The following is a 72,089-nucleotide window of genomic DNA, read 5'->3' on the forward strand; positions in this document are numbered from 1 at the left end:
TGGCTTAAATGGCATATAGAACGCAACATGGACTTATACTAACATGAGAGAGCCTCAGCCACACTCACATAAGAAGCCGATGGATGAAAAAAGAAGTGCCTCGAAATGCGTGCACACGGGCACACAAACCGAGGCAATGGCATACGCAATGCAATATGGCTTAAATGGCATATAGAATGCAACATGGACTTATACTAACATGAGAGAGCCTCAGCCACACTCACATAAGAGGCCGATGGATGAAAAAAGAAGTGCCTCGAAATGCGTGCACACGGGCACACAAACCGAGGCAATGGCATACGCAATGCAAATGGCTTAAATGGCATATAGAATGCAACATGGACTTATACTAACATGAGAGAGCCTCAGCCACACTCACATAAGAGGCCGATGGATAAAAAAAGAAGTGCCTCGAAATGCGTGCACACGGGCACACAAACCAAGGCAATGGCATACGCAATGCAAATGGCTTAAAATGGCATATAAAATGCAACATGGACTTATACTAACATGAGAGAGCCTCAGCCACACTCACATAAGAGGCCGGTGGATGAAAATGAAGTGCCTCGAAATGCGTGCACACGGGCACGCAAACCGAGGCAATGGCATACGCAATGCAATGGCATGGAAATGATATGCAAACATGTTAATGGATTTTCAGCAATGAAATGTGGGGGAGAACAACCCCAAAATGAGGCGAAAACACACCCGATGCATGGAATCTCTCCCGAAATGCAAATTAGGCACATAGAATGAACTACAGCTATACAAAGCATGCATAATTGGTACATGGAATGAAAAGACAGAAGCAAGGCAGCCTCAAAATAAGCATTTTACCAATACAAATCATGGCCAAACAGCAAACAAGGATAGGGCAACAATGGCGTGCAAAAATAGGGGCCAAGAGAGGGCAATGAAACAAGTGGTATATGCAAAGCCCAAACTGAAAAATTCCCTTCTACAACATTGAAGAGGGACCAAAAATAGGCACATTTACAGAACTGTAAAAACCCTAAAAACAAATATAGATATGGCTAAGCTCTTATGCAAGAAAACGGGCCAAAAGGTGGCCAAAGAGGCAAGTGGTATATGCAAAGCCCAAACTGAAAAATTTCCTTCTACAACATTTATGAGGGACCAAAAATAAGCATATTTACAGAACTGTAAAAAACCCAAAACAGTATACAAACATGCTAGAAATGCAATGCAAAATGAGGCTCAAAAGGTGGCTATAACACAAAGTATGAAAAGCATTCACCAAACAGCCAAAGACCCTTAATGAAACATGTTAAGAAGGTAAAAATAAGACTATTTCTAGGCGTGTAAAAAGACCAAAAACAGAAGCATGATAGGTTGCCAAAGCATGCAAGAAAATGGCATTCAAGGAGGATATTGAAGCAAGTGCAATATGGAGGGCTCAAACTGGGTTGAGCCCTTAATGAAACAAGAAAATGAGCTCAAAAAAATGACCTTTTCAGTTTTGGTCGGAGCTCAAATCAATAAGCATGTATGGCTTACAAAAGGTGCAAGAAATGGACCAAAAAAGGGGGAAATGCTACTCACCCTTGAAGACCAATACTTTTGTTGCTTCTTGGACCAACTTTGATGACTTTAAGCTGCTGGAATTCCTCCCCTTGCTGCTGGAATGGAGGGGTAGTGGTAGAGCTTGATGATGATGAAGAAATGAGGTGTAGAACTTGGATATTTTTGAGAAAATGAGAGAGATAGAGAGAGAGTTGTATGTAAAGCTTCAAAGCAATTTTGTTCCAACCTCTATCACCAATGCCACCTGCTGGTTATATGGACAAAAAAGAGGGAGCAAAGGGAGGCAAAAGGTGGAGGAAAAGGAGGCAAGCTTTCCCCCACAAAATATCCCCCGGATTGAGATATTTTCTGGGGGAAACAGCTATACAGCTGTAAAGTGTGCAGAGAGAGGAACGTGGCCGGCCCATTTTCAAAGCTCCATGTGGCTAGCCGGCCACCCCCCCTAGCCGGCCGGCTAGGGGTCAAAAGGGCCAAGTTTAATTAGTGGCCGGCCACCACAAAAAGGTGGCCTCCCAGGTCTCCTCTTCACAACCCTGTGGTTCAAATTTGGAAACTCTAAAACAGGAGAGAGAACAAGCCATTTTGAGGAGGGGTTCAAAAGGTTCAAATCGAATTAATAGCCGGCCATAAACTTTTAGGGTCCTCCCATGTGTGTACATCACAAATATGCGGTTTGAGGTTGAAGAAAGTGGCCCCAAGGTGTTCAACATTGGCTCAGAAGGAGGGGTTCAAAATGGTCAAGTGGAATTAGTGGTCGGCTACCAACTTTTAGGGTCCTCCCATGTGTGTACATCACAAGTATGTGGTTCAAAGTTCAAGAAAAAGGGCCCATGTTGTTCAACATTAGCTTAGAAGTGAGAAAAACGGGCGTCGGAGGGCGCCGGAGGAGCAAAAACTGGTTGTTGAAACAATTGCTGGCCTCCCACCCTTCTACGGCCTTCCCGGTGATAAAACAGAGGTACCTGCCAAAAATGAACAAAAACCGATGCAAAACGAATGCTCGGGGGCCAAAACGCGCAGTTCGAGGCCCCGAAAACGGGCTGTTAAGCACCGAAAGTGGCATTCGGCCACGAAGTGGGTTTCTCAGACCCCAGTGTCCCTCAAAAGGGAGTAGAAAGGAAGTATGCCAAAAAAATCAGAACAAACGGAGATGGTTAGGCGGTCCCGAACCGAGGCACACGGCCAACGGTCCCGAAAAATCGGAAACCGGACTCCGAAATGGGCAAAATGGCCTGCGGCCACAAAATGTAGCCCACGGCCACTGAGAGATGGTCTACGGGACCTCTCCCTCCCATCAGGAAAAGAAACAGAGAAAACCGAGTCTGGTTCGCAAACTGAGACGAGGCACAGAAGAGGGTTCGGAAATCCGGAGGCAGGGCTCACAGCCGCGACTCTGAAACTTCTGAACGAGCACATTATGCAACATTACCAAGCGCTCAATCGGTGACGTCTGAGTCTTAAGGTCGGTAAAAAATGGGGTGTCTACAGACGGCCGCATCTTTGGTGTTTGATACTAAACGCCACAAAAAGCATTAGCGGCGTTTTTTTATACTTTTAGCGGCATTTTTTAAACGCCACTAAATGCAAACTTTCCAGCAGTGACCACTCGAGCAGTGTGAGTAAAGACGGTACGAAACATATAGGCCGATTGCTCAAACGCAACCTTTTCACCACTTGAGTGGTAAAATTTTCTTCCCAGAAGTTCAGGCGCTTTGCAAAAGTACTGGATGATCATTTTTCCTCTCGAGTGCACAAATGATCCCTCGAGCGGTCAAATAACTTCGGTTGCATTTTTACTTCTCGTACATAGTCAGCGAAGTGACAAATATGAAAGGATTAAGATCATAAATTCCTCTGCATAAACACAATTCGTGTTGGATTCAACCTAAATACTCATAGCCTCATTAAAACAAAAGAGCGAATAAAATTACAATTGAAAAAAGTTTTGTCAAACGGGATTGCCAATTACAAAAACCTAACAAAGTGTTTTATAGTTATTGTTTAATATTAGAAAGTAAGTAAATTTTTTTATAAAAATATTAAAAAAAATATAGATTTTATTAAAAATAGATTAAAATTAGAGCAAATTGTATTATATTATACAAATATTTTATCTTTTACTTGTAGCCCCGCTAATTAGTATTTTTTTTAAAAAAAATATGTTCATATTATAATAACTCAATAAATTATAATTATTACGAAAATTAAATACAACTTGTAATGATATTAAAAAAATTCTCAAAGTGAAAAACAATTCTAAACAAATACACAACGAAAACGGGCATACAGATGGAAAAATTTAAATTTCTAACCCTTAGTAAATGCAAGAATTTTGATATAACCTTGTTGATTAATTATTTGGTTCTCTATTCATAGACAATTTGCTCTTGCCGGTCCTTTATATATTCATATTCATAAATTTACTCGTATAATTAATGGAGAAATATATAACACATAGAGTAGCCTATGACATAGTTGAGGGTTAATATTGAATAAATGTAATTGTTTTAAAAATTATTTTATGTGACATAATTAAGAGTAAGATTAAATATATTTAAGAGTTAGTATTGTGTCTCAAATAATGTTGCGCCTTGTGCAATTTTACTACCCTGCGCAAGCGCGGATACACACACACACATATATATATATATATATATATAAGGAAAATTTTACAATACACATTTCATTTTTAAGTGTACTATATGTAACTTATGACTTTTTGTGGTACTACTTTGTTTATATTGAAATCACTTTCAGTCATAACCAAAAGCACCGCAATGGATTATCGAACATCAATGGAAACATAATCAAAGACTATTTTAGTTATAACTAATATCACAATAAATTAATATATATATATATATATATATATATAAAACTTGTATGCCAACTTGACTTATTTTGAGAAGTATGTTAAAAGTCAATTTTTAGAATTTTTTCTTTTTTAAAAACGTGTAAAAAAATAAAGAGGTAATGTAACCCAAAAAAATCAAAAAGTCAAAAATTAATTTTTAACCCAGATGCCAAAATAAGACAGAAAGTCATAATTAGATATATATAATACACAAAAATAAAATAAAAATGTGTATTGTAGAATTTGTATTGTTTTTCTCCTTGTAAGAGCATCTCCAGCAAAGATAGTCAAAATAGCTATTCAAAATTTCACCTTACTATTTTAGTTAGTCATTTTTTTAATATACACTTCAACAAGACTATTTACTTTAGCTATCTTTATTAAAATATTTTTATACTTTAGATATCTTCTATTAAAATATTCTTAGAAACAAAAGTTTGAATTAAAAAAAGGATAAAAAAAATTGAGAGCTAGTGCACAGTACCTCGTCTTTTCTAGCGAGGTACTGTAGCAAAATGTTAGTTTAGCTTCACATTAGCTAGGCTGGAGAAGAAATTTAAGCCTTTGGCCTGCTATTGTAGAGTTTTTGGTAAAATTGAAAGGCTGCTGGAGATGCTCTAAGAATTGAAGTTTGAAGGCTAAAAAAATACTATTTTGCTTATATTAGGTGATGTGAATTGTTTTGGGAAGCAAGTTAAAAATTAAATTTTTAATTTTTTTTGAAAAAATATGTAAAATAGTAGAGAAATGATCTGATCTAAAAGAGATTAAAAGCTAAAAAAGTGATTTTAACCTCTTGCCAAAAGAGATATCTGATATGCTTCGGGTGTTGTTAAAAAAACTTTCTTTTTTTTTTGTTTTTGTTTTGGGAATAAGTTAAAATATCAAAAAAAAAAAAAAAACTTGGTTGTCATTAATTAAAAATAATTTAATTTTAAGAAAATAAAAAAACTACTTTAAAAAATCAATGCCAAACAAGCTCTGTTGTTACTTCCGTGAATGTGGGGTTCCAACTTCCAACCAAGTTAGCTACTCTGGTTACGCAGTTATTGTCAACTTTTGCATTTATGCCTTAGAAACTAAGCAAAGCATCTGTGAAATTTGAGAGAGAAAGGCATATGCTTTGGTTTATGCTCTATTTTGCCATGTTTGCAAAGTCAATGGAGAGAAAAAGCACTGGTCATAAGACCCATTGGTCATGCTGTTTTGCCTTGATGATCAACAAAGATTATTGTTATAGTTTCATGAGGCTATCAAATCAACGCACATGATATTTCACGAAAAGTACTTTTTGGCTAGGCTTGGAAGGTGAGTTGGAGGGTAAAATAGTTAATAAAAATAAAATAAATTAAAATAATTAATAAGATAAAATGTTATACTTAAATTATAATTATTTTATTTTTTTTTTTATAATTATCAAATCAATTATAAAAAAATTTAACTATTTTCTTAAATATAACTGTTTTAATCAGAATAAAATAATTAAAAAATCAAAAAGTTAATTAAAATAGCCAAGTTCCCAAATAAGATTTTTGTTTTTGTTTTTTTTTCAAAGAGTAATACCATGAACCCACCTTATCAACCCACAAATTATCCAGAATCTTCATCTTATGGTTCAAATTTAATCTACCTATGAACCCTACACTACAAAAATTTAACCTCCACCACATTAACACCACCTAGAAAATTTTGGGTGGTTAACTTTAGATTTCCAGAGTTTTTCTTTTTCAAACCATACTTTGGCATTGTTTGGGAAGAGGGTTGGGCTAAAATAATCCTCTAAAAGATAAAATAGGCTAAGTTAGCTAATAAGACCAAATGTTACATCCAACCCATAATTTTTTTACTTTTTCTTTCACAACCAACAAATCAACTATAGAAAAAAGCTATCCAACTTCTCAAACACAACTATTTTAGTCAACTAAAATAGTCAAATAGTCAACTTCCCAAACAGGGCTTTTGAGAAGAAGCCAATTTGATAAAAGGAGCTCTCTCTAGACTTCACATGATCGGATCTATAAAATTAGCACTAGCTTTCTTCAAGGAGGAGAAGTTATTTGGTCACGGCTACGTGGTGTCCTATGTGAGTTGTGATGGGTTAAGAGGGTGAAACTTATAATTTTGTGTTGGATGATTATGAAACATAAGAGAGCATGATAAATTATGATTGGTCAGGAACAGATCCATCTGGTGCCTCTGGACCACAATATAATTTCGGAGACTTATATGTAAGTCCTAATAAGTAGACTTATTGTCCAATAGATCCTGTAAGAATTAATGGCATTTTTCATCAAACAGTGTTAAAAAAATTCATTAATTGTTAATTTTTAGTGACAATTTGAAAATTTTCACAAAAAAATCATTAATATAAGTTTTAGCAATAGTTTAAAAAATATCACAAAAAAAAAAAACGTTACTAATTTTTAATTTTTAACGACAGTTTGAAAAAATCATCACATAAAAATATCACTAATTGTAAGTTTTAGAGAAAATTTATAAAAATCATGACCAAAAAAAAAAAAAAGTCACTAATTTTTAATTTTTAGAGACATACGTAAAAATTTGTCATAAAAAATGATTTATTATTTTTTTATTTTTACGATTTTATTAAGAATTATTTTCAATAGGACTTGATGGGAATTAAGTTAAATTATTAGCATCTATTAGTAGTTTATCCATATAATTTTTCCTCCTCTAGATGTGCTTTTGAATAAGAGGGTATTGTTAGGAATTGTAGAGTTTATTGCTGATTAAGGGCGAATTGTGCAACACTGAGGCCGTTAATTAGGATCTCTTAACTTTACTTGCTTGTCAAACTATATATTTTATGTTTGTTTAATGTCAATCAGGTTGTACATAGTGGGAGCATAAAATACGCAAAAATGCAAGACTTGTGGAGAAAAGTACTTCCTGCACGTGTGTTGACTTTTTCCCGCACGTGCGTTGACTTTTCCCGCATGTGCAGCAGCACCTCGGAAATCATGTCGCTGTTTTAAACCTGTTTGAAAGACAGCAAAGGTATAAAAAGAAGAAAGGGAGGCTGGATTAGGGTTCTGAAATTTGGAAGGAAAAAGAGGAGGCTAAGGTTTGGAAAAAGGTGATTCTCAATCTTCAAAGTAAATTCCCATGGAGGGTTCCATCTCTTCCACCTCTTTCCACTTCTCCATGAGTGCTAGGCTCTTCTTTTCTAGTGTTTTGATGAAACCCTAGCTATGTGATTAGGTTTTCTTTTTGGTTTTTGATTATATAAAGGTTTGAACAATTGTATAGTGTTTTAAAAGTTTCATATATATATATATATATATATATTATCCACTATTTCTTCGAGTATTCGATTTTCTGTAATTGTTGAATGCTTTCTATACTATAGTTTTCTATTCTTTCATATTCAAGGTATGAGACGAATCAAACTACGAGGGACGAGTCGTGTCGTTACTCAAGTTTAGAGCGAACGATTTGTACTACTTGAGATGATTCGTGCCCGTACATTGAACGTGATGATTTTCTTGATAAATGCTTTGAACTTGTAGTTGCAAAGTATTATTCCGTCCGAACCGTAACATAATTGATTTCATATTGAAACCTTATTTACGTAATTAGTAGTGAACTCATTGCCCTAGGTTTTTTTCCAAATCAGTAAATTCATCTTTATTTATAATTGCTAGTTTATTCATTTTGTTTAATTTAATTATTATTAGGTTATGAACAATCAATTTTTTTTAAATCAAAATTAATTTAGGAATTTAACAATTAAATTAGTTTAATTTTCTATTTGTCCCTGTGGATCGATACCTAGACTTGTCATTATTCTAAAATAATTTGGTATAGTTTAGTATTTATATTTGGTGTGTGTAACGACCCACCAAATTTTGGCATCGTTGCTGGGGACTTATGGTGAAATTAATTAATTTAAAGTTATATTCTTATTTTAATTTTTAGTTTAGGATTTTATGTTTTCGTGTTGCTAAGTGTGCAGAGTTTTTGTAATTGAAGCTATCACCGAAGTGCAAGCGGAGCGCAACCGAGCTTTAAAAACAAACCGCAGCACCAGAGTGCTAAAATAAAATAGAAGCAAATACTCGCAAGCAAAGAACCAAAGTGGTAAAAATAGAGAGCTCAAGTGAAAATTGGGGATAACGTCTACATGTCAAACACTCGCAAGATGAGTAAAGCGTTTTTGTTAAATCATTGTGAGTATCTCTCCCTTTAGTATTTTGCTTTCATAACTTAGTGCACAGAGCCAGAACTTAGCGTGTGTATGTGTGAGTAGTGTATGCACGGGTGCCGTTCTTGTCGTCCTGAATTGTGGAGTTTGGACCTTGAACTAGAAAGGACTCTTAGAAAACTTAGAGCCTCTTCCTGTGTTCCTAAGCTTGAATACCCTTATCCATATTTCGAACCAATAGAGATGGTGAACCCGAATGGCCTAAATGGGCCTAAATGGGCCCAACTGGACCCTTGAGGATTACTTCACATCCACTGTATATACATCACTATCATGCATCCAGTTACCCGACGCCATTGCTGCTCATTATGAGATTAAGTCCAGCACCTTCCAAATGCTCCCATCATTCCATGGACTAGCTCATGATGACCCTTTCAAACATTTGCATGAATTTATGGAAATTTGCTCTATAGTGAGGATCCAGAACTTCACCAATGAGGCCCTAATGTTGCGTCTGTTTCCATTTTCACTAAAGGACAAAGCCAAATGTTGGCTGAACTCCTTACCTGCTAATTCTATCACAACGTGGGACCAATTATAGCAGAAGTTTTTGGAGAAGTACTTTTCCATTGGTAAGACAAACCAACTCAGGCGAGCCATCACCAATTTTGCTTAAATTGATGGCGAGCAATTTCATGAGACATGGGAGAGACTTCGTGACCTTCTTCAACAGTGTCCCCACCACCAAGTGCCTAATTGGCAACTTGTGTAGACCTTTTACTATGGCTTAACTGAGCCTCACTGCCAAATGGTGGATTCTTCTTGTGGTGGGACATTCATATCCAAAAATTATGCTGAGGCATGACAATTATTTGAGAACCTAAGTGATTCACCATGCCTCCGTAGCCCGGCAAGTCCTGTAACCAGTAGTTGAAACCCCGAAAAGAGGGAGCATTTATGAGGTAGGGCAAAACCTAGAGTTAGCCCCACAGGTAGAGGCATTGTCCCATAAGATGGACCAACTATTAGCTTCAGGACATGCCTCTACACAGCAAGATCAACCTCAATTTCACGAGGCATGTGTTATTTGTGCGAGCCCAGCTCATGACCTAAGTGAGTGCCCTTCGGCATCACAATTTCCGGAATTAGCCCAAGAGCATGTGAACCTGGCTCAAGGATTCTCTAACCTAGGTAATGACCTGTATTCCAATACATATAATTTGGGATAGAGAAATCACCCTAATTTTTCATGGAGACCTTCTTCACAAGGCACTTCTTACAATCCTCCACCACCAAGGCAGAGTTTTAATAATTTTGTCAACCAATTTTCCTACTGGCCACCACAACCTTATCGACCCCTACAACCTTATCGACAACCACAGCCCCCGCTTGTTCCTCAAGGAAACTTTGCCTTTGAGACATAGGTGTTGGAAGTTCTCTCAGAACTAAAGGGGTTAGCACCAGTAGTTCACTTCCATACTCACTCCATTGCCAAGCTAAAGGCCCAATTGGGTCAAATGGCTAATAACATGAATAGGAGAGAGGAGGGAAAATTATCGAGTTAGACTGTGGCCAATCCTAAGGGTCAATATAGGGCAGAGGGATCGGGTGGGAATGGAAAACACTATGAGCAGGTGAAAGCGGTGATCACTTTGAGAACTGGAAGAGAGTTAGAGCCTCGGCCGGTTACGTCTGATGCATTTAAGACTAAGAAGGGTGATCACGGTGGTCAAACTAAAGAGAGCAAGGGTGAGAGAGAAACACCTAAGGGGGATGACTTAGCTCCTAGCACTTCACAGGAGCCTAAGGCACCATTTCCCCAATGCCTAGATACACTGTCCCCTTTTAATAAAAATGTGGCATCCATGGAAGCGATAATGAAGGCTTTTAAACAAGTGAAAATCAACCTCCCCTTGTTGGAGGCAATTAAGCAAGTATCCTCATATACTAAATTTCTGAAGGACCTTTGTACGCAAAAGCTTAAAATCTAGGACATAAGTGTCGCAAAAGGTCGTACTCACGGAGCAAGTAAGCTCCATTTTATTGAGTGACACCCCTCCAAGCTTAAAGACCCGGGTGCCCCAACCATTGCATGCATTATAAGGGGCCATTTCATTGATACGACCTTATTAGATTTAGGGGCTAGTGTCAATTTGTTGTCGTACTCTATATGTGAAGAATTTGGGCTTGGCGAGTTGAAGCCCACTACTGTTACTCTCCAGTTGGCTAACTGGTCCCTTAAAGTGCCATGTGGCCTGATTGAAGATGTGCTAGTAAAGGTCGATAGGTTTTATTTTCCTGTTGACTTTTTGGTCTTAGATATGGAACCAGTAGCTAGCTCTAGGAAGCAAATCTCGGTGATCTTAGGTCGACCTTTGTTGGCTACGGCCAATGCTTGCATAAATTGTTGCATAAATATACAAGTGAAACTCAATGTTTTCCAAGCATTCCAACAACCCCATGAGAGAGAGAAGTGCTTATTTATAGATGTTGTGGGGAGGCTTTACCCTACATTCTTGTAGAGGACCCTCTAAAGGCTTGCCTAGCTCATTTTGGGTTTGAAAATTTTGATATTAACGAGTCGGTTGAGGAGGTGAATGCCTTACTTAATTCTTTTTTCACACCGGATTTTCCTTCGTGGAAATTGGGCATCACTGTTGCATACCCTATCTCGAATAGCAAGTGGGTGCGTCCCACGCAAGTGGTGCCCAAGAAATTGGGCATCACTGTTGTAGAGAATGAGCAAAGAGAGTCAGTCCCCATACGAACCACTACTAGGTGGTGAGTGTGTATTGATTATAGGAGATTGAATTCCATGACTAGGAATGATCATTTTCCTTTGCCATTTATTGATCAAATTCTTGAGAGGTTAGCGGGGTAAGGTTTTTATTGTTTTCTTGATGGCTACTCAAGGTATAATCAAGTCCCGGTGTACCCCGCTGACCAAGGAAAGACCACGTTCACTTGCCCTTTTCGCACTTTTGCTTACAGGTGCATGCCATTTGGGCTATGTAATGCACTGGCAACTTTTCAACGGTGTATGATGGCCATTTTCTCTGACATGGTGGAGAAATTTTTAGAGGTTTTCATGGATGACTTCTTTGTGTTTGGGCCGTTTTTTAAGGAATGTCTCCAGAACTTAACCAAAGTCCTTATTCGTTGTGTATAGACAAACCTGATTTTGAGTTGGGAAAAGAGTCATTTTATGGTTCGTGAGGGTATAGTGTTGGGACACATTGTGTCCCCTCGAGGCATAGAGGTTGACAAAGCTAAGGTTGACCTCATTGCAGGCTTTCCTCCACCCAATTTTGTGCGTCAAATTAGGCATTTCCTAGGGCATGTAGGTTTTTGCCGTAGGTTCATCAAAGACTTTAGTAAAATATCACGTCTTTTGTGTAGTTTACTTGCTAAGGACGCACCTTTTATCTTTGATGAGGCATGTTTGAAAGCCTTTGAAACATTGAGAGTGGCCTTTATTATTGCCCCAATCACGAAATCACCAAATTGGTTGCTTCCATTTGAAATCATGTATGATGCCTCAGATTATGCTATTGGGGCTGTGTTGAGCCAAAGGGTCAATAGGGAATCATATGCTATATACTATGCTAGTCGCACTCTCTTGGATGCACAATTGAATTAAACTACTATTGAGAAAGAGTTGCTAGTTGTGGTCTTTGCCTGAGATAAATTCCGGTCCTATCTCCTAGAATCCAAGGTTCACTGGTCATGCCGCTTTGCGGTATTTACTATCAAAGAAAGAGACCAAACCTAGGTTAAGTAGATGGATATTGTTGCTTCAGGAATTTGACTTAGAGATCTAAGATAAGAAAGGATCTGAGAATGTGGTGGCAGATCACCTCTCCTGAGTCTTTGTTGAGTATACTAGTGACCCTTTAACTTTGCATGATTCGTTTCCTGACGAACAACTTCTTGTGGTGTCACGAGCAAGCCCTTTGTGGTTTGTACATATTGTGAATTACTTGGCCATTGGGCAAATTCCTCAAAATTGGTTTAAGCAAGACAAAGACCGATTCTTTTCGCAGGTTAGGTATTATTTTTGTGAGGATCTAGAGTTGTTTAAATATTGCTTCGACCAAGTGATTTGACGGTGTGTGCCAGAGAGTGAGGTGCATAGCATTCTTACATTTTGTCATTCTTCTGCATGTGGCGGTCATTTTAGTGGGCATAAAACGGCTGCCAAGGTTTCACACAGCGGGTTTTATTAGCCCACCATTTTTAAAGATGCCCATCAATTTTGTAGAACTTGTTTGCGCTGTCAGCAAATGGGTTCGATAACTTGCCGTGATATGATGCCAATGTCCCCTATTCTTGTGGTAAAGATCTTTGATATTTGGGGGATTGATTTTATGGGCCCTTTCCCTCGTTGTTCAGGTTTTAGTATATTCTCTTGGCAGTGGATTATGTGCCTAAGTGGGTGGAGGCAATATTTACCCAATCAAACGATCATAAAGTAGTAATCAAATTCTTGCATAAAAACATCTTTAGTCGTTTTGGGATTCCTAGAGCCATAATAAGCGATCAAGGTACGCATTTTTGTAACTAGTTCTTTGAGTCGGTAGTTAAGAAATACTCTATCACTCATAAAGTGGGCACTCCATACCACCCTCAAACTAGTGGCCAAGTGGAAGTCTCTAATAGGGAGGTGAAACACATAATAAAGAAAACGGTGAGGCCAGATAGGAAAGATTGGTCAACACGCTTGATTGATGTATTATGGGCCTACCATATTGCTTATAAGACACCCATTGGGATGTCACCATATAGGGCGGTGTTTGGCAAAGCATGCCACCTCCCGGTTGAACTTGAACACCGAGCATTGTGGGCTATAAAAAAGTTAAACATAGATATGGTCGCGACTGGGCTCAACCAAAAATTGCAACTCAATGAGTTGAAGGAAATTCGAAATGATGCATATGTGAGTTCAAAATTTTATAAAGCCTGAACTAAGGAATTCTATGATAAGCACATTAATAGAAAATTCTTTGAACCTAACCAAAAAGTATGGCTTTTTAACTCAAAATTGAGTCTCTTTACGGGTAAGCTTAGATCAAAATGGGATGTCCCTTTATGGTTGTAGAGGCATTTATTCATGGTGCCGTTGAGGTGCAAGATCCAAGGAATGGCCACACTTTCAAGGTGAATAGCCAAAGACTAAAGCCATATATAGAGGAGATTGAGAATAGGGATATGATTGAGTCCATTGTTTTGATGGACCCTTTTTACTTTGACTGAGAGATTAATGTCCTGTTCTCTTTTCTTTCCTTTCTACTCTGTTATGATTTTCTTTATTCTTGCTTTGCTTTATTTGACGTCTAGGAGACTTTAAATCCTCTAAAGGTGTAATTCCTTTGGTGTTAGTTGTGCTCAAACGGCATCTGACGATCTGGTATAGCTACCTAACTGTGTTTGTAGTGAGTTCCTAGGGGACCAATTTAAACGGTGGAAACTAGAGTTAGAATGGTAAAGCCTAGAACGTAAAGTTTTGGAATTTTCAAGACTAGAGTCTGGTTTAAATACCCAGGGGTGTGGAGATTGCTTCAAAACCCCCCCGGCTTGAACTCTGTATGGCAGTCCCATAAGTTGAGTTAGCTTTATGCGCCTTGATTCTGGATACCGAACAACCTAGTCTGTCACCCTGTTGGAGAATAGGGAAAGTTACAAACACTGTTAGGGAGAAAAGTAGTACCCGTGATTTTCACGTGAAGATTATACCTTTGTTAAGCATTCCGATATTTTCAAAGTGCTATTTTTATTTTGGATGTGTATTGCAGGTAGAAATGGTTCGAAATGTTTTGGGTGATTCTTGAGTTAAGAAATGGTTTAATCTCTGAAAAAAAAAAAAAAAAATTCCCACATGTGCGGCAAAAGTTTAATTTGCTTGATTTTGTCCCTTAATTTAACAAATTGTGTCATATTGGTTCAAAAAATAACAACCGTTAGGTTTGGTAGACGAAAAATTGGCACGTACTTAAAAAATATGTCAATTTGATCCCTATTATTTTAATTTGTTAAATTTTAACATGGACTAAATTGACACATCATGTAAACTACAAGTACCAAATTAACACATCGTTTGAGTTTCCATTCACCAAACCTAACGATTGTTATTTATTGGACCAATATGACACAATCTAATAAATTAATGGACAAAATTGAGTAAATTAAAATAATAAGGATCAAATTAACACATCGTATAAACTATAAGGACCAATTAAATAATTTACCCTAAATAAAATGATATCTCAAAGTGGACCTTCCACTTTAACCCATGAAAACAAATTTGATTTACAAAAATAATATTATCATATACTTTTTGACATGGTAAGCCCATAAAGGTTATAGCCCACCACTTAGGGCCCAATACATAATTCAAATACTAAAACTCAACGTTGTTGGAGCTCAACGTGGCATTAAGAGCCAATGACATCTAAACACGTGGCAAGAGAAGGACAAGCCACATAAACAGACAAAGATCCTGCAAAGTTATTGCACTGCACATCAGCCATTAATGAAGTTCCTTACAGTATTTATTGCGATAACCTCTGCCCATCGGGACGGAACGGCCTCACCATGAAAAGGGTAAGATGGAGCATAGACTTTCGGCCAAGGTGACAGGTCGGAAGGGACAACGAAATGATTAGCAGAGGATATAAGCAGGCATCGAAGACAAGAAAAAAGGTTAAGCTTTCTAGCACTGATTTATCTCTATATTCCATCTCTCTTTCTAACTTGCTCGTCGGAGGGTTCGCTGGGAGACTCCCCGTTTCCCATTAAACTCTTGTGCAGGTCTCTCTGTGGGCTTGGTACATCGGGCACCGGTTTGGGAAGCGTGGATCAGTCTGACCCGTTCCATCTGGAACACGCTATATTATCAGTTGGCGCCGTCTGTGGGAAACCTTTTGTTCCGTGCGCCAGTTGTGCTCATTGTCGCCGGAGACCCTTTCCCAATAACCCCTTCCTGCCACCCACTAAGGTAGATGGTCACAACTAGATCCATGGTTTCTCACCACAATGTTGCCGACTACCACGCCGACCCTCCCAATCCAAACAACCAGCCGCAATATTTCACCGAGCTCACCAACAGCATTAACTGCCTGGCCGAGCAAAACCAAGCCCTGATTAATGCTCTACTCCAAAGAAACCTTCTTATGCCTCCTCCACCACCTCCAGATATCCCATCCAACCAAGAATGAGCCCCGAGCCATACTATCCAACAGCCCCATCCACCCAACTTGGAAGGCTTTTGACCCTCTCCCCCAGATATGAACCCGCCACCCCGGGTCCCACCTCCATCGGTCCAGGCACCCACTCTCGAGGGAGAGGCTAGTAGTGTCCAGCCCCCGCTGCATTCCGGTGGTGACAACGTTCTTCTCTGGAACGCGGAACTCCGAGCCATGAAGCTCCAGCTCCAAGGAGTCATGCAGAACATACAGCATAAACCATCTACCGCAGCCAACTCACCATTCATTGCCTCCATCAGGGACAAACCTCTACCTCCTAAGTTTAAAATGCCCTCGATTGACTCTTTCGACGGTACAACGGACTCAGTCGATCACTTGGAGACTTACAGGACCCTCATGATCCTCCATGCATTCCCTGATGAAATCATGTGTCGGGCTTTCCCCGTAACACTTAAGGGGTTGGCCCGACTGTGGTTTAGTCAGCTACCGACAAACTCTGTCTCTACCTTTCAGCACCTAAGTGACTCCTTCCTCAGCCACTTCATTGGTGCCCAGCGCCAACGACGTCCAGCAACTCAATTCCTTAACATCCGTCAGACAGAGGGAGAGTCACTGCGCAGCTTCGTCACCCAGTTCAACACTGAGGCCTTGCAGGTGGCAGAAAATGATGACAAGGTCATTCTCACGGCTTTCATGGCCGGTCTACGATCATCTGATTTTATTTTTTCCTTCTCCAAAAACACCCCGACCTCCATGGCAACCCCACTTTCCAAAGTCCAAAAATACACGAACGTCGAAGATTCCCTAGCCGCCCGACAAGATCCTACAGCCAAACACCCGACCCCTAGAGAGAAGAGAAAGGACTCAGAAACTAGAAACACCTAGTTCACTCACCAAACACCTCAGTATACCGACCGACCACCCTGAGCCGATCGATCAGCGTCAACCCGACCGCACGGCTGGTTCGAACGATACACCCCCCTTAACTCCCCCATGGAACAAGTCTTGAACCAGATTCAATAAGATTATCCCCTAAAATGATCCCAACCGTCACGGTCTCCTTCCAACCGGCGAGACCAGTCCAAATACTACCGCTTTCATCAAGACCACGGCCATAACACGGAGGAGTGTGTTACCCTTAAAGACCAGGTCGAGGGCTTGATACGTCACAGACGTCTCAGTCGGTTCACGGATGCCTGCCCTCAGCAAAGGCAAATGACTGAACCTATCAGAAATGACCGCCGGCGCACCCCTCCTCAACAACTTGCACAACCTAACCAAGGTCATGATCGCCCTCTACAGTAACCCCGGGCACAAGGTAACCCTGCCCCACCTGTTAGAGAGATCAGAGTTATTGCTGGCGGGCTTGCTTATGGAGGACCATCTCGCTCGACTCAGCGGGCAGAACTCAGAAAAATAAGGCAAGGCTTAGACAAAGAAGTTGCCATATTGGACCATCCTTTCAAACAGCCCAAGCAGTGGATGGAGCCCATCACCTTTACGGAGGCCGTCTGCACAGGCATCCGTTACCCTCATAACGACCTCCTCGTCATCTCTGCCCTCCTCTCCAATTACAAAGTCAGACGGGTTCTCGTCGACAACGACAGTTCTTCAGGCATCATCTTTCTAAATGTCTTTCGCCAACTCAAGGTCGGGGAAGAAAGTCTGTCCCCTCTCTAAACCCCATTGGTCGGTTTTACTGGAGATTTGGTGACCTCCATCAGCTCCATCGATCTTTCCATCACAATCGGAGAATACCCGCGACAGACCACAAAGTTGCTCACCTTTCTTGTCGTCGACTGTCTCTCTGCTTACAATATCATCCTCGGTCGCACTGCCTAAATGCCTTCCAAGCTATCACATTCACTTTTCATTTTACCGTCAAATTCCTTACCGACCTTGGGGTCGGCACAGTGAGGGGAGAGCAGACCTTGGCCAGAGAATGTTACGTCGCTTCACTTGAAGAGGTCAAACTAAAGGAGGGTATGATCATTGAAGCACTCGACGTTAGAGACGAAGACGAGCTAGTCAGAGGGGAACTAGTGGAAAAGCTTGTCGAGGTTCCCATCGATCCCACCAACCCGACAAAAATTGCCAAGATCGACAGCCAACTATCCTCCTAGGCCAAGGCCGATATCATGGCCCTTCTGATTGAGCACAACGACGTATTTTCCTGGACCCACTCCGACATGTCGGGTATTGACCCCTCCTTCATCACCCATCGTCTTAGCATTAAGCCCTATTTCCGACCCTTCCACCAGAACAACGCATTTTTCACCTAGAATGCAACACTGTTATTGCTTCTGAAGTAGATAAGCTCCTTGAGGCACAGTTTATCAAAAATGTGGACTACCCCAGATGGCTGTCAAATGTGGTCCTGGTCCGTAAAAATAACGGTAAATGGCGACTCTGTGTCGACTACTCCAACCTCAACCGAGCTTGCCCCAAAGACAATTATCCTTTTCCTCGCATAGATCTGCTTGTTAAGGCCATGGCCAGTCATCAAATGCTCAACTTCATGGATGCCTTCTCTAGGTACAACCAAATATAGCGGCTGCAAAGCTGACCAGTCAGGTCTACCGCGTTGTCGTCCCCCAACGCATCTAGTCTCACGGTGGGCACCTCCTCCCGAGCCATCTCTTTGGTATGCCTGCGTATAGCTTCAGACGCTGGTACAAGGTAGTTCACAAAATGTTGCAGAGGTGTATCACTCGACACAAAAGAGTTTACTTTTGGAACGTTTTGGTTTTTTGAGAAAAGATAGGTAAAGCGGATAACATCAAAAGCCCAAGGCTTGCCTGTATTCCAAGGGTCACAATTAAATTTTGCCAGCTTGAAAATTTTCAAAAAATCTGCCAAAACCGCCTTTTCAACACCCTATGTTAACCTACCCTTTCGTTTCTTACCCAACGCCTAACCTCCCCCATCACGGGATTCCGCCATGTGTACGACCACGATCCACTGCCCCCTTCCCCTACCCTATCTTTTCCATTTCAAATCACTACGTGTCCTGCCACTCCTCGAGCCCCGCGCACCGCCACTTACCCCTCCACTCGGCCACCCGTCGCGGTCGACCCTCCTCATGGTCGGTCCCTTCACTCGGTCACCCTTCACGGTCGGCCCTCGTCATGATCGGTTCTTCCACTCGGTCACCCTTCGCGGTCGACCCTCCTTATGGTCGGCCCTCCTCATGGTCGGTCCCTCCACTCGGTCACCTTTCGCGGTCGGCCCTCCTCAGGGTCGGTCTCTCCACTCGGTCACCCTTCACGGTCGACCCTACTCATGGTCGGCCCCTCCACTCGGTCACCCTTTGCGGTCGCCCCTTCTCAGGGTCGGTCCCTCCGCTTGGTCACCCATCGTCGTCGGCCCACCTCTCGGTCGGTCTTCGTCCCGTCAGTCTTTCACAACCATCGTTTTCTTCATTATTTCCTTTGTTGGACTAAAGCTGCACTTGAGAATGAGGGACTACTGACATGGATACGCCCATAAAGGTTATAGCCCATAACTTAGGGCCCAATACATAATTCAAATACTAAAAGCCAACGTTGCTAGAGCTCAACATGGCATTAAGAGCCAATGACATCTAAACACGTGGCAAGAGAAGGACAGGCCACATAAGCAGACAAAGATCCTGCAAAGTTATTGCACTGCACATCAGCCATTAATGGAGTTCCTTACAGCATTTATTGCAATAACCCCTCCCCGTCGGGACGGAACGGCCTCACCATGAACAAGGTAAGCTAGAACATAGACTTTCGGCCAAGGTGACAAGTTGAAAGGGACAACGAAATGATTAGTAGAGGATATAAGCAGGCATCGAAGACAAGAAAAAAGGTTAAGCTTTCTATCACTAATCTATCTCTACATTCCATCTCTCTTTCTAACTTGCTCTTCGGAGGGTTCGTTGGGGGACTCCCCGTTCCCCATTGAACTCTTGTGCAGGTCTCTCTGTGGGCTTGGTACAACGGGCACCAGTTTGGGAAGCGTGGATCAGTCTGACCTGTTCCATCTGGAACACGCTGTATTATCACTTTTTATTCTTCGTATAAATTTATAGAGTTGGAAGAAAAAATATATATATAAAAGTAAGAGGGGCACACCTCTAGGATCCTTTTTAACTCTGTCTCTGTTAATATTAAGAGTAAATTTAATTCATTTTATTTGAAATTTAAGAAAATACAATTAGTTATATTGACCACCTTCAAAGTTTTAATTCATATTACGTTATTTTTATCAGTAATTCATTAGCTCTATGAAAAAAAATTATGATTTCTTACCTATTAAAATATATATATATATATATATATACTTATCTTTATTTATTTGAGTATTTATTTACCATTAACATTAATTTCAATAATTTTAATCATACTAAAAGAAATATTAGTGTATTATATCAAAATATAATACTAGCTATACTTTCTTTAAATTTAAGGAGGATTAGTGTAATTTATTCTAATATTAATGTCAAATGGCAAAAGAGTGGACTTTTATAAAAGAGTTAAGTTGGGGATACCAAAATTTCTATAAAATATTAGATCAAATATCTCACATAAGTGTAAGTCCTACATAAGTGTGCGACACACATTCATTTAAAATATTTGATCAAATATTTAATAATTTTTTTTAAAACTTCTAACATTTTTATCTAAAACAATCATATAATTAAAGGAAAAAGATTGAGGCCTCGAATTTGAGGCCTCGAATGTGCCTCGAATTGGTTTTTTTTTTTTTAACTGTGTTGTTTTGTTGTTGTTGTTTTTTTATTATTATTTTTTTATTTGTTGGGTTGTGTTAGTTTGGTTGTTTTATTTATTTATTTATTTATTAGGCTGTTGTAATTTTATTTGTTTATTTATTTATTTTTAAAGGATGATTATGTATAGGGGTGGGTTTAGAGTTTAGGATTTAAGGTTTAGGTTTTTATTTCTTCTGAGTCTTTCTTATTTGAAATAAAAATATAATAAGGACTCGTACAAAACTATATGAAATTAACAAATTTTAACCAGCAGTCTAACTGATCAGTCAATTTTATCACTTAATCAACCTAACCCAATTGTTTTTTTTTTTTTTTTTCTATTTGTTGGCCTATGTTGGTTTTTTTTTTTTTTTTGTTGGGCTATGTTGATTTATTTATTTATTTATTAGGGTTTAGGTTTTAGGATACACATAAAAACCTTTCCAAAAAAAAAAAACCAAAAACAGAACCAAACCAACATAAAAAAAAAAAAAAAAAACAAACAGACAAAACAACTTTTCGAGACAAATTGGCGCCTCCAATTTCGAGGCCTTTAGCACGGTTCATAATTAAAATATCATTTCACATATAGCCGTTTAGGGACCTTTTCAAAATTATGCTTATTTAATTGGTGATTCTGGAAATTACGTGGTGTCCTCAAGGAGTTTGGATCCTCCCCAAGCCTTTCTCTCCAGCTCATCCTCCAGGCAACGGCTCAGATAGAATTACGTTACCTACAAAAAAAAAATAAACGGCTCAAATTCGGTTTTTTTTTTTTTAAAAAAAAAAAAATACATACTGCCACACATACTCTCAATCCGTCCCTTTCTCTCTCCATCCTTTCTCATAGGCACACACTCATCCCAGCACACACTCACTCTCACTCTCTCTCTCACATTTCTAACCAAAAAAAAAAAAAATCAAAATCACACTCTCTCTATCACATTTTTAATAAAAAATAAAATAAAAAACTATTTTAATCTTTTTCATTTTATTTTCATAATATATATATATATATAATTTTTAATATAAAATTTTAATTTTTATAAAATTGATATCATTGAAACTATACTTTTAAAATAAGACTAATAGTAAATATATTTAATAAAAATTTAAAATAAATAAAAAGTAATTACTATGTTTAGTTATGCTTTCAAAGTATTATTTTTAAAATATAAAAATTATTTTGATGAAATAAACACACAAAAATCATTTATTTTTGAAATTCTCAAAAATAATTTTCATTCCAAAAAAAATCATATGAAAATAATGAATTTTAATTTTATTTTATTAACCAAACGAGTTTATAATTTTTTTTAAAGGAAATAAAAAAAAAATTCTATATTTGATTTACACCTATGTATAGATTGAATGCATTTTAAAGAAAATAAAAAATTTACATCTATGCACAGAGGTCATTATTTTCATATATTTTTTTGGAATAAAGATTATTTTTGAGAATTTTAAAAATATATGATTTTTGTGTGTTTATTTTCATCAAAATAATTTTTATATTTTTAAAATAATAATTTGAAAGCATAACTAAACATAGTAATTACTTTTTATTTATTTTAAATTTTTATTAAATATATTTAATATTAATCTTATTTTAAAATAAACAGCTCAGTGAGTATGTGTTAGTGAGTATGTATTTTTTTTTTTTTTGTTTAAAGAAATGAATCTAAACTGTTTATTTTTTTTTGTAGGTGACGTGACTTTATCTGAGCCGTTGCTCGGAAGATGAGCCGAAGAGAGAGGCTGGATAGGATCCGGACTCGTCCCCAAGTGAGTTGTAATTTATTGAGAGGGTACGATTTATGATTTTGTATTGAGCGATTAAAAATATGAAAGATTATAATAAATTATGAACAAAAATACTATGGTCTCAGAATTTGAGGTTCAAAATTTACTCAAAAATAGATATGTATAGTAGAGATTAAATTGATAAAGTATAAGATTCACGAGTGAGGATCCTCTCCTTGCAGCTTCTGTGCTTGCGCCCGTCCTTGCAGGCCTTCGGGTCTACTTTTAGGCCCAATTTTGATAATCCGAACCGTTTATATTTTATGATTTATTCAGTATATCATACCTGTAAAAAATCAAGTTGATCGATATCAGAAAGTATATGTTCGGAAAACTGTTTATTAAATTCTTTAAAAAATAGTGTTTAGTTCAATTTTTCAAACACATACTTTCTGATATCCGATCAACTTGATTTTTTACAGGTATACTGAATAAATCATAAAATATAAACGGTTCGGATTATCAAAATTGGGCGTAAAAGTAGACCCGAAAGCCTGCAAGGACGGACGCAAGCACAAGCTTGCAAGGAGCGGCTCTTGACCCAAGATTCACATATGAAATAAATATGAGACATTGAAGTAAAACTCTGAATAATTTATAAATTTTTATATTTGAATCCGTAGTATTACTAAAGGATTGTTTAAAATAATCTAAATAAATAAATGTATTTTTTAATTTTTTTTTATAGAAAGATATATATAAAAAAGAAAGAAATAGAATGACTAAAAAAAATAAAAAATAAAAAATAAATATACTTTTTAATTCATGAGAGACAAACTCTGAATTCTGAATGACCAGGGCAGATCACGTGGTGCCATTTGACTACTCCTAGTTCGGAGGAGGGAAGGCGTGGTTCCTCTCGTCAGCAAGCACCAAAGCAAGCAGGAGCACCTGCTGTCACCTTGATTAGAAACTTGTCCCATTGAATGCTATGCCTTCTTGAGTGACAACTTTTTTTCATTTGTTTTTCAAAAATTATTTTTAGATAAATTTTTTAAAGGGCGATTTTTTAGAAAGTCATATTCTTAATTGTTTTATTCCATTTAATCTATCTTTTTTTTTTAATATTTCATTAGATTCTGTTTAGAATGATATGATCAAATCACTTTTTTAACTTTTTGTGTAAGTTTTCATTTTAAAATTAATACACAATAAAAAAATAATAACAGGCTTTAATTTTGTAGAGAAAATCTCTCTTTATTCTTGGGAGAATCTCTAAATTAATAAAATCTTTCCCTTATTTCATAAAGAAAATTTTCTCTCATTCTACGGAGAAAATCTTTTATTCATTCCATAGAAAAAATCTCTCACATTCCTAAAACCATAAATCTCTCACTAAATATTAATGTGAACTTTCATATTACAAATGAATACTGGTAAATAATATTTCCTCATAGAACCATACACTATGAACATTCATGTTATTTATGCTAGTGTATGACTATTTTTTTAATGTGAATATTAACATCAATTGTGATTTGTTGTGAGTAATACATGGTTAGTGTTGTTATGTTATTTTGGTATTAGAGACACTGTGAAAATTCACATTATTGGTAATTGTTTGTTGTTGTGTGTATATGACCATTCACAAATGTTGATATGAACATTCACATCTCTATGTTGTGTTACTAAGATGCACAATATGTTCTGACCAAAATATCACATAGTTATTTACGCTTATATAACTATATCTAAATGTAAATATTAACATTGATTAAAGATGTGATAATTACAACACCAATGCAAACTTTTACACCATGTAATAATCATGAGAACTCATACAATAATCAGTAATATGTGAATGTGAATATTCACATTATACAACAATCATGCAATCATCAGTTTACATTGCACATCATGCAACCATCCCATGTTTCTAATGTTGAAGTTCACGTCACCAAATTCAAAATATTTAAATATAATAATCCACAATAACAACGACTTTAGTGGATGTGTACGTTCACATTAACAAAAATACCTAATTAATAAGTATACATATACACGGATATATAATACCATATCAACTCATTTTGAAACAAAAAGTCAAATCTAACTTTAATAAATTATTGAATAATTTTGAACATACACCCTTACCAATACATACCTATATGTAGTTGCAAAACAAAAGCGGTGCTAACCTTGCCCCTACGATATCTGAATGGAAGAAAATAAAGTTTCAAACTGTAACAATGGAAAAACCCAAAGTTTTGAACTGTAGCAATGGAAGAACACAGAGTTTCGAACTGCAACAATAGAAGAATGATGATGACGATAATGATGATGATGATAAGCTTCTTTCTGGGTTTCTTCTATTTTGTTTCTTTCTTTGATGATCATCATCCAATTCATCTCTTTGAATTTTTGTTGTTTTGTGATTTTCCCAAATTCTCAAATAAGCAAATGAGAGAGAGAGAGAGAGAGAGAGAGAGAGAGAGAGAGAGAGAGACTCCGTTTGGTATAATTTTCTAACTATGATTTTAGAATATGAGTTGTATTTTGAGTTTGTGTATTTTGAAATTATGATTTGAGTGTAGAAATTTTGTTTGGTTATGATTTTTGAATAGAGTGTTAAATTGAGTTTTAAAAATTTGATTTGACATGTGAAGTAAGAAAATTTGTTTAGTTATGAGTTTTGGAAAGAGTTTTTAAAGCTTAATTCAAATTGTTATAACTCATAACAAAACACATTATTTTTCCACTATTGAAAATTCTGATCAACACCCATAACCAAACTTTTTTTAAAATTCAATTAAAAAAATTTATTATTAACAGAAAATAACATTAATCAATTTTTTAATTGAAAATACTACAAAGGAAATAATTTTTTTTCAAAATAAATATTCAAAAATTTTAAATCATAAAATTTAAATAATTTAAATAATCTAAAAAATTTAATAAGTAAAAAATTAAAATAAATATTAAAAAAATTTAAATCGTAAAAATTTAAATAACTTAAATATTCAAAAAAATTAAATAATTAAAATTTTTAATATTTTAAATTTAAAAACAATTCTACACTCCAATCGTAACCAAACACATAAAACAAAACTCAGTTAAGAAATTATTTTTAAAACTCAAAACCAAACACATAACTCGAAACTCTATACTACTTTCACAACTCTACATTCAAATCGTAACCAAATACATAACAAAAAAAATTAAAATATTTAAAAATATTTTTATAAAATAGAGTTTGAATTTATTTTTATAAAATATTTTAAAATTTAAAAAATTTAAATCGTAATATTTAAAAATTAAAATATTTAAAAATATTCAAAAAATTAAAAAATTAAAAAAATCGTAACATATTAAAATATTTAAAATCTTAACAAAATTAAAATATTTTTAAAATATTTAAAAAATTAAAATATTAATTTGAATTAAGTTTTGAAAAGAGTTTTGAATTATGTGTTTGGTTATGAGTTTTGAAAAGTAATGATTATGTTTTGAATTGAGTTTTGAGAAATAAGTGTAGAATTATGATTTGAAAGCTCAAAACAAACATCACACTCAAATCAATGGGTGAAACTATAATTTGAGAGGCTACCAAAGTTTCTTTGTGCTGTAAGATTATTTTCCAACCATGTTTTCTTGTCAATATTACAATTTAATAATATATATTTAGTTTTTAAAGAAACCTATTCCACTAATTTCAAAACAGTCAAAATAGAAAACGGAAATAAGAAGATTATAATTGTGTGTAATACTTACTATTAAATATTATAAACAAGGAAAAAAAGGACCTCTTGAGATACAAGTCTAAATATATGGAACCAGATGGAATACATGAAAATTTTATGGACTTGTTGGGTTATAAGTCCTCTAAATGAGATTATAAGTAAATCTCTCTTTTTTAAATCATATTTTAGGTTTTTTTTAAATACATCAAAATTAAATTCATCTAAGAACAAATCAAAAAAAATTACTAGAAACAAACAAAAATCGGAACAAAAAAGCATACAGGTTTTTATTTGAATTTTCATTTGTTTTTAGTATTTTTTAAATATTTTTAGTCAATTTATTTTCCTTTTTAGATATATCACGATTAGGTGTATCTAAAAAACAGAAAAAAAATTAATTAAAATATTAAAAACTAATTAATAAAAATAAATGAGAACAATAATTTAAAAAATTAAACCAAACATTTTCGTTTGAAAAATAAGTTGATTTTTTAATTTTTTTAACTATTTTAATCTGAACTAAAAATAGACTCAAACCCAATCCAACCATTCTTTCCGAACTATAGTCTTGAAGAATCTTTTCTAACTTTTGTTTTTATTTAAGATAATTTAAAAATCAATTTTTTTTTTTTTTTTTTGTTGTTGTCTGTGGTGGATTTTCAAAATCTACCTACTCCGCGTCACTGACATCACTCACTCACTCCCCCCTTCTCTCTCTCTCTCTTTGGCTTTTTAATTTTTTTTAACTCTTTTTTTAAAAAAAATATAATGATTATAGATTGAATGTGATATTTTATTTGCTATGACTAAAATAATTTATTTTATCTTTTGTGACTAAAATAACCCCAAACCTCTTTGCTAAATAGCGCCATAATTTTGGGATTTGGCACTCCATAAATTTTAAAATATATTTTTTTAAATTTTTTTCTAGGAAAACAACATGGGTATCCTTTGAAATTTCCAGTCATTTATTTCAGCTCAATATATGTTTTAATCAAAAATATTTTTTAAGAATTTTTTTTTGATGTTTGATTGCGATCTTAAAATTAATGTGTCATTGGTTATATTAAGGGTTGGTTTGAGGTGTCCTAAAAAAGTGTACTTTTTATCTTTTTATGAAAAGATGTGCAGAAAAGTAGAGAGGTGATGTGATGAAAAAAAGATAAAAAGATAAAAAGATGAATTATATAGTTCATGTCAAACCAACCCTAATTGTGGTAATGTGGTGATAGCAATAAAATTTTAGTCTAAAAATATGTACTCTTTGAAGTAGAAAATATCCTATCAAATAATAAATAAATAAATATTTTATTTTTAAATAAATTTATTTTCAATTGATCTCGGAATCATTTTCAATCATACCAAACATAAAAAAATATGGATAATATTTTTATATAAATATATATATATATATATATATATATATATCACTACTAGAAAAGTGACTTGTTGCGACTAATTTTTTGCGACTGACTATTTAACGGTCGCAAAAAATAATATTTACAACAACATCTGAGTCTTTCTTTTATTTATTTTGCCCCTTTCTTATTATACCTATGCCCTAACCCCCTTTTCACTTTCACTTTCCCGACGATTCACAAACACATCTCTCTCTCTCTCTCTCTCTCTCTCTCTCTCTCTAAGATTGTGATGAGAAGCAGCAGACAACAATGCCGGAGCTACTAAGGTTTGATGATCAGAACCAGTAGAGATCATTCGATTTCGTCATCTTCACCGTCGCATCCAACTTCAGCCTCTTGTTTTCCGCTTCTAGTAGCATCGATCATTGCTCCTTCACTTCTGATGTTCACAATCACGACTCTTTCGTCTCCCAACTCACTCAGGTTCCTTTTTTTTCATTTCAATTTCATCTATTGGTGACTGCAGTGTTTGTGTAATATGACAAAGTGATTTTCAAATAATTCATTAAATGAAAGGATCACCATCTTGTAAGTGAAGTATCAATTGCACGAAAATGTTTGAGTACCTGGAGACCTATTGAATGGAAACGGTCTGATGTTTTAATCTGATGAATAAAGAGAAAGAAATACTCAATCTTGAGTTCCAAGTTAAATTGCAAATCCTAATTATGAAGACGGAATTGAAAAATAAACGTAGTTGCAAGATTGCAACACTGATGCTGGATTCAAGATGCATGAGACCTTAAAAATAAATAAATAATAATAATAACAAAATAAAGAAAGACATGAATTTAAATGATGAACTGGATTTATAGATTAAGGAATTGCTATGGCATTACCAACTATATTTTACTGCTCACTGAGTTAATTACTTTTCTGTGTTCAGTTAGCTTTTCCTTTGTCTATAATTGTGCTCCTTCCCCAGCTAATGCTGATCTTTTATTCCAGAGTCAAAAAGATATAAGGCTGTTATCATCCGAATTGATAGTCCTGGAGGTGATGCTCTTGCTTCTGATTTGTAAGTAGTGTTGTGTTCTATCATTATGATAGAAATTTAACAAGTAAAAACACGACATGTACATGTGTTGATGGCATGTATAAGGCTGTTACCATCCAAACCTATTGGAATTTGTTTTACATGTGAATGATTGAGGATCTGAGTATATTCATCTAATTATCATTTTAGATGTCAGTGTTCTTTCTCTATATTTAGTTTTGGATGTCATGTTTATAATTCCATTTACAGATTTATTTATATTCCTCATGCAGAGAATGAAAATTATAGGATTGCAATTGAATTCCTTTAGATTGTGTTTAGATTTTGCCGTTGTTGTTAATTTTTTTATTCACTTGAGTGTTTCTATTTGTCTTGATTATTGCCTTACAATTGAATTTGGTTGTTGTTTAGGGATGATTTGCAAATCCCTTCTTCTCCATACTTTCCAGCCTATGACTATGCCTATGCGCAAGGACATGGACAAGGACCGCCCCCAATGGTGCAAGAGCGTTTTCAGTGTGTTATCAGTCAGCTTTTTCAGCATGTAAGGGACTATTTTTTTGGTTTTCTATTCAACTCTGCTGTTGGTTTGTTTGTTTTCTCTTCTAGTATTTAACACTGCCTTGCCTTGGTGTTTTAATTGGACTCCCAAAAGGATAATACGTTGCGGTGGAGCTGTGGATCATGAATTGTAAATGGCTATTTGGGATCTCATGTCAGTTCAGTTGATCCTCTCATTTTTTGCATTTTTTGGATGGGAATTAATTTTTGTTTTTCTGCATTTGTAGGTAATCATCAATTTTTCAGTCATTTGTATTGTTCTACATATGAAAGTAGCTTAAAATTAATAAATAGCTGTGTATGAAGTGCTAAATGTTTCTTTATGCTCAACTCCGACATTAGTGTTAAACATTATGTTGTCATTTTGCTGAAAAAAGGTCTGGATTTGGGGACAGATTAAATTTTATTTTGTGACTTTTACTCTAGTAAAGAAAAACTGCAAGCATCAGTCTTGCAGATGTCATCCAAAACATTGTTGTCATGTGGCACTGATTCTGGCTTAGTTTGATCTGCAGATATGACGGGTTCGGATACATCCATTTGGTTGATCATATCTTTCCACAGGGTTACCTTATACGATTTATATTAGGTCCAATCATTTTTCAAAATCTAATACTAATATATTGACACGGTTTTTGAGCTACGTGTTTCACTTTTAGTAAATTCTCATGTACCTGTTTTGAGTCATATTAGTGATTCTGTGAGCATCGCCAACTAGTGAAGCCTTTTGCAGGAGCTGTCTACAGAACTTTTTCAGATTTGCAGGGCAAGGGCTCTGCCTCCTACGCAATATGATGTTGTAACTTTCGAAATCATTTAGTTATTATGCTCTTTGTTTGTCTAATGGTCCCATTTTTTTTCTTTCATATTAACAGATCCATCTGACAGTAAAGTTATTAGAATGTTGGATTTATAATCCCCAAATGTTCTACTATGTAATCTGTTAGCGATTGGTACTTTAGACGTTCACACAAGCAAATATTTGAAATGTGAAGGTTGTATTGTACATGATCATCTACAATGTATTTGCAGATCATTAATGGAGTCTAAGTTGAGAAGTGGAACCACCCTCATTGTGGACCGCTATTCATTTTCTGGGGTAGCTTTTTCATCTACCAAAGGTCTTGACTTCGAATGGTGTAAGGTGTGAAGACATTCTTCAATTTAAAATTCCAATCTACATATCAGGCTATTTGGATGCAGCTATGTTTATCAAGTTTATTTATTATTTATTATTTATTCACCAGATGAAGAAATGGAAGGGTTGGGAATCAGATACGTCGTCTTTGGAATATCAATTCACCAATGGTAATTCCTTCCTGTTCTCAGTTCTCATTTAATTATTTTTTATATATGAAGATTGGGCCTAAGTTTGGGCCTTCGTAAATTTCAAATAGGGCCAGCTTAACGGCCCAGCTTAATGGCAACATTACATTATGGACCGAAATCTCCAGGGGCTGATTAATGTTAATTGTTGGGCTCCCAAAAAATAGTTTGAAAAATTGCCTGAAAATGAAGTGTGTAATTTGTTGTGCTACACTTGGAACAAATGTAATTCACATATTTTATTTTGAGCAATGATTAAGATTCCCACTCCCACAAGACCTCCATAAATCTGAACTACTCATGATGTATGAATGAACCTCACACATACATGGAGGGCTGTGATCACTTTGGGGATGTGGGCATCATCTCCAAAAGTGGTCCCAAACATTTTCCTTTTATTTTTTAGTAATTTTTTCGGATTTTGTAATATTATTGATGAGTTTTTTTTTTTTCTTAAACAGATCCAGCAAGATTTAGGTTTAGTCATCAGACTTCATTTGTGAGACGTCATACTAGATTTTCCAGAACTCCTGGGATCAGATGGATTGTAAGATTATAACTCAGAGTAATTATGAATTGTTCAAAATATCATAGCACATTGTCTAATTTCAAAGCATGATATGGGATTATAATTTTTTATTCCAGGTTGCATTCTTCAGGCAATTCTTTGGTTCGGTGTCAAAGGTGGAATATATAACTATGCGCAATGGGTTTATCAACGTAAGTGGGCTTCTTCATTTCCCCAGGATTTTCAAGTTGAATCTCAAATGATTGACATGTTCGATTTAAATTGAACAATATAATAAATCCACTATCAAATTCAAGTACAACACATCAATCATTTGATACTTAACATGAACACCCCTAGAAGCAACTCCAAACAGGGCCTAAAGTCCTTTTTAAAATGTTAATTATATGCATGACCAATTCTGGTATGTCCCAACAGATTAAGTCTGATAAATATATGTATGTAGGCACATTTTGCTCCAAATACCAAATTTAATTTCCACAAATATATTAAGAGATCCATGGAAGATGACTTCAAGGTGGTGGTGGGAATAAGGTAACTTCATCATTTCTTCTTTCAATATTGTCAACTATATTCCTCACTGGCTTTGGGAATATCATTTAATGAATCTACCAAGACACTTATATGCTAATGATTTTTTTTTTTTTTTAAATTTGGGTTGATTTTGCAGTTTCCCACTGTGGGTTTTTGCTGTCATCTTACTGCTGCTGAATGTTTACAGTAAGCAAACATCTCTGTTTCTGTTTGATGATATCAGACTAAATTCACTTTTAGTCTTTCATGATTATATAAAATCATAATTTTTATCTTCTAAAACTTGTGTAGGCTGGTACACGCTTGCCTGGATCTCATTAGTGCCACTCATTGTAAGTAAGACATGTAAGTAATTTGGAAGCTCCTTACTGGAAACACTTCATCGCTTGAATTGTTCAAATTACTTCTCTCTGCAAAATTGTTGAATATGCTGTTCATTTCATGGCTGCTACATGTGCTTTGAATATCAATCAGACATGTTCTATTTAGGAAAGAAAAAATTCTAGATCTAATATTTTTTTAACTCTCGTTTCTGTTATTACAGGTCAAGCCCAAACCTAACTCAGCTAGCATATAAGGACTTCTGAGAGACTTAATGTTGACAGTTATTTCATTGATTTAAGGTTAGACAACGACCTCAATGCCTTCATTTCAAACTAATCGATGCGTGTTTTCTCACTATCTATAACTGAGTTGTAGGATTTTAAATTAGTTTTAGCATGATTGGATTGATTGATTGTGATTAAATTAGTTTTGTGAGCAAGCATTGTTAGGATAGACGTTCTCACTTAGAAGCGTGCTTATGAGATAAGCCATGGGGCACTAATGTTAGTTTTCAAGTCCAAGTTTGATGAAAACTTTCAAAGTTCATGGCTGCTCTAAGATTTCAAGATAAACTATGCTCCTTAGTGTTTTTTACCTAACATTTTTAAGAGAAAAATTTCAAATCCAAGCAGTTTAAAACTTATATTTCAAATCTATGTTCTATTTTACGAAGTCGTGTTTTCAAAATGCGACTGTAACTTCGAAATCTTGTTTGAAAACATAACTTGGGGGGTTTTGGGGATTGACTTGTTCAAAGTGTTTAGTTTCAGCACTGTGTCGAATGGGAAATGTGGCAATGCTTGGCTTGAACCAGAGGTCGTTGCTGCATAAATGTATGTGTTTTTGGCACCTGAGTAGTCTTGATTTATCACTGGGAAATCTGATGCTTTTTTCCATTCATTCAATGACTTCACTGAACATTCTTGGCATTCACCATTTGCATCCAAGTTTATTGACACCTGCATTAATGTAGACAAATCTAGCTTATACTCTAATCAACTTAAACCCTCTTTAATTTCTTGGCAATAGATGCAAAGGCCCAAAAATTAGATGACCTTTTGTGATAAATCTTGGGAAAATTCTAAATGTACTGAATTTGATCATGCAACCTAACACAATTCTCTCACTGAATCGAATCGGATTCTGTGCATGTAGAAGAATGATAAATTTTGTGGGCACATGATTTTGTGTCCTTAAATCCCTTGATTCTTCTGTCTCAATCCACTTTCAACTATTAAATCAGGTGTTTGAGATTTATGTATATTGAAATTATATAATTCAATACCTCACAATCTTAACCACATATGGTGACATTCAATGACAAAATTTGATTTTGAAATGAAACCCACTAAAATAACATACTAGCCTTATAGTTTGTAAAATAAGTTTTGCAAATTTCATCTGTATGTATCAGTTTATGTACTCATAGAAAAATATCTAGAAATGTTTCAAAACATGGAATGTGTAATCCGTACCAAATCAAGTTTATATTATATTCTACTTATTCATAAATCTCTCTTCATCTACTTATATTCTACTTAGTTTAAAATATTTTTTTATGTTTCAATAAGTTTTATGGGTGATATAATTACCAAAATACCCTTAATAATATTCGCATTAATGGTGAATGTTTCATGATATGAATATTCACACTGTTAAATATGAATGTTCACATCAAATCTTTAAAAAAATATATATGAATGTTTACATTATCAAGTTGCTAAAAATTCAAAAAAAATTTGTACAGATAAAATTGTCTATAATATACCTTAAATATGATAATTAAGATTTGTTTAATCAAATATCCAAATGATAGGACTTATTGCAATATAAGAATATGTTATGAATTAATTGAGATACAAGTATTTGAAAAAGGGTTTTCTAATAAATCCTCCTATTTATTTTTGAGGCAACAATTTTTCTCCCAAAAGTATAGTAATCGTTTGTCCATTTTTAACCTATTCGAGAGCTAATAACCATGCAGATTTCTAGTCAAAGTGATGCATTTAAACTCTTACTTATGCAAATTTTTAAAAGGGGAAAGAGACAAGTGGCCTATTATGCATTTAAACTCTTACTTATGCATTTACTCTTACTTATGTAACTTGGAGTTGTTTTTTTAATGTCATGAGGAAAGAGACAAGTGGCCTATTATGAAATATGTTAGCTGTTTCAGATCCTTCCAATTTAGATTAATTTTTAATTTTTATTTTTTATTTTTTTAATGTTCATTGTTTTGTTAATTAGCTAGAAGGTTTAAGAAATGAATGTGGATGCTATTATTTGAAAGCTAATATCCATGCAGATTATCTTTAGAGTGAGTGACCTAATTCTGGGAAGTTGTATTAACAATTGTACTAGAAAGCAACACCAAACTGCCTTTTTCTTTTTTTTTTCGCTTGATTTGGATGCTGTTTATGGTAGTCTGTTTGTTTGTTTCATTTTGTTCTCTTCTTGGCTTTATATTCTCAATTCTGGATCAAAATAATTCAAACATCACAATCTACTAACTTTATTCATCTACAATGGTAGCGTAGACAGTAGACTGTCATTGGGTCTAACATGAGTAGTTTGATTGAGGTATTGCCAAGAGGAGTTGAGTAGAGTTGTGCATTGTATGAAACTTCGCATACCCTAAGCGTCTAAAATCTTATTAACAAATGCCCCTACACTCCTAAACAAAATCCCACGAATGCACAACTTCCTCATTATGTTTTGAAAATCTAAATGAAAAATGGACAAAATAAGACACCTCAAGCTAGCCTGATTGTAATTGCATGCTCTTGGTGCATACTGCCCATATTTTCGTTACAAATAAAAGAGCATCACATGCCTTGGGTGTCACATTAGAAACTTTACAGATGTTATTCCAACTCATCGCAAGGGATAACCACATTGGGGGGAAACAAAATAAAAAAAATAAACTAATTTATGACGAAAGTAATATGATCAAAAGCAATATTACATTAGGCCATGGTGGCTTCTCAATGTATTGCATCAATGATCTATCTTCTGGAAAAATTATTGAACAGGTTGAATCTAAGATCATTAGCAGCCCCTTCATTTATTGATGAGATCACACAGCGTGTGACACAAGACGTTGAGTCTAGGTTCACTACGATGATCAAGAACCTAACGGCACGTGTTTTGTTCTTAGAGTCACAGGGTATGGCTGGGAGTATGAGCTTGAGAGAGGTGCAATACTTACAAATTGACGAATTTTACGTTTTATCAATTTGCATATATACATATGGAAATTATTAACACATTATACTAACATATTGTAGGTGTCAGATGCATCTAGTGGGCAGCAAGCTTCAAAAGAAAATGAATAGGTATGCCACTCTACTATATTTCTGCATGTATTTATGATATTTGCTGTGTATGAAGTTCTTGAAGGATATCACTATATTTCCCCATGCATGTATTTGTGATATTTGCTGTGTATGAAGAGAATGTATGCAGCACAAATACTCAATTTTTCATGCCCTACGCGAAAGAACAGGTACATTATGTCATTTATTAATTATATGGTTTCAAATGATTAAGAACCTAGCTATCCACCAACTTGATATTGAATGAAACACATGAATTTCTAGAACATTATAAAACCAATATAGAAAAAGTAGAAGCATCAGTTTTTATTGAACTACCAATTAGATTACCCAAATATAACACCTCTACTGCAATGAAGAGCGCAGAACTATATATATAAACATGTGCTGGAATAAACAAAGTTACAGGTCCCATGTTCACTCAATAAACACCTCTACTGCAATGAAGAGCGCAGAACTATATATATAAACATGTGCTGGAACTATATATATAAACATGTGCTTTTGGTATTCCTTGTGCAATGTTTAACTGAATTCTCTCTAATCATGATGAGGCTGGTTCTGTTTCTGGGGCTGGGGCTGGGACAATCACAGTACAAAGGAATGTCGGAACTATATATATAAACATGTGCTGGAACTATATATATAAACTGTGATTTTCTCTCTAAACTGTGAACTATATATATAAACTGTGAACTATATATATAAACATGTGCTGGAACTATATATATAAACTGTGATTTTTATATACATATTATGCGTATATACTGTGATTTTCTCTCTAATCATGTGCTGGAACTATATATATAAACATGTCCTATCTTTGATTTTCTTTTATGGACTGCACTGCCCTTCAATCAATACTGTACAATCACAGTACAAAGGAATGTCGCAGGTTTTCCTTTGACAACAGAAATAATCAGAATAGCTTATAGATATGCCATTAACTCTGTCTGGCAACATGTTTAAATCCACATGCATCAGCAGAAATACATTGAATTCGATAGTGGATTTTGAATTTTTAATTTGGATATCAAAATTGTTTTGAGGATTTGAAATTCAAGAGTAGTGAACAAATGGTGCCAGTATTCCAGTCCTTCCATCTGATGTTTCTTAGTAATTTAATTAACTGTATGACTTATCAAATGGTGGGCCTTATATTATATTTGGTGCTGGTATGATGAGATTAGGATGTTATTGTAATCTGTAACGCCCTCAAAATAATAACAATAAACCCATCAGATAAGACATGAATTACATTTAAACTAACCGCATTCCTTTCATTCATTAGAATTCCAAGACATAAGTATTACATGTTTAACCTCATAACAAAATGCCCTACGGGCTTACAGCTTTCCAAGTTAACACTTGGTTACAACAAAGAGTTCTAACTCGTTTACACATTAAGCCCTTGGCTTGAAATTACATGTAATACATCAAAGTAAAACGACAAAACTATGCCCGCCACAAGCCTCCCAGCTATGTCCTTGGAGGTGGCATGCTTCCTGTACCTGAAAATGATATTCCCATATAGGGTGAGCCACAGCCCAGTAGAAATACACTAAACCAACCATGGACAATGACTAAAACATTAGCAATTGATAGTTGGTCAACACTGATACAATCACACAAATTACATATTTATGTCAACGACTTACAAGTCCCAATTACTTTTCATTTTCCTTTTAACAACAGATAAGCATACTGGCTCTATCATCATTTCCACAGATATGTATAAAAACTATATCTCACATTCAGATAAGCATAAAAGCTATATCCACATTCTCAACAGATATGTATATCAACAATATCCACAGATAAGCATACAAGCTGTATCCACATTCTACATCAGATATGTATATCAACAATATCCACAGATAAGCATACAAGCTGTATCCACATTTCACTTCACAAAGATAAGCATATGAGCTCTATCTTCACTTCTCTAGACAAGCATATGAGCTCTGTCTACGGAGTACATCCCCTATCTCCTCCAAATACTTATCCGGTTTAGAGGTACATCCCCTATCTTCCCCTAAACCGCGGAGTACATCCCCTATCTCCTCCTCTACACATAACGTATATAAACACATTGGTTCTATATACAGTCACACAATACACACATTTAATGTATTCTATCAACCGTCAAATTCCATGACACATTCCATTGATTAGTTTCAGTTTGCCTAATCAACATACATTGTCTACAACAATCACGACTATCCTCCACCGATAGCCCAAAGCAGTTATTTCTAAAACAGCAAATAAATGCACAAATGGATATTCAATCAACATTTCATTTCCTCATTTCTCATCAATTAATTATCCCAATTAATTAAACAATGTAATTAGGCCATTTTCCATAATTACCATTTCAACCCTTAGGTTCCATTTCCATCAATGATTCAACAATCATTCCATTTTCTATGCCAAACATGCAACTAGGTTTATTATGAATAAAACCCCAACCTTTGTAAAATTACACAAAAGCCCCAAACCTTTACAAGATTACCAAACCAAGCCCAACATCTCAAAATACCAAAATTTAAAGACAAAACCCATAGAGAGGAGTAGGTTATCCCTACCTCAAATCCGGAGCCTCAAAAGAGATGAAGACCAAAACCAAAATGCTCCAAATCTCGAAATTTTCAGATCAAAAGGAAGCTCTCGACGATCAACACAACTTTTGTGAAGACAAAAGGTGAGTAAACGATCCTTACTAGATCAAATCTAAGAGAGAAGGGCCGGTTTAGAGTGAGAAGCTCTGAAAATGGCTTTTTGGAAAAGTAAGAGAGAGAAGAGAAAGCAAAAAGTGATTTGGAAAGTCACAATTTCGGGTCTTTAACCCAGGTCTCCGCTCGAGCGTAAAACACCCCGCTCGAGCGTACACTCACAGACTTCCGCTCGAGCGGCCAACCTCCCGCTCGAGCGCAGAATGCACTCGCCCAGCACTTTTGCAGAACCAGGACTCCGCTCGAGCTCCCAACCCTACGCTCGAGCTCACAACACTGCACAACAAGATACTGGATGGACGTAATCTACGCTCGAGCGCCAACACCTCCGCTCGAGCGTACAGGCCAAAAATCTGGGCAACTAGTTTTGGTTTCTAAACTCAACCAACCTGTAACAAACCCGCTCAACACATCCTATAACTCAAATACAACGTAAGAAAGGATGTAAACAAGATAATGAACAACTACCAACATCCACGGACACATGTCCGGATCACTATACAACAAGGGTAAACCCGGGATCGCTATAACCTCCCCCCCTTAAAGAATTTCGTCCCCGAAATTAAACACAAGTTTTCAAAAACAAGTTTTCCTCTATTTAAACAATGTTACACTTTAACATTCAACAATCCGACCCATTACCGGTCACCCCCTCCATTTAACAAGAGGCATATCACAATATGTAAATAACATATGTACCTTCAACATGCATCAACATTATGCATTAACTTTCCAATTTCAACAATATAATCAACATATATAATGTTATATTCAACTTCCATATGAGGCAAGTTCCCAAAACATATTTCCAATAACCAAAACATTTTCAATGTTTCACAACTTAAGACATATATAAAAGCTCTTAAGTTCAACGAAATGTAAAATTTAAATACAAGATTACATATCAACAAACAAGTCCGGATATTTCTCTCGGACTTCCAACTCACGTTCCCAAGTGGCTTCTTCCACTCCGTGATGTTTCCACAAGACTTTCACCAAAGGAATGGTCTTGCCACGCAGGACTTGATCCCGCCTATCCAAGACCCGTACCGGTCTCTCCTCATACGAGGCATCCTCATCTACCTCTAAATCAGTCCAATCCAACACATGTGATGGATCTGGCTCATACTTCCGAAGCATACTCACATGAAACACGTCATGCACTCCGGACAACTGCGGTGGTAAGGCTAATCGATAAGCAACCTCACCAATCCTCTCAAGGGTCTCAAAAGGACCAATAAACCGAGGGGATAACTTCCCACTCTTCCCAAACCTCATCAGGCCTCGCCTAGGTGATATCTTCAGAAAGACATGATCACCTACCTCAAACGCCAAAGGCCTCCTCCTACGGTCGGCATAACTCTTTTGTCGACTCTGGGCTGTAACAAGCCTCCTACGGATAAGCTCGACTTTCTCCGTCGTCTCCCTAACCAACTCCGGACCCAACAAAGGTGCATCACCCACCTCGGCCCAACAAACTGGAGACCTACACGGTCGGCCATACAAGGCCTCAAACGGTGCCATACCGATGCTAGACTGAAAACTGTTGTTGTAGGCAAACTCTACCAATGGCAAGTGCCTCTCCCACGTCCCACTGAAATCCAGGACACAACCCCGAAGCATATCCTCGAGGATCTGAATAGTACGCTCGGACTGCCCATCAGTCTGAGGATGATAAGCCGTACTAAAGGTCAACTTAGTGCCCAAGGCACTCTGCAAACTCTGCCACAACCTAGCAGTAAAACGAGGATCTCTATCTGAGACAATCGTCACTGGGACCCCGTGCAATCTCACTACATCCCGAATATACAAATCGGCAAGATGATCTACCGAATCTCTCACGCGCATAGGAATAAAGTGCGCCGACTTAGTCAACCGGTCTACAACCACCCAAATAGCATCACTACCCCGCTGAGTCCTCGGAAAACCTACAACGAAGTCCATAGTGACATGCTCCCACTTCCACTCGGCAATAGGCAAGGGTTGCAACAAACCCGCTGGCCTCTGATGCTCGGCCTTCACTTGCTGGCAAGTAAGGCACCTTGATACGAAAACAGCCACATCTCTCTTCATACCCCGCCACCAACACTGGCGACCCAAATCCCGATACATCTTAGTGCCTCCCGGATGCACCGCAAGGCGCGAATGATGAAACTCTCGGAGTACTTCCTCTCGGCAAGACTCCGGTACAAACAAACGGTTTCGGTATCTCACACTCAGGTCGGGATACACCGTCAAACCCTTCTCAACTGTCCCACTGGAGATCTTCTCTCGGAGGGATTCTACCTCAAGGTCACCTCTCTGTGCCTCTAACACTCTAGTCACAAGTGTAGGCTGCACCACAACAGAAAATAAGGCCGCAGCCTCAACAGATTCGCCCAGTAGCAAATCAAACTCGCCAAGTGCTCCCAACATCACCCATTCCCGGATGGCTATACAAGCTACATCACTAATGGTCTTCCTACTAAGGGCATCGGCCACAACATTGGCCTTTCCCGGATGATAATGCAACTCAAAATCATAATCCTCGATGAACTCCATCCATCTCCTCTGCCTCAGATTCAAGTCTCTCTGTGTAAACAGATACTTCAAACTCTTGTGATCCGAGAATACCTCGAACCTCTCACCATAAAGGTAGTGCCTCCAGATTTTCAAGGCAAAGATCACTGCTGCTAACTCTAGGTCGTGTGTGGGGTAATTCTTCTCGTGTATTTTCAATTGACGTGAGCCATAAGCTACCACTTTCCCCTCTTGCATCAACACACAACCCAAACCCTCTCGTGAGGCATCACAATAAACCGCATAACCCAACCCTCTCTCCGGAATAATCAACACCGGAGCGGTGATCAATCTAATTTTCAGCTCTTGGAACGACTTTTCACAAATCTCACTCCACACAAACTTGACTCCTTTCTGAGTCAGCCTAGTCAACGGTGACGCTAACCTGGAGAAATCTTTCACAAACCGACGGTAATACCCAGCCAATCCCAGAAAACTGCGGATCTCAAACACACTCTTAGGCTGTGCCCAATCTTGCACTGCCTCAACCTTGGATGTATCAACAGACACCCCTTCCCCGGATACCACATGGCCTAAGAACTTGACTTCCCCCAGCCAGAACTCACACTTCCCAAACTTGGCATACAGCCTATGGGCTCTAAGTAATTCAAGCACCACTCTCAAGTGTTCCTCGTGCTCCTCCTTAGATGACGAATAGATAAGGATATCGTCCACAAAGACAACCACAAAGCGGTCTAAGAACTCCCGGAAAATCCGGTTCATCAAGTCCATAAAGACTGCCGGTGCATTGGTAAGCCCAAATGGCATCACCAGAAACTCGTAATGGCCATACCGCGTACGGAATGCCGTCTTAGGAATATCTTCCTCCCTGACCCTTAACTGATGGTAATCCGATCTCAAGTCTATCTTAGAGAAACAACGGGAACCTTTCAATTGGTCAAACAAATCATCTATACGGGGCATAGGGTACTTATTTTTAACCGTAGCCCGATTCAACTTCCGGTAGTCTATACACAATCTCAAGGCACCATCTTTCTTTTTAACAAAGAGGGCCGGCGCTCCCCACGGTGAAACACTAGGGCGAACAAAGCCCTTATCGAGCAATTCCTGGAGCTGAACTATCAACTCAACCAACTCTGCTGGAGCAAAACGGTAAGGTGCCATAGAAATCGGCGCCGTACCAGGCACTAAATCAATAGAGAACTCTATCTCTCGGTGAGGTGGCAAACTAACAAGATCTTCGGGAAAAACATCCGAATACTCACAAACCACCCTCGGCAATACATGCTGGGTCTCACCACTCTCACCACTCTCAAAGCTAGCAAGTAGACTACTAAGCTCACTTCGCCCTCGCGAATCATACCCCGGTGGCAAAACACTACCAACCCGGTCTCCCAAGAAATGGAACCACTCCCCGCTCAAGGTACACAATGTAACCCTCTGGCGGTAGCAGTCAATAACAGCCCGGTATGACGATAACCAGTCCATACCCAAAATGACATCAAAACCCCTCATGGGCATGACAACAAACGGAAAAGGAAGCCTATAGTCGGCGACCTCTATATCACATCCTCTAACACCCTGTTTCAGGATCAACTCACCACCCAAAGGTGATACCACACAAATAGGAGATGCTAACTGTGCTAACTCCAATTCCAAAACAGATGCAAATGCAGCAGATACAAAAGAATGAGATGCACCCGTGTCTATCAACACATTAGCAACCGAGTTGCAAAACAGAAAAGTACCTCTCACCACTGATGGAGCCGGTACTAAATCCTGCGCGGTAACAGCATACACGCGCCCCGTAGGCCCCTGGTCTACCTGCTCACCTCTCGGAGCGAAAGACTGCTGCACAGACTGGGATGACGAAACTCCCGGATTGGCCCTCGAGGCCTGCACAGACTGAGCTGGCTGAAAACCCTGCGTCTGCCTAGAACCAGACGCTCCCGAAGTGGCACTCAACTGCGGGCAAAACCTCTTCAGGTGCCCAGGCTGTCCACACTGATAACAAGACAAGGGCTGCCCCCTGCCTAAACTCTGACTCTGCGGTCTAGCTGAAGAAGAAACAGCTCTCTGACCTCCACCCTTCAGCGGGCAAACAGAAGCCTTGTGACCCAGCTGGCCACACTTGTAACAAGTGAAATCCCCCTGACCACCTCTCCCGGAGCCTGCACTCGGCACTGGGAAGGTCGATCTAGCAACACCACTCGGCAACTGCTGAGGGTTAGAACCCCTCTGCCTCCTGCCATCACCCTGACTATCCTGGCTCCTCTTGGAGCCTCTCTGCCCCTCATCCTCCTCCTGCATCATAAGCTCCATATGAGCTGCAGCATCCACTAGGTGTCTATACTCTCGAATGTAAGACCCACCAATTCTCAACTTGAGGCCCCGCCTCAACTTCCGCTCAAACTCATAGCAACGACGTTCCTCAGACGCCACCAGTTCAGGTGCAAACCTAGACAGACTGGTAAAAGTAGCCTCAAACTCGGCCACTGACAAGCCCTGCTGATTAAGCCGGCTAAACTGATCCCTCAGCTTCTCCCTAGCTGCTGCTGATAAAAACCTCTCCTGAAAAGCATTCACAAACGCCTCCCAAGTACCACCAACACGAGCTTTCTCGTACTTCCACCATTGACCCGCATCTCCCTTCAGCTGGAAGGATGCCAAGGTCACTTTCAGTGCTCCGTCCTCGATGCCAAGCATCTCAAACGTCTTCGTTGTCTGTTCGAGCCATTCATCTGCCTTAAGCGGCTCTTTAGGATCCCCGATAAACTCGTCCGGATTACACCGGAAGAACTCCCTCTTCAAGAAGGAAGGCCCTGTCTCAGCTGCCTGATTCCCAGCTCTAAGAATACCTAAAGCTCCTGCTATCTCTCTGGCCAAGGCACCCATAGCCTGCTGACCTACTGGCTCGGCCACATTGGCCTGCCCAACTCCCTCCTGCACTGCCGGAATCTCACCCGGTAACGGTACTTCCTGCCTCGCAGGTCTACCACGCCTAGCACCTCTTCCTCGTCCTGACATCCTAATAAAGGCAACACAGAACATTAGCACATTCATAAATGTGCCGAAACTATACACTCACGTCCTAATACATGGACAACTGTAATTCACTCCACATAAGCACATAAACACATAAGCACTTACGAACTTCATTTCCGGATAATGATAGTCCCGAGACGTTACTAGAGTTCCGGTTAGAAACAGCATTGATCAAGTGCTTTTCCAACAAGACTCCCAGAAACTCAAGGATCCAATCAACATCCTAGAAATTAAATCCCATACCCACATAGTCACATAAGCATGTTAGCATTTAAGCACATAGCATATGATACTACATCTAAGTCTCTATCAAGCGAGACAAACCCATTGTGATACTAATCACTTCCCACGTACCCAAAGTATTCGAACCCGGTACGCTCTGATACCAAGTTGTAACGCCCTCAAAATAATAACAATAAACCCATCAGATAAGACATGAATTACATTTAAACTAACCGCATTCCTTTCATTCATTAGAATTCCAAGACATAAGTATTACATGTTTAACCTCATAACAAAATGCCCTACGGGCTTACAGCTTTCCAAGTTAACACTTGGTTACAACAAAGAGTTCTAACTCGTTTACACATTAAGCCCTTGGCTTGAAATTACATGTAATACATCAAAGTAAAACGACAAAACTATGCCCGCCACAAGCCTCCCAGCTATGTCCTTGGAGGTGGCATGCTTCCTGTACCTGAAAATGATATTCCCATATAGGGTGAGCCACAGCCCAGTAGAAATACACTAAACCAACCATGGACAATGACTAAAACATTAGCAATTGATAGTTGGTCAACACTGATACAATCACACAAATTACATATTTATGTCAACGACTTACAAGTCCCAATTACTTTTCATTTTCCTTTTAACAACAGATAAGCATACTGGCTCTATCATCATTTCCACAGATATGTATAAAAACTATATCTCACATTCAGATAAGCATAAAAGCTATATCCACATTCTCAACAGATATGTATATCAACAATATCCACAGATAAGCATACAAGCTGTATCCACATTCTACATCAGATATGTATATCAACAATATCCACAGATAAGCATACAAGCTGTATCCACATTTCACTTCACAAAGATAAGCATATGAGCTCTATCTTCACTTCTCTAGACAAGCATATGAGCTCTGTCTACGGAGTACATCCCCTATCTCCTCCAAATACTTATCCGGTTTAGAGGTACATCCCCTATCTTCCCCTAAACCGCGGAGTACATCCCCTATCTCCTCCTCTACACATAACGTATATAAACACATTGGTTCTATATACAGTCACACAATACACACATTTAATGTATTCTATCAACCGTCAAATTCCATGACACATTCCATTGATTAGTTTCAGTTTGCCTAATCAACATACATTGTCTACAACAATCACGACTATCCTCCACCGATAGCCCAAAGCAGTTATTTCTAAAACAGCAAATAAATGCACAAATGGATATTCAATCAACATTTCATTTCCTCATTTCTCATCAATTAATTATCCCAATTAATTAAACAATGTAATTAGGCCATTTTCCATAATTACCATTTCAACCCTTAGGTTCCATTTCCATCAATGATTCAACAATCATTCCATTTTCTATGCCAAACATGCAACTAGGTTTATTATGAATAAAACCCCAACCTTTGTAAAATTACACAAAAGCCCCAAACCTTTACAAGATTACCAAACCAAGCCCAACATCTCAAAATACCAAAATTTAAAGACAAAACCCATAGAGAGGAGTAGGTTATCCCTACCTCAAATCCGGAGCCTCAAAAGAGATGAAGACCAAAACCAAAATGCTCCAAATCTCGAAATTTTCAGATCAAAAGGAAGCTCTCGACGATCAACACAACTTTTGTGAAGACAAAAGGTGAGTAAACGATCCTTACTAGATCAAATCTAAGAGAGAAGGGCCGGTTTAGAGTGAGAAGCTCTGAAAATGGCTTTTTGGAAAAGTAAGAGAGAGAAGAGAAAGCAAAAAGTGATTTGGAAAGTCACAATTTCGGGTCTTTAACCCAGGTCTCCGCTCGAGCGTAAAACACCCCGCTCGAGCGTACACTCACAGACTTCCGCTCGAGCGGCCAACCTCCCGCTCGAGCGCAGAATGCACTCGCCCAGCACTTTTGCAGAACCAGGACTCCGCTCGAGCTCCCAACCCTACGCTCGAGCTCACAACACTGCACAACAAGATACTGGATGGACGTAATCTACGCTCGAGCGCCAACACCTCCGCTCGAGCGTACAGGCCAAAAATCTGGGCAACTAGTTTTGGTTTCTAAACTCAACCAACCTGTAACAAACCCGCTCAACACATCCTATAACTCAAATACAACGTAAGAAAGGATGTAAACAAGATAATGAACAACTACCAACATCCACGGACACATGTCCGGATCACTATACAACAAGGGTAAACCCGGGATCGCTATATAATCACTAGGCATCTTCCAATAGCTGCCTTTTGTAGACCCTAGTGCTTCCCGGCTGCTTTCTCTAGACCTTGATAAGTGGAGTTTTGGGCTCCTTTTTGATGTCTTGCCTAGAAAAATTACTAGGATTCTTCCCCTATAAAAACCATGTACTTTACCCCTAAGGTTTTTTTTTTTTGCATTTCAACATTTCGAAAGTGATTTTTTACGTTACGGGCATTTTATGTACTACTTCAAATATATATGTACCTGATGGAAGAATTTTGTGCACGGGTAATTTTAACTAATTTGATTATTCGGATTGCATCTTTGCAGGTGGTTGCAGGTATGACCGGTAAAAAACAAGGGTAGTATGGATATTAGAAGTAAGCAATGATTTGTCTTATCCTGCCTCCATTCCCCTTCCCCTCTTACTCTGATTAGAGATTGGAATAAGATTTTTTTATCATGTGAGAACAAAGAATTATTGTTGCTACTGGTTATTCACCTTTATTTTTGCTTGTGGATTTTAATGCTGTTAAAACATGTGGTTTCTCATGCTATCAATCGGAATTGGATGAGCTCCATAAGAAGCTTAGTTCTGCATGTTTGGTTGTCTTTACTTGATTGCATTTTTATGTCTTCTCACAATGATGTTCCCAGTCCTTGAAAGGCCTCGTGTTAGATCTTAAACCTTTAGTTCATCATTTGGGCTTTAAAATGCTTGTGCTTCATTGACACGCCTTTTATAAGTTCTATTAGTAGTATTGTATACTGGAAGTGTTTTGACAGATATTACCCCAACTGGAATATGATGAAAAAAAGTTTCACATATTAAAAGTAATTGTTTAATTGTGACATTTTTTGTTTTTATTTTGTTCAAGCTTTAATATTTGAAGAAAATAGTAAGAATATCTAGAGGTTAGCTGTGGGTTTGATTTGTCTAATTTGTTTGATAAACAGCTGGATAGGTAAAAGGGCTTTAATGTTTCACAATTTGTTTATTTATTTATTAATTTTTATTTTTATTTTTAATTTTTTGCGACGGTAACAAGATGGTCGCCAAAGATCATGTTAGTATTTTTCTTTGTTTTTTGCGACGGCAAAATAGGGGTCGCCATAAGTAGTTTAGGTGGTCGCAAATAATTTGCGACCGTTGTTTTGCCATCGCAAAAAGTATTTGCCACCCCCATATTCGCGACCCCCATTTGCCGCCGTCGCATGGGCCGTCGCAAAAAGTCTTTTGCGACTGTTTTTTATTATTTGCGACGGTTTATGGCGGTCGCAAAAAGTATTTTTTTTAGTAGTGTATATATATATATACCGAAACAAACAGACCATCAATATAGAATAAAGTCAATGGTAAACAAAGTATATAATTTTAATTTACCAAAAAAATAATATAATTTAATGATATTAATATTTGGAGTATTTATTTATAAATCCCTTTTCACTTATGTTTCGCTTAATTCAAATTATTTTTTATATTTTAATAAGTCTTATGAATGATATAGCTATCAAAATATCTCTAATAATAATATGGTGAAGTGCATTAATGTTCATATTGACCATGTAAATATTCACATCAATGTTTCATGATGTGAACATTCACACTGTCAAATTTATTTAATACAAATATTCACATCATCAAATTGTTAAGGTTTCAAAAAATATTTATAAAAGTAAAATTGTCTATAAAATATTTTAAATATAAAAATTAAGATTTAATAGATCAAATATTTAAAATAATATAATTTATTAAAATATAAGAGTATCTTATTGACTCATTGGAATACACTTAAAAAAATATTTTAATAAACTTTTTTTAATATTTATTGTTTCTTTGACCGGTCAAAACGTAATTATATAAGGAGAAATTATTTGATAGTTGTAAAGAAAAGCTCCACACTATATATGTTGCTATCTTATTGGTGTTGTTTGGTGTAGGTGTTAAAACAGATTATAGATTATAATTTAACAGATTATAGATTATGACTTTAATCAGAAGCTGTTAATCTGTTTGGTATAACTGTTAGATTATAGATTTAAGTTGCTGAGTAGTGTTTGTTAAATAAGCTGTGAAGTAGCTTTTTCAATTAACTTTTATTTTTTATTATTCACTATTTGTTTACATTTCTCATAAAAAATAATAATAATATTTTATAGTCCATTTGTGTCTTTTTCTATTTTTAAAAAAATAAAAAATAAAAAAAATCTAAGAGTATAACCGTGAATTAATATGTTCACAACAGAAGTTGATAATCAGAAGCAAGGGGTGAACAGCTTCTCAGAATCAGCTTTTTTGACTTAAAATAAGTTATTAGAATCAGAAGCTGTTTAAAATAAATTTAACCAAACAGTCCAAAATAACTTTTTAAAAGCCAAAAGCCATAAGTTGGCTCAAAAAAGCCCTACCAAACACCCCCATTGTCTGGTGTGGAAAATTTAAGTTAGAGGGGTTTTACATCACTTATTTAAAGTTATTTATTTAGATAAGTGTAATTATTTGTATCATATTACTTATTTATTTATTTATATATTTTTTTTATAAAAAGTACAATAACATATATACTTAGATCATTTTAAATACTTGTTAAACTAATAAAATATAACACCATATGTAACCCAAAAGTACCATATAATTTTTCCTATATAAACCATTGTCCAAAATTTTTAGTTTGCCCATTTTGTTTATTTTTTCTATGGCTTATTTTAAAAAATAGATTAAAAATCACTTTTTAATTTTTAACCTATTTTTATTTCTCACAAAAAATAAAAAATAAAAAAATAATTTTTAATCATCAATTCAAAACACTCCTACATATAAAAAATGTGGTACTACTTGTGAGAGTTTATTTTTATATAGTTTATAAGTCATTGCACTGTTCTGCTTGGGTACGTGACAGTGTTGAAAATGTGGTTGCTTGCATGTGATCATGTGCCGGTTTTGGGGAATCTAAATAATAAAGCATCAGTGAAAAGTCACTTTAACCTTTGCCCAAAAAGAGAATGAATAGTGATGTAGTCAAGATCAGAGCAAGTCTTGTTTGTTTGTCTACGATGCATGTGACAATGTGCCTGTTTGTCCACCTACCTACCTTCCTTCTTCTTTTTTCTCTCTCTCTCTCTCTCTCTCTTATTTTTGTTGGGGGTATATGTCAAGAAATGTGAAAAAATAAGGTAGCATTTGGTAGAATTTTATAAATATAATTTAAGAGTATGAGTTATATTTTGAGTTTGTGTGTTGTGAAATTATGATTTGAGTGTAAAAAATTTATTTGGTAAAGAGTTTTGAAAATAATTTTGAAAAGAATTTTAATTTGAGTGGAAATTGTTGATGTGACATTTAAAATTTGATACAAAAATTTACAATTCATACAACTCAAAATTATTTTAAAGCACATAAAATTTTTTAAAAATTTCAGAAAATATTTTTTTCGATTATATATCAATTGAAAAAAAAAATTGTAAAAAAAAAAAATCACTATTCCGGTCAACCAGCTGAACGTCCCGTTTTGAAAAAAAAAATTAAAACACGTGCTCGGTTTTGACAGAACAGACAAAACGCTTTGTAGAGCTGTAGAAAATTAATTTCACAGCTCCATCCAAACACCATACTCAAACTACCACGTTGAATCACATTTTGAAATCACAACAAAACACAACACAAATTTTTGAGATTTGATTTGTGATTATATTTTAATTTTAAAATATGAATATTAATTTTAACCAAATAATTAAAAATAAATTGACATAATGATTTAATGTGAAAAATTATAATTGAAGCACTTCTAATTATGATAAAAAAAATTATGGACAAAAGTCACAAAACAATACACTAAAATAAAAAGGAATTACACAAGTGGTACTTAATTACCTAATGAATCCACGCCCGAATTGAACCGACGCAAATGTGCCTCTTTCATTACCGTTTTCACTTCGAAATTGTCTCACCCAACGTTAAATTCACAACGTTGATGTCGAATCTACGATAATTAGCTACTCCAGAATCTACCAAAACTTTAAGCTCAAATTTTTCGGAATCCACCAAAGAGCGCCTCTCTCTTTTGTGGACGAAATAATAAGAACAACCCTTGATGTTAGACAATCTGTAGTTTGTTGATCAATCGATCACTTTCTATACACCAAGGAAACTCATATAAAACAGTCTCCATTAGAAAACACTTTGTCTTTTCTTTTTCTTTAAGATTTTGGACGGCTTCAAACTTAAAAATAGCAAACGACGCACTTTATAGGAAATAGAGCCGCGACGACCGCTCGAGCGCACACTTCACCCACTACGGGAAATGTTCGTTTTAACGGCGTTTATATAATGGCGTTTTCTTAAACGTCATCTTTTTTAATATTTAACGGCGTTTTATAAACGTCGCCTTTTGTGCTAATCAAAACGGCACCGTTTAGTTGATAGAAAACGCCTCCGAAATGTGTTATAATCTCTCACACCCTTTCCCTCCCTCTTGAGACTCTCATTCTTTACTCTTCAATCTCAGAAAGAAGATGCCTCGAATCTCTCGCTCACTCTCTCGCTTCAGCTCGGTGATCCCTTAAATCTCAGAGTGATTTCAGAATAGGAATCGATTGGAATCAGCTCGGTGATTTAATTTGTTTACCTATTCCATTTACATAGAAATCACTGAGAGGTAAACCTATCTACATCAAGCTTCAGAATCGATTTCATTTACCGAGAGGTAAACCTATCTGCATCAAGTCGATCTGCATCAAGCTCAGTGATTTTGATTTCGATTTCATTTTTTTTTCTCTCTCACTCATTTTCACTCTTCTCTGTCACCAGACTCATCTCTCTCTCTCTCTCTCTCTCTCTCTCCTCTGTCGATCTCATCCATACTTACCGTCGCTGCTATCTGCTCATTATCACCTCAGATCGATAGCTACAGTGGTAGAAGAGGATGGCGGTGGTGGTGCTCATTGAAGAAAAGAACAAGAGACGAGATCTGAAGGATTTCGAACTAATTAAAGCCAGATCTAAAGGTTTCAAAGAACACCTGATCCAAATATGGGGGTTTCGAATCAGATATGTTGGTAAGCTCCTTCAAATCCTTCCGTTTTCAGTAAAAACCTCTTTTCATCAACTTCTGTATATGTTTGTGTATGTGTGTGTGAGAAAGTGATGAAGAAGAGGCTGTAGTGTTCTTGATTTTCCCTCTTTGTTTCTTGAATTCTATAAATCTCACCAACAACAATGGTCAAGTTTTATGTTTCTGTTCTCTCTCTCTCTCTCTCTCTATGTATATATATATATATATATATGTATATCCACATATCCAAGATTTGTATATTTATATATTTGTTGTTTCAGCTGCTGAACAAAAAAATGCTTGAAGAGAGAAAGAATAAGAGAGAGAGAGAGAGAGAGAGAGAGAGAGAGAGAGTTGTGTTTTTGTTTTTACTTTTGTTTTTCATGCCTTCTGTTTCTTTTAAGAGGTTAAATGTGGTGTTCATTTCTGTTTCTTGTGTGGTATGAGACCAGAGGCAAGTGGTATCATTGGAGATCTCTGGTATCATTTTTTAATGATTTGGTTTGTTTTGGTGTACTTTGGAGATCTGTCGTATCATTTTTTTAATGATTTGGTTGTTTCTATTTCAGCTTCGACTTTCTCTTCTCAAGACTACACAGGGGCATCCTATGGTGAGAGTCCTGTCTTTTGAGAGCATTTTTATACTTATGCAGTCTTTGTTTGTTGGTTGCTGAGAAAATGTAGATGTAAAGAAACTAGGATTGAATTTAAATTATTGCTCTGCTTTGTTAGAAGGAAATATAGGAAACAAAATTTATTAAAATATGATGTTAGGTTTCTCACGATTTTGGCTCCCAAATAGCCAAGAATCTAGCAGCCAACAAGTTTTGGCTGATTTGAAATTATTTTATTATTATTTTTTAAATCATGGAGTTTTTTTGCTTGTTGAAACAAAAAGAACATGAATTGTAGGAGTTAAGAGTTGAAATTTAATTTATTATTTTCCTAGGAATTTCCAGTAATCGCATGGAGGGTCAGGTTTTGAGAGTTTAAGTTTGTCAGATTAGTTAGTAAGGGGTGGAACATGCAGTATGATTTTTTTTATGCTTGCTCATTATTGGGATGTTTTACACTGCTTTAATCACAGTTGCAACAGGTACTCAAATTGTAGAAGAGGAGGAGTTGTAGAAGATCGCTAATCTTCCTTTAGGCACTCTTGGATGACATTTTCTCGGCGAAACCATCTCCTTCATATCCTGTGCTTACTCAGACCACCCTGAGACCTTTATGGACCGACGTCGTCACATGTATGTCTATGTTTGATAGAGTTTATCTGAGTTCTTTATTTTTTATTTTAAGAATCTATTTAAGATTGTTTAGACTTTTACTAATAGTCAAGAGTATAGATGAGGCTTCTACCATATTGTTGCCGCAGACCCCTGACAAGATGAGGGAGTTGGTCCAGCTCACGTTTTACAAGCCGCCCAAGATCCTGCCTTCATGCGTCCTCACCGATTTCATTCGAGTAAGGTCTTCAAAACTTTATGCTCCTCATACTCAGACTCATACTGCCTAATTCACTTGTTGGAAACTAGGATTGTATGATTTTGTTGCCTTGTCGAGTCTATAATTAGTGTTAGGTGGGGTCATATATCTTAAGTCGGAAAATGCTGCAATCATTTGCTGCTCTTTTTACAGAGCCTGACATGGAAATTTGTGGATGACAAGAATTGTAAGTTTGTAATATACCTCTGATTATGCCATCATCTATTGAATGTAAAAGTTCATCAAATCTGTGGTCATCATTATTATTATTTTCTTCTAAATTTGGCTTAGTTTCTTGGTTAATGCATTTTTTCCATTTAAGATGAAATCCCTATCATTTAGTACTGCAATTTTGAGGTTCTAATGTAAAGAGGAAAGAAATTTCCCTCATAAAACAAGTGCTAAAAATCAACAGCAGTGTGCTAAAAATATGTTGCAGAATGCAGAAAATCTAAATGCTGAGATTAAGGAAAATCTTATAATGGACTCCATATTTATCATGTGCTTTTGTGTAAGTGACCAAGATTTCCCAAAATTCTGTTCTCATAAATTGTTTATACTGTTATCCCTCAAGAATAAAAAACTGTAGGCATAGCAAAATATCAATTATATTGGACAAATATTAATACACTGTTATCAATTGGATTTTGTTTCCAAACATTAAAGGGTCAACTAGTTAGCTTCAATTCCAAAATGGTATGTAAGATAGAGAGAGGGAGAATATATTAGAATTTAGAATTTTACCCTCTTTTCATTAGTGAACCAACAACATTTTTGTCATTTTTATGCTCCTTGTGCTCTGTCTAATCAGATATGGTTGTATAATAATTGAATCCCCTGTATTGGTATCTATCCAATTTTTATCTATTTGCTTCTCATTAACTCACTCTATTATAAGATTTACCCATTGTTGTTGTTGGTGGTGTAATTGTTGCTTGTGTTCATGTTATAAAGCTCTAGATGGTGTCCATCTCAGAGTCAGATTTATCAGATATTTTGATATCTATGCTTAATATCCCAATAACACGATTTCGTATGAATTATTTTACCTGATAAACTAAGATCATAATAACTATCCTTAATAGTCCAAAGTAATGATGAACCATATTACATACACAGTAATTATGTTCCCTAATCCTCATTAATATATTAGTAAGAGTAATAATTATGTTTCTAAACCCTTAAAGATGTTACTTATACTAAAGAAGGTCCATATGTTCTGTTCAGATTGTTTTTCAAGTACTAGTGAAGGCATTGGTTAGTACAGCAATTATGAATTTTCATATGCCCTCTTGGATGAAAATTCCTTCGTATTGACTGGGATTTGGGAATATATCCTGCTCAAAATTGTCTCTGTTGTACATGAACCTATTATGATTAATTGAATACGAATCCAAGAGGCTATTCTGCAGTGTAATGATGTGTAATCTGCTTGACTATTCCATTGCATCTGCATGTGCAAGCAAATGACTTAACCTCAAGAGAGTAGTGGAACTATAAATAATTTTTCAAAGATAAAAAACAATTATATGTGTTTTTTACTGACTTAAAACATAATGAAACAAGAGATTATCAACTTAAAACATGAAGAACAAGTATTACTCATTTTGACACCCTCAATAAACATAGATCAAAACTGGTTGGTGTCCATCTTAAAAAAAATGGAAGGAAAAAAGTATTGCTTAGGTGGCTAGAATTACATAATTATGCTTTCCTAGGATGCTGTTATGTATAATGTGTGTTTATTAGCTATTATCATTCAATGAGTCCTCTCTCTCTCTTTCCACTTTGAAGGATGGTCTTGGGTTCATATATTTTTCAAATGTTGGGGTTTTCTTGTCAAAGGTTTCCCATTTGTCAGCTTCTACATTTTTAAAATGTTTTATTTTTCTAATTGGTGGTAGGTTACTTCAACTGCAGGTCCCAGGTTTGGCTAATGTTGACTTTGCAGATATGCGAGCTATCATGGAAAATGCAGGGTCATCTCTAATAGGAATAGGAACTGCAACTGGTAAATTAAGTGGATCTTTATTTGCTGACTTTTTTCTATTTACCAAATGCTTTATAGATCTCAAGAAAGGAACAAAGGAGGTTCAAGAAAAGAATGAAGATAGAGCTAATACGGGCTAATACGAGAGGGAGGATTGAGTTCTTACTTGCATGATATTTTCGGAATTGCTGGTTTTCTATTATTTTTTTTTCTGCTTTTAACTTTATTTTTCTGTTTAATGTCTGAAATTTCTGGTTTTTTCTCATAGCATGATCAAATTAGGAAGATGAGGAAAGTAGACCAATTTTTTTTGGGTACAAGAAAGAAGTTGACCAATGTTAGTACACTTTAAAAAGCATGTCATAAAGTAATGCAACATGCTCATGCAGATATACTGTACTTAATAACAGAGCAATATCAGAGTCTCTTATGCCATTCTTTAACCCTAGCACTCTTGGACACTCATACTTACCCATTACAACGCAACCCCAAGCACTTGACAATGGACTCAAGTTTCGTCATATGGAAATTGCCTCACTACCTAAATCCTACAACACAAAGATATGTAAAACATGACTTACAATAATACTTATTGATGGCTAGCATCCCATGGTCAATAAATGAAAAATTACCAAAATATGCATAAACTCTAAAACCTAGACAGCATAAATAAAATTATAGCAGTTGCAATTAAGAAGCACAAACACTGATGAGAAGTACCATGCCCATGGATTTTTATCTATTATTCCCTTGTCGTTTAGAATTTTGACAACTCGCAACTCTGTATCCACTACTTGCCAAATGAGATTACCATTATTTACGGTCGAAGTATGAAACCCTAATTACTTGCGTGACCTTTTTTTTGACATGCATGCCTATATTGATAAATTGTTGGCTTCTTATTCCTTTGCAGGCAAGACCAGGGCAAGAGATGCTGCATTGAATGCCATTCAATCACCTTTATTAGATATTGGTATAGAAAGAGCTACTGGGATAGTTTGGAACATAACTGGAGGAAGCAATCTCACTCTATATGAGGTAGGCTTTTATTCATTATTTCAACTTACTGGGAATTCATGCACATTTATATGGGGCCATAAGTGAGGCTGTCTAACTTTTGTATGTTGTCACATGGATCCCAAGAATCATATGCTTGAGACCAACAGGAGATGCAAAATGCTTTGTTTCCTCATGTTGATAAATTTGCAAAAGTTTTCATTCTTCTTAGAATTTAATGGCAATAAATTTTTGAAATTGTTTAGTCAAAATGATTTTTGTGTTGATGCTTTCAATAAATGATGGCATCAGATGATGTTTTTCAATCCTTGTTATGGAAATGATGAGCTTTGAGCAGCTACTCAATTTTGCTCTTGGTAGTAAGTGAATTGTGTGATCTCTTCCTTTTGCTTTTCACCAAATATAGGCATTGGATGAGTGCAGTGAGAACCTCAAGAAATATTTCAGACATTTGATAATATTATATGGACCTGGAGATTTTGATGTTTACAAGTGAAGAGAACTAATTAGAAAATGAATTTCCATAAGTCTTTCCCCCTGTTTGTTTGTTATTAAAATCCCGCGCCCCACTTTTTTCTTTTCTTAGCTATTTTCATTAGCATGAACTGAACTCCTCCCAAACCTTCCAAATTATAGGGAAAAAAAGGAAAAGAAAAACTGAAGTATGCTATATTATTCTGATTCTAATAAATAATTGATCACATTATTGTTGTGTAACCTTGTTTATGTCTATGATTATATCCTAAGCACTGTTGGTTGGTCATGTCATGTGATTGTATTTTGCATGAGTGTTTCTACCTGAAGAGAGGTTTCTCCATCATTTAGAATATTTTCACTAGATAATGCTTTGCTCCGTTGCTTGCTTATGTGGATGTGGCTTGGACAATTCACCATATATCTCTATATTATGCCTTGGGCACAAGTATATTTATGTTCCACTGATTTTGGTCTAAACTTTTGAACATATTTAAGGGTTTAGAAAATGTGGTATGGACATATCATTTCATGATCCTTTTGGCTATTATGGAGTTTCAGTGTTTTATTTGTCTTTGGAATTTCAGGATGATGCAGTGAAGAACCTAGTGACTAAGTTACACTGCAAAAGCTAAGCTTGATTTGGTGACACAAGCAAAATCCAAATTTGTTTTGGAGAATAGCAAGGTTCATATATTAAATTCTGATTTATATAGCTTGAGTGGATGTACATAGATACTAAGGGTAGAGTTTTTTTTTTTGTCATTATTATTACTGTTTATTTTTTTACTGACCTTTAAGTGTTTTGTATTGCCTGAAGAGTTAATGTTGCTATTAAGAGAGAACTTCACAAACCCGAGTTTGATCGCTCTTGCATACATCTGGAGTTCGATATATTTTTTCTTTTTATTTTTTGATTGTGTTTGTTGTTTGATTTTGGTTTAGAAATAATCATGTAATGTTTATTTAATCAATATATTGAAATAGCTGTAAAGTTTTATTCTTATTATTGTTATTTTTCAGCTTTATTACAGGTATATAACAGATTTAGCACAATTTCAAAAAAAAGAAGAAGCTATAGTGGCGTTTCTAAAAACGCCGCCTATACTAATTTAGTCATATTTTTGAAATAGAAAAAAATCTATCACGGCGTTTTTAAAACGTTGCTAAATATTGGATGACATCATTTTTACCATTATTTATCGCATTTAGTGGCGTTTTTAAAAATGCCGCCTCTACAAATTTAGCGACGTTTTTAAAAACGTCATAACGTTAGAGCGATGGTGTAGACGTCCCCGAACGCCCCGGGAGGATCGAGCTCCCGTTCTGTTCATTTTGGGGTCACTACAGCTCAGGACTCTCAAATTTGTCACAGTTCTAAATCTGAACCAAAGAGTCCATATCCGGCAAATCGTTTTGAGAAAACAGATTTTGAAAGAAGTGCCAAACATGGACTGCTTTGCCAGATACAGAGTCGCCACCTAAATGTTTTTTAATGGGAAATTTAGGAAACCCTGACTCGATGCCAAAGGCCACGTGTCCGTCATCACCAAAGTTGCCTCGGCTCGGAAACTTGGGTACGATTGGGGAAGTTCACTTCGTGAGCACCCCCGCTCGCCCGATCAAAGATCGGCCTCTACTAACCATGATATCTATTTTTGAAAACTTTGTATGTCCTTATTCCGGTTATTTGCCTAGGTTACTATGTGATGCGCACAGCATACAAGTATAGACTGAGTCGATTGAATTGGAGTAAAACATTTCGTGTTTGTTTTTGAAAGATGGTTTGCTACTCGCAAGTAGGCTTAAAATGCAGATTTTGCCACCCGCAGGTGGGCTTAGAAAAGATGGTTTTGCCACTATCTAGTGGGCTTAAAACAAACATTTGATGAATTGTCCCAATCCAAATAACCCAACCTTCACCCACAGGCATTCAGGCAAATATATCACATAAGCATTTAGCCTCATGGTACGCATGCTATTCATGGCAGTCACTTACACGCATGCAAGGATGCTAAAGCATAAAACTTACCGAGTACTCCAAGCCAAAACAGAAACTACCTTAGAAATCATGTATGATCCTAAGTATACAGAAATGCCTAATGCAACACATGCAAAAATGCAACTATAGCAGGCTCGGCTATTCTAAACATGGCATATGGAATGCTACAGCTAACATGTATTCAATCTTGGAATTGAAAATACAATGCAGTTAGTATGATGCGCCGAGCCCGGTGCATGCAAAACAGATGAATGATGCAAACATGCTGTCATACTGTATGCTAATTGAAATATGCCCTAATCTAACCATCATAAGCGGATAAATAAAAGGGAGAAAGACGTGGGGTTGGAAGACATACAACACACACACGCACACTTATTACAGTTGTGCCCTCGCACAGAGGGTCCGAATAAATATACAGTCCCGAATAAAAGAATATTACAATCCAAATAATATACAAATTCCTAATTAATTAACAAATTAACTAAGAAAAACTATAAAACTGGCATGCAAGCCAGGGACTGCCTTGCTTCTGATGGATGATGCATGTCCGGGTTGTCTTGCGCGGAAATCCACTGGGATGCCCCGATTAGACTCTGTTTTGTGATTTTTCTTGGAAAGCGTGCCAAACTCTGAAAAGTTGCTGATTCTTCATTTTGCGGCAACAGAGAGCAGGAAAGGGGCATATCAATGTATTTTCACAGATATATGCATGCCTCGATCCTCGTGCCACCAATCACGCATATCGATGCATGATGGCAGAGGAGTCGAAATGTGCAACTCAATATAGAATGAATGCACGTATAAACACAACAAGAACCTAACTCCATCATGGGTAATCCGGAGTGTCGGTGACTGGGAATTGAGACACGTTCCGTCACTCGGAGTACGAAACGTACCTCGTTTCCCGTGCCCGGGCTAACTCCTATCCCGAACACGATGCAGTATGCATGACATGCATGAAATACAACTAAGATACAATCCTAACATGCACAATGCTATGAAAATGAGATGCCTCGAAATGCGTGCACACGGGCACGCAAACTGAGAAAATGACTGAATGCGATCTAAGATACAACCTAGTATGCACAATGCTGTGAAAATGAGATGTCTCGAAATGCGTGCACACGGGCACGCAAACCGAGAAAATGACATACGCAATGCAAATGACATGGAAATATGATATGGGCTTACACTAACATGAGAGAGCCTCAGCCACACTCACATAAGAGGCCGATGGATGAAAATGAAGTGCCTCGAAATGCGTGCACACAGGCACGCAAACCGAGGCAATGGCATACACAATGCAATATGGCTAAAATGGCACATAGAATGCAATCGTGGACTTATACTAACATGAGAGAGCCTCAGCCACACTCACATAAGAGGCCGGTGGATGAAAATAAAGTGCCTCGAAATGCGTACACACGGGCACGCAAACCGAGGCAATGACATATGCAATGCAATATGGCTTAAATGGCATATAGAATGCAACATGGACTTATACTAACATGAGAGAGCCTCAGCCACACTCACATAAGAGGCCGGTGGATGAAAATGAAGTGCCTCGAAATGCGTGCACACTAGGGGTGTTCGCGGATCGATTTTGTGTGGTTTGCGGTTCGGTTTTGACCCGCCCGCATCTATGCGGTTTGGAAAAAAGTTAACCCGCAACCGCCCGCAGTGCCGTTTGCGGTTTGTGCGGATAGGGTTTGCAAATGTGCGGGCGGTTGCGGGCGATTTGCGGTTTACACTTTTTTCTTTAAAAATTAATTTTCGAGTTTTTTTTTTCCAGTGAATTTAGGCATCAGATTCTTTTTATATATTTGTGATAACAATTTTTTGATGAGTTTACAAATAAAAATTGAATATCAATGCATTAAATGAAAGTACCCAAAACAAAGAGACCCTACACTAGCATTTTTGCTATGAAAAAAATGTATATCAATGCATTAAAGGTTGTACTCAATTAGAATTGCCAGTTCAGTAATCAATAATCAAACTATAAGTTCTATCGACCATTAGAAGAAAAATTTTATTAGGAAAAAGTGGATGAATCACCAATGAAAATCATATAAGAAACTAAGTTTAGGACTTGATAATTCTACGGCATTAAGAAAGTTAAGAAATACTTAAAAATAAGGATCCTAGTGTCATAGAGAATATAATGGTGCTCCTGTAAAAGTTACAAAGTTGGTATATAAAAAAAAATAATAATAATAATTAAAGTGCGGGCGGTTTTTACGGTTTGCGGGTTTAAACCGCGACCCGCCCGCAAACCGCAAATTTGTCATATTTCAAACCGCATCCGCCCGCATTATGTTTGCGAAACCGCCCACTTATATGCGGGTTGGGCGGATTGGGCGGTTTGAGCGGTTCGGATAAACCGTTGCCCACCCCTAGTGCACACGGGCACGCAAACCGAGGCAATGACATACGCAATGCAATATGGCTTAAATGGCATATAGAACGCAACATGGACTTATACTAACATGAGAGAGCCTCAGCCACACTCACATAAGAAGCCGATGGATGAAAAAAGAAGTGCCTCGAAATGCGTGCACACGGGCACACAAACCGAGGCAATGGCATACGCAATGCAATATGGCTTAAATGGCATATAGAATGCAACATGGACTTATACTAACATGAGAGAGCCTCAGCCACACTCACATAAGAGGCCGATGGATGAAAAAAGAAGTGCCTCGAAATGCGTGCACACGGGCACACAAACCGAGGCAATGGCATACGCAATGCAAATGGCTTAAATGGCATATAGAATGCAACATGGACTTATACTAACATGAGAGAGCCTCAGCCACACTCACATAAGAGGCCGATGGATAAAAAAAGAAGTGCCTCGAAATGCGTGCACACGGGCACACAAACCAAGGCAATGGCATACGCAATGCAAATGGCTTAAAATGGCATATAAAATGCAACATGGACTTATACTAACATGAGAGAGCCTCAGCCACACTCACATAAGAGGCCGGTGGATGAAAATGAAGTGCCTCGAAATGCGTGCACACGGGCACGCAAACCGAGGCAATGGCATACGCAATGCAATGGCATGGAAATGATATGCAAACATGTTAATGGATTTTCAGCAATGAAATGTGGGGGAGAACAACCCCGAAATGAGGCGAAAACACACCCGATGCATGGAATCTCTCCCGAAATGCAAATTAGGCACATAGAATGAACTACAGCTATACAAAGCATGCATAATTGGTACATGGAATGAAAAGACAGAAGCAAGGCAGCCTCAAAATAAGCATTTTACCAATACAAATCATGGCCAAACAGCAAACAAGGATAGGGCAACAATGGCGTGCAAAAATAGGGGCCAAGAGAGGGCAATGAAACAAGTGGTATATGCAAAGCCCAAACTGAAAAATTCCCTTCTACAACATTGAAGAGGGACCAAAAATAGGCACATTTACAGAACTGTAAAAACCCTAAAAACAAATATAGATATGGCTAAGCTCTTATGCAAGAAAACGGGCCAAAAGGTGGCCAAAGAGGCAAGTGGTATATGCAAAGCCCAAACTGAAAAATTTCCTTCTACAACATTTATGAGGGACCAAAAATAAGCATATTTACAGAACTGTAAAAAACCCAAAACAGTATACAAACATGCTAGAAATGCAATGCAAAATGAGGCTCAAAAGGTGGCTATAACACAAAGTATGAAAAGCATTCACCAAACAGCCAAAGACCCTTAATGAAACATGTTAAGAAGGTAAAAATAAGACTATTTCTAGGCGTGTAAAAAGACCAAAAACAGAAGCATGATAGGTTGCCAAAGCATGCAAGAAAATGGCATTCAAGGAGGATATTGAAGCAAGTGCAATATGGAGGGCTCAAACTGGGTTGAGCCCTTAATGAAACAAGAAAATGAGCTCAAAAAAATGACCTTTTCAGTTTTGGTCGGAGCTCAAATCAATAAGCATGTATGGCTTACAAAAGGTGCAAGAAATGGACCAAAAAAGGGGGAAATGCTACTCACCCTTGAAGACCAATACTTTTGTTGCTTCTTGGACCAACTTTGATGACTTTAAGCTGCTGGAATTCCTCCCCTTGCTGCTGGAATGGAGGGGTGGTGGTAGAGCTTGATGATGATGAAGAAATGAGGTGTAGAACTTGGATATTTTTGAGAAAATGAGAGAGATAGAGAGAGAGTTGTATGTAAAGCTTCAAAGCAATTTTGTTCCAACCTCTATCACCAATGCCACCTGCTGGTTATATGGACAAAAAAGAGGGAGCAAAGGGAGGCAAAAGGTGGAGGAAAAGGAGGCAAGCTTTCCCCCACAAAATATCCCCCGGATTGAGATATTTTCTGGGGGAAACAGCTATACAGCTGTAAAGTGTGCAGAGAGAGGAACGTGGCCGGCCCATTTTCAAAGCTCCATGTGGCTAGCCGGCCACCCCCCCTAGCCGGCCGGCTAGGGGTCAAAAGGGCCAAGTTTAATTAGTGGTCGGCCACCACAAAAAGGTGGCCTCCCAGGTCTCCTCTTCACAACCCTGTGGTTCAAATTTGGAAACTCTAAAACAGGAGAGAGAACAAGCCATTTTGAGGAGGGGTTCAAAAGGTTCAAATCGAATTAATAGCCGGCCATAAACTTTTAGGGTCCTCCCATGTGTGTACATCACAAATATGCGGTTTGAGGTTGAAGAAAGTGGCCCCAAGGTGTTCAACATTGGCTCAGAAGGAGGGGTTCAAAATGGTCAAGTGGAATTAGTGGTCGGCTACCAACTTTTAGGGTCCTCCCATGTGTGTACATCACAAGTATGTGGTTCAAAGTTCAAGAAAAAGGGCCCATGTTGTTCAACATTAGCTTAGAAGTGAGAAAAACGGGCGTCGGAGGGCGCCGGAGGAGCAAAAACTGGTTGTTGAAACAATTGCTGGCCTCCCACCCTTCTACGGCCTTCCCGGTGATAAAACAGAGGTACCTGCCAAAAATGAACAAAAACCGATGCAAAACGAATGCTCGGGGGCCAAAACGCGCAGTTCGAGGCCCCGAAAACGGGCTGTTAAGCACCGAAAGTGGCATTCGGCCACGAAGTGGGTTTCTCAGACCCCAGTGTCCCTCAAAAGGGAGTAGAAAGGAAGTATGCCAAAAAAATCAGAACAAACGGAGATGGTTAGGCGGTCCCGAACCGAGGCACACGGCCAACGGTCTCGAAAAATCGGAAACCGGACTCCGAAATGGGCAAAATGGCCTGCGGCCACAAAATGTAGCCCATGGCCACTGAGAGATGGTCTACGGGACCTCTCCCTCCCATCAGGAAAAGAAACAGAGAAAACCGAGTCTGGTTCGCAAACTGAGACGAGGCACAGAAGAGGGTTCGGAAATCCGGAGGCAGGGCTCACAGCCGCGACTCTGAAACTTCTGAACGAGCACATTATGCAACATTACCAAGCGCTCAATCGGTGACGTCTGAGTCTTAAGGTCGGTAAAAAATGGGGTGTCTACAGACGGCCGCATCTTTGGTGTTTGATACTAAACGCCACAAAAAGCATTAGCGGCGTTTTTTTATACTTTTAGCGGCATTTTTTAAACGCCACTAAATGCAAACTTTCCAGCAGTGACCACTCGAGCAGTGTGAGTAAAGACGGTACGAAACATATAGGCCGATTGCTCAAACGCAACCTTTTCACCACTTGAGTGGTAAAATTTTCTTCCCAGAAGTTCAGGCGCTTTGCAAAAGTACTGGATGATCATTTTTCCTCTCGAGTGCACAAATGATCCCTCGAGCGGTCAAATAACTTCGGTTGCATTTTTACTTCTCGTACATAGTCAGCGAAGTGACAAATATGAAAGGATTAAGATCATAAATTCCTCTGCATAAACACAATTCGTGTTGGATTCAACCTAAATACTCATAGCCTCATTAAAACAAAAGAGCGAATAAAATTACAATTGAAAAAAGTTTTGTCAAACGGGATTGCCAATTACAAAAACCTAACAAAGTGTTTTATAGTTATTGTTTAATATTAGAAAGTAAGTAAATTTTTTTATAAAAATATTAAAAAAAATATAGATTTTATTAAAAATAGATTAAAATTAGAGCAAATTGTATTATATTATACAAATATTTTATCTTTTACTTGTAGCCCCGCTAATTAGTATTTTTTTTAAAAAAAATATGTTCATATTATAATAACTCAATAAATTATAATTATTACGAAAATTAAATACAACTTGTAATGATATTAAAAAAATTCTCAAAGTGAGAAACAATTCTAAACAAATACACAACGAAAACGGGCATACAGATGGAAAAATTTAAATTTCTAACCCTTAGTAAATGCAAGAATTTTGATATAACCTTGTTGATTAATTATTTGGTTCTCTATTCATAGACAATTTGCTCTTGCCGGTCCTTTATATATTCATATTCATAAATTTACTCGTATAATTAATGGAGAAATATATAACACATAGAGTAGCCTATGACATAGTTGAGGGTTAATATTGAATAAATGTAATTGTTTTAAAAATTATTTTATGTGACATAATTAAGAGTAAGATTAAATATATTTAAGAGTTAGTATTGTGTCTCAAATAATGTTGCGCCTTGTGCAATTTTACTACCCTGCGCAAGCGCGGATACACACACACACATATATATATATATATATATATATAAGGAAAATTTTACAATACACATTTCATTTTTAAGTGTACTATATGTAACTTATGACTTTTTGTGGTACTACTTTGTTTATATTGAAATCACTTTCAGTCATAACCAAAAGCACCGCAATGGATTATCGAACATCAATGGAAACATAATCAAAGACTATTTTAGTTATAACTAATATCACAATAAATTATAATATATATATATATATATATATATAAAACTTGTATGCCAACTTGACTTATTTTGAGAAGTATGTTAAAAGTCAATTTTTAGAATTTTTTCTTTTTTAAAAACGTGTAAAAAAATAAAGAGGTAATGTAACCCAAAAAAATCAAAAAGTCAAAAATTAATTTTTAACCCAGATGCCAAAATAAGACAGAAAGTCATAATTAGATATATATAATACACAAAAATAAAATAAAAATGTGTATTGTAGAATTTGTATTGTTTTTCTCCTTGTAAGAGCATCTCCAGCAAAGATAGTCAAAATAGCTATTCAAAATTTCACCTTACTATTTTAGTTAGTCATTTTTTTAATATACACTTCAACAAGACTATTTACTTTAGCTATCTTTATTAAAATATTTTTATACTTTAGATATCTTCTATTAAAATATTCTTAGAAACAAAAGTTTGAATTAAAAAAAGGATAAAAAAAATTGAGAGCTAGTGCACAGTACCTCGTCTTTTCTAGCGAGGTACTGTAGCAAAATGTTAGTTTAGCTTCACATTAGCTAGGCTGGAGAAGAAATTTAAGCCTTTGGCCTGCTATTGTAGAGTTTTTGGTAAAATTGAAAGGCTGCTGGAGATGCTCTAAGAATTGAAGTTTGAAGGCTAAAAAAATACTATTTTGCTTATATTAGGTGATGTGAATTGTTTTGGGAAGCAAGTTAAAAATTAAATTTTTAATTTTTTTTGAAAAAATATGTAAAATAGTAGAGAAATGATCTGATCTAAAAGAGATTAAAAGCTAAAAAAGTGATTTTAACCTCTTGCCAAAAGAGATATCTGATATGCTTCGGGTGTTGTTAAAAAAACTTTCTTTTTTTTTTGTTTTTGTTTTGGGAATAAGTTAAAATATCAAAAAAAAAAAAAAAAACTTGGTTGTCATTAATTAAAAATAATTTAATTTTAAGAAAATAAAAAAACTACTTTAAAAAATCAATGCCAAACAAGCTCTGTTGTTACTTCCGTGAATGTGGGGTTCCAACTTCCAACCAAGTTAGCTACTCTGGTTACGCAGTTATTGTCAACTTTTGCATTTATGCCTTAGAAACTAAGCAAAGCATCTGTGAAATTTGAGAGAGAAAGGCATATGCTTTGGTTTATGCTCTATTTTGCCATGTTTGCAAAGTCAATGGAGAGAAAAAGCACTGGTCATAAGACCCATTGGTCATGCTATTTTGCCTTGATGATCAACAAAGATTATTGTTATAGTTTCATGAGGCTATCAAATCAACGCACATGATATTTCACGAAAAGTACTTTTTGGCTAGGCTTGGAAGGTGAGTTGGAGGGTAAAATAGTTAATAAAAATAAAATAAATTAAAATAATTAATAAGATAAAATGTTATACTTAAATTATAATTATTTTATTTTTTTTTTATAATTATCAAATCAATTATAAAAAAATTTAACTATTTTCTTAAATATAACTGTTTTAATCAGAATAAAATAATTAAAAAATCAAAAAGTTAATTAAAATAGCCAAGTTCCCAAATAAGATTTTTGTTTTTGTTTTTTTTTCAAAGAGTAATACCATGAACCCACCTTATCAACCCACAAATTATCCAGAATCTTCATCTTATGGTTCAAATTTAATCTACCTACGAACCCTACACTACAAAAATTTAACCTCCACCACATTAACACCACCTAGAAAATTTTGGGTGGTTAACTTTAGATTTCCAGAGTTTTTCTTTTTCAAACCATACTTTGGCATTGTTTGGGAAGAGGGTTGGGCTAAAATAATCCTCTAAAAGATAAAATAGGCTAAGTTAGCTAATAAGACCAAATGTTACATCCAACCCATAATTTTTTTACTTTTTCTTTCACAACCAACAAATCAACTATAGAAAAAAGCTATCCAACTTCTCAAACACAACTATTTTAGTCAACTAAAATAGTCAAATAGTCAACTTCCCAAACAGGGCTTTTGAGAAGAAGCCAATTTGATAAAAGGAGCTCTCTCTAGACTTCACATGATCGGATCTATAAAATTAGCACTAGCTTTCTTCAAGGAGGAGAAGTTATTTGGTCACGGCTACGTGGTGTCCTATGTGAGTTGTGATGGGTTAAGAGGGTGAAACTTATAATTTTGTGTTGGATGATTATGAAACATAAGAGAGCATGATAAATTATGATTGGTCAGGAACAGATCCATGTGGTGCCTCTGGACCACAATATAATTTCGGAGACTTATATGTAAGTCCTAATAAGTAGACTTATTGTCCAATAGATCCTGTAAGAATTAATGGCATTTTTCATCAAACAGTGTTAAAAAAATTCATTAATTGTTAATTTTTAGTGACAATTTGAAAATTTTCACAAAAAAATCATTAATATAAGTTTTAGCAATAGTTTAAAAAATATCACAAAAAAAAAAAACGTTACTAATTTTTAATTTTTAACGACAGTTTGAAAAAATCATCACATAAAAATATCACTAATTGTAAGTTTTAGAGAAAATTTATAAAAATCATGACCAAAAAAAAAAAAAGTCACTAATTTTTAATTTTTAGAGACATACGTAAAAATTTGTCATAAAAAATGATTTATTATTTTTTTATTTTTACGATTTTATTAAGAATTATTTTCAATAGGACTTGATGGGAATTAAGTTAAATTATTAGCATCTATTAGTAGTTTATCCATATAATTTTTCCTCCTCTAGATGTGCTTTTGAATAAGAGGGTATTGTTAGGAATTGTAGAGTTTATTGCTGATTAAGGGCGAATTGTGCAACACTGAGGCCGTTAATTAGGATCTCTTAACTTTACTTGCTTGTCAAACTATATATTTTATGTTTGTTTAATGTCAATCAGGTTGTACATAGTGGGAGCATAAAATACGCAAAAATGCAAGACTTGTGGAGAAAAGTACTTCCTGCACGTGTGTTGACTTTTTCCCGCACGTGCGTTGACTTTTCCCGCATGTGCAGCAGCACCTCGGAAATCATGTCGCTGTTTTAAACCTGTTTGAAAGACAGCAAAGGTATAAAAAGAAGAAAGGGAGGCTGGATTAGGGTTCTGAAATTTGGAAGGAAAAAGAGGAGGCTAAGGTTTGGAAAAAGGTGATTCTCAATCTTCAAAGTAAATTCCCATGGAGGGTTCCATCTCTTCCACCTCTTTCCACTTCTCCATGAGTGCTAGGCTCTTCTTTTCTAGTGTTTTGATGAAACCCTAGCTATGTGATTAGGTTTTCTTTTTGGTTTTTGATTATATAAAGGTTTGAACAATTGTATAGTGTTTTAAAAGTTTCATATATATATATATATATTATCCACTATTTCTTCGAGTATTCGATTTTCTGTAATTGTTGAATGCTTTCTATACTATAGTTTTCTATTTTTTCATATTCAAGGTATGAGACGAATCAAACTACGAGGGACGAGTCGTGTCGTTACTCAAGTTTAGAGCGAACGATTTGTACTACTTGAGATGATTCGTGCCCGTACATTGAACGTGATGATTTTCTTGATAAATGCTTTGAACTTGTAGTTGCAAAGTATTATTCCGTCCGAACCGTAACATAATTGATTTCATATTGAAACCTTATTTACGTAATTAGTAGTGAACTCATTGCCCTAGGTTTTTTTCCAAATCAGTAAATTCATCTTTATTTATAATTGCTAGTTTATTCATTTTGTTTAATTTTAATTATTATTAGGTTATGAACAATCAATTTTTTTTAAATCAAAATTAATTTAGGAATTTAACAATTAAATTAGTTTAATTTTCTATTTGTCCCTGTGGATCGATACCTAGACTTGTCATTATTCTAAAATAATTTGGTATAGTTTAGTATTTATATTTGGTGTGTGTAACGACCCACCAAATTTTGGCATCGTTGCTGGGGACTTATGGTGAAATTAATTAATTTAAAGTTATATTCTTATTTTAATTTTTAGTTTAGGATTTTATGTTTTCGTGTTGCTAAGTGTGCAGAGTTTTTGTAATTGAAGCTATCACCGAAGTGCAAGCGGAGCGCAACCGAGCTTTAAAAACAAACCGCAGCACCAGAGTGCTAAAATAAAATAGAAGCAAATACTCGCAAGCAAAGAACCAAAGTGGTAAAAATAGAGAGCTCAAGTGAAAATTGGAGATAACGTCTACATGTCAAACACTCGCAAGATGAGTAAAGCGTTTTTGTTAAATCATTGTGAGTATCTCTCCCTTTAGTATTTTGCTTTCATAACTTAGTGCACAGAGCCAGAACTTAGCGTGTGTATGTGTGAGTAGTGTATGCACGGGTGCCGTTCTTGTCGTCCTGAATTGTGGAGTTTGGACCTTGAACTAGAAAGGACTCTTAGAAAACTTAGAGCCTCTTCCTGTGTTCCTAAGCTTGAATACCCTTATCCATATTTCGAACCAATAGAGATGGTGAACCCGAATGGCCTAAATGGGCCTAAATGGGCCCAACTGGACCCTTGAGGATTACTTCACATCCACTGTATATACATCACTATCATGCATCCAGTTACCCGACGCCATTGCTGCTCATTATGAGATTAAGTCCAGCACCTTCCAAATGCTCCCATCATTCCATGGACTAGCTCATGATGACCCTTTCAAACATTTGCATGAATTTATGGAAATTTGCTCTATAGTGAGGATCCAGAACTTCACCAATGAGGCCCTAATGTTGCGTCTGTTTCCATTTTCACTAAAGGACAAAGCCAAATGTTGGCTGAACTCCTTACCTGCTAATTCTATCACAACGTGGGACCAATTATAGCAGAAGTTTTTGGAGAAGTACTTTTCCATTGGTAAGACAAACCAACTCAGGCGAGCCATCACCAATTTTGCTTAAATTGATGGCGAGCAATTTCATGAGACATGGGAGAGACTTCGTGACCTTCTTCAACAGTGTCCCTACCACCAAGTGCCTAATTGGCAACTTGTGTAGACCTTTTACTATGGCTTAACTGAGCCTCACTGCCAAATGGTGGATTCTTCTTGTGGTGGGACATTCATATCCAAAAATTATGCTGAGGCATGACAATTATTTGAGAACCTAAGTGATTCACCATGCCTCCGTAGCCCGGCAAGTCCTGTAACCAGTAGTTGAAACCCCGAAAAGAGGGAGTATAGCGGTCCCGATATTTCCTGTTGTTGTTTAACTATAATCCGGACTCGGTTCCGTAGATTCGTTGTTATCTTATCCTCATTTCTATCCCTTACTCTTTTAATTAGAATTTTGGGTTGTGTTGGGCAGGTTGGGAATAAGTGGGTCGTGTTTTAAAACTTAGAAATTTTGCCCAGGTTTTGGTCTCTCCACTCGAGCGGCGATTTGACGCTCGAGCGGGATTTTGTTGTTGCCTCTCCGCTCGAGCGGCAGTTTGGACGCTCGAGCGTGAATTTCCTTCTCTCAGTATTTTGGTCGTCTGCAGAAAATTCTGGGAGAGTGCACCCGGCGCTCGAGCGGATCTTTGGACGCTCGAGCGTGAACCTGTGTCTGTACGCTCGAGCGGGGTGTTGTACGCTCGAGCGGACCTGCTTTTATATCAGTTCGTGAAACCACCTTTTTGATCACTTTTTGATTTCCTTTCTCTCTCTTACTTTTTCAAAACCTCCATTGGAGAGCACCTCACTCTAAAACCGAACTTCTCTCTTAGGATTGATCTACCTAGAGTGTTTTCCTCACCTTGGGCCTTTGTAAGAAGTGTGTTGATCGTCGAGGGCTTTGTTGAGATCTGAGAAATTTGGGATTTGGAGCACTTCTGAGTTTTACTCATCTTCTCCCTTGGAGCTCTGAATTTGAGGTAGGGATATCCTACTCCTCTCTATGGATTTTGTCTTTAAATTTTGGTAATTTGAGAGGTTGGGGTTGGTTTGGTAATTTTGTGAAAGTTTGGGCCTTTTGTGTTATTTTACAAAAGTTGGGGTTTTATTTGTAATAAACCTAGATGCATGTTTGGTATAGAGAAATGGAATAAATGTTGAATCATTGATGAAAATGGGACCTAAGGGTGGTAATGGTAATTATGGAAAATGACCTAATTACATTGTTTAATTAATTGAGATAATTAATTGTGGGAAATGAGGAAATGAAATGGAATTGTTGAGATTGGGAGTGCATGGGGTTAAAGGGTGTAGTTGAATTATTTATCACTCACCGAATTGAAATGTCGATTGAATATCCATTGTGCATTTATTTCCTGCTTAGAAATAATTGCTTTGGGCTACCGGTGGAGGGTAGTGTTGATTGTTGTAGACAATGCTTGATGATTAGGCAAACTAAAACTAATCAATTGGATGTGTCATAGAGCATGTCGGTTGATAGAATACATTAATTTTATGTATTGATTGATTGCATATGTGATTCTGTGTTTATATGCATTACTTGTGTATGGGAGGAGATAGGGGATGTACTCCACGGTTTAGGGGAAGATGGGGGATGTACCTCTAAACCGGTTAATGGTTTAGGGGAAGATGGGGGATGTACCTCTAAACCGGTTGTTGGAATGTTGATATAGCTCATATGCTTATCGGTTGAAGTGTTGATATAGCTCATATGCTTATCTGTTGTAGTAGTGATATAGCTCATATGCTTATCTATTGAAAAGTTTGTTTGATTTGATATAGCACTAAAATGTATATCATCATTGTTTGCAAAGTATGGGAGTAGTTTATGTGTTATTGATACAACACCATAATGTGTATCCACCTTGGATTTCGAAAGTGTTCTAGTGATGAACTATAATCTCATCAAACGTTCTGGCCAGAGTACTGAGCCTTGTTTTCAAACTCAAAGTTGAACAAGAATGAAAAGTGAATTGTAACATAGACTTGGCTGTCATGGTAACGTAGGGAGATGTAAATGGAAGTGTCAGTGTTGACCATCTATCAGTTGCTAATCTTTTAGTCATTGTTCATGGTTGGTTTAGTGTATTTCTACTGGGCTGTGGCTCACCCTATATGGGAATATCATTTTCAGGTACAGGTAGCATGCCACCTCCAAGGACGTAGCTTGGGAGGCCAGAGGCGGACTTTTTGTTGTTTTACTTTTGATGTATTACATGTAAATTCAAGCCAAGGGCTTAACGTGTTTGAGTTAGTACTCTTTTGTTGTAACCAAGTGTTAACTTGGAAAGCTGTAAGCCCATAGGGCATTTGCTTTTGTTGTTAACATGTAATACTTTTTGTAATGAAACTCTGATAAATGAAAGAATGTGAAGCTTTCGAATATCAATGCATGTCTTATTTAATGGGTTTAAAGTTATTATTTTGAGGGCGTTACAGGGAGCATTTATGAGGTAGGGCAAAACCTAGAGTTAGCCCCACAGGTAGAGGCATTGTCCCATAAGATGGACCAACTATTAGCTTCAGGACATGCCTCTACACAGCAAGATCAACCTCAATTTCACGAGGCATGTGTTATTTGTGCGAGCCCAGCTCATGACCTAAGTGAGTGCCCTTCGGCATCACAATTTCCGGAATTAGCCCAAGAGCA

At 36.6% G+C, this 72,089-nt stretch overlaps 1 protein-coding gene across 2 annotated transcripts; it reads left to right on the plus strand.

Annotated features, from left to right (window-relative positions):
* Positions 1-29,902: 29,902 nt before the first annotated feature.
* Positions 29,903-46,342, plus strand: LOC145814638 (MLO protein homolog 1-like). 2 transcript variants are annotated; one of them, XM_082911609.1, is made up of 9 exons: positions 29,903-30,110; positions 30,214-30,274; positions 30,754-30,839; positions 30,938-31,012; positions 31,267-31,355; positions 31,492-31,541; positions 31,647-31,687; positions 31,900-31,978; positions 46,073-46,342. In XM_082911609.1, the coding sequence occupies exons 1-8, from the start codon at positions 30,006-30,008 to the stop codon at positions 31,930-31,932; spliced, it is 540 nt and encodes a 179-aa protein (XP_082767735.1). In that variant the 5' UTR covers positions 29,903-30,005; the 3' UTR covers positions 31,933-31,978; positions 46,073-46,342. The 2 variants fall into 2 exon arrangements, 1 of the variants encoding a protein (XP_082767735.1); XR_014358006.1 differs by having other exon boundaries at positions 29,926-30,110; positions 31,647-31,700.
* Positions 46,343-72,089: the final 25,747 nt, after the last annotated feature.

This window comes from Camellia sinensis, unplaced genomic scaffold (assembly GCF_055761805.1).
Source record: "Camellia sinensis isolate YWXY unplaced genomic scaffold, ASM5576180v1 Unanchor12, whole genome shotgun sequence".
In the NCBI taxonomy this organism is placed as follows: Eukaryota; Viridiplantae; Streptophyta; class Magnoliopsida; order Ericales; family Theaceae; genus Camellia; species Camellia sinensis.

What these genes read in the sequence shown, in the direction of transcription:
- LOC145814638 (XM_082911609.1), top strand. Translation starts at nt 30,006, where the DNA reads ATGGAGTCTAAGTTGAGAAGTGGAACCACCCTCATTGTGGACCGCTAT. An exon ending in TGCGCAATGGGTTTATCAAC is followed by an intron (nt 31,013 to 31,266) that starts GTAAGTGGGCTT and finishes ATATGTATGTAG; the next exon opens with GCACATTTTGCTCCAAATAC. An exon ending in TCTCATTAGTGCCACTCATT is followed by an intron (nt 31,688 to 31,899) that starts GTAAGTAAGACA and finishes CTGTTATTACAG; the next exon opens with GTCAAGCCCAAACCTAACTC.